This window comes from Corticium candelabrum, chromosome 6 (assembly GCF_963422355.1).
Source record: "Corticium candelabrum chromosome 6, ooCorCand1.1, whole genome shotgun sequence".
In the NCBI taxonomy this organism is placed as follows: domain Eukaryota; kingdom Metazoa; phylum Porifera; class Homoscleromorpha; order Homosclerophorida; family Plakinidae; genus Corticium; species Corticium candelabrum.
The window spans coordinates 2,724,918-2,786,728 of record NC_085090.1 but is presented as its reverse complement, the minus strand read 5'-3'; the positions used below and the strand labels follow the sequence as shown (position 1 = coordinate 2,786,728).

Below are 61,811 nucleotides of genomic sequence, written 5' to 3'. Positions count from 1 at the left end.
GAAATCCTACACACGTTCTTACATTTAACTTGTTACTTGAAATAATGCTTTTTATTTATAGAGGAAACATACATAGATTTTCAAATGAGAAATTAATATAAAATGCCGCGTGAATGCTTATGAATAAAATTGCACAAATTTATTTCATAGTAACCACAGCAATTTTAAAGAAGAGGACGTAAATTACAACTATTTGTAAATTACTCTTAATCAGAATTATTAATGTTTTATGTTCAATATTAGTGCAATGTCTTGGCGTGCATTGTCTAGTTTGGCTTTGTTTTCTATAGCAAAAATGGTACGTACATAGTATAAATAGAGAATTTTATGTCTTACTGCGCAATAAATACGTGAACATGACCTTCTCAAGCTTTAAAATATATTATACTTGTTCAGTAGAACTGCTGTAGTCTATTTGAGAGTTATATATATATATATATATATATATATATATATATATATATATATATATATATGTATGTATGTATATGTATATGTATGTTATATTTCAGTAAACCTGCAACACTTCAATCATGGATAAGTTTTATTGTTATTATTAAACTGTACACTTTCTGGTTGTTTAACTAAAAATTACAAACTTCAAATTAGAAAATAGAAAATATAAATAGAACAAGAAATACTGATTTCCTGAAATGTTTATTCGTTATTTGATCTCCAGTTGCTAATTGAATGCAGCTATATCTCATTTATCAACATTTTAAAATTTGCCTTTATACGAGAAATAAATAAAAATTATTGTCATGTTCAACTAGTAATTTTACGAAAGTCTAATGCTGCATGCTTCTAAATTGGTAATTCTAAATACACTAGCCTTTCGTATTTCATCGATTAAACGTTTTCCTCTAATAAAAGTTTCCCTTGAATTAACGCCGCACTTATTTAACTGCCTGGACCAACACTGCAAAATTTTAAACGCCCCATTTGAATAGACGTAGCATTTTAATAAATTCCAGTAGATCTGACAAGTATACAGGGCCGGATCCAGAGGGGTTCAGGGGGTTGCAACCCCCTCTTTTCCAGTAGGCGTGGTTCAATAATTTCATATAATTTCATTAGAGAAGAGAATATTAGTAATGCTATATATAACTGCTAACGGTGAATCCCCTCTTTCAAAAATCCCTGAGTCCGGTGCTGTATGTATATAGTAAGCAGTTCGAAGGAAAAATCGTATGAGTTCTTCGGTGGCATACATGACGTAGGTGAGTTCTTCAGTCTGCCAGGATAACGTTTCACCACATGTAAAATTCCTACCTGTATTTAGAATTGTAAATGTGTTGTTCTTGTCAAAAAATGACGTGACACACTCCTGACGCACGGAGAAAACGCCTTCAACAAATAGACGTCGCCCTGGTATAAACGCCGCTCATATTTAAACGCCACAGTTGTAACTCTATCTAAAAATAAACTCCACGGGCTTATTCGAAGAAATACGGTGTCTATAAATAGATGTTACCAGTCATCAATATTTACAAGCAGTCATTTGCAAAATACCGAACCGGTCGTCACCATTTGTATCAAGATATTTCCAGCTGTCTTTTCTTCTTTGACGTTGCTATAGAAAATGGCTACACGGAGCGGAGAATCGTCGCCTGGTTATCGAAAGGCACAACATTCTAGATTTGGAAGACATGAAGCAGAAGTGAGAACCAAGCTATCGGATATTGACGTCGTGTACCACGAAATTGGAAGAACGACGTGGGTTCCTGAATGGAGAGTGATCCCCTGTTCGTACCAACTGATTGCTACAGACCGCGGAGGCGTCGCTTTATTAGTACAATCCTATTGGAAAGAATGGGACTTTGAAGAGAACGTGTTTTTTGGCCTATACGAGACATGGGAACAGATTTGGGAGAAAGACAGTCCGTAAGTATACTGTTATTATTTAGCCGTCAAACTTATCTTTTCAAAACCATTTATTTTGAAATTGGTTTATTGATTGATTTTCATCGCCCGTAGGTGTAGAAATCACCTAAAATTCTGACACGAACACATATCACCAAGAATGTAGTAATTGGGTAGCGCGCTCAAGTAATCTACAATCCGCTTACGTGTATTATTCGCAATTGTAGCCACATGAAAGACGTGAAAATTACTAGTTGTACGGTATCCGTAGGCTCTTCGCGTTCATTAGAGTTTCCAGACCGTCTACTGAAACGCCAAGTCCTAGCTAGACAATACGTATTTGTTGAAACCCTAGCTGTCATGGAAGTAAACATGCAAACTTCCTAGTAGTTTAGGTTACGTATATAGGCCTGGTGTAGGCAGTCGTCATTTTGCGATCGTGATCAAGACAACTGAAATGTACAGTCTAGGTATGCACTCAGTTCCGTTGTAACGACAATGATATGGTATTTACTGACATAGAAATTGATATCGGCAAACATTGACTATCAACAGCGCTAGATGCAGCACAGTGTAGTAAGGGATTGATCCTACTGTAGTACGGGACATGTGAATAGTTGACTGTAGGTGGCATTCAACTCCTGAATACGTTTCTTGGTTGTGAAGTACGCACAATCACCAGCTACAATACAAAAGGAGGGGGCGACAAAGTTCATGAAGCATTTTCGTCGCCGTTTGCTCACCTATACAAATCGTTCTTAGACTCATCTGTAGTCGGACACGGAAACAATTTTTTAAGACAGGTCCTATCATGAAACTTGGTCGTGGGGAGGAGAAAATTGAGATTTGTGTGTACACATATACCAAGAGCTCGATGGACAGCCTTAAAGAACTACGACCATTTCTGTTGTGCGACCCGGATTAGAAGCCTCGCTACGATCGGCAACAATACATACACAGTTGAAAAGCCTGTTAATTGCGCTTTCTAATGATACAATTCTCGTAGCTATTGATGATTGTTTCGATACGTTCATGTCTACTTCTGTTTACGCGACACTAATTAAATCGCCGCTGTCTTTATCATTGAGAAGATCCGCTTTCTGGTGCGTCAAATCGTCGTCTGGAGAGCTACTAAACGTATAGAATATTAGAAAACGGTTTGAATGATTGTAATAGACTGCATTCTCTAACCAAAACATACGGGTACATAGCCATAGGAACAGAGAACATGCCGTTACTATGGGCATAACTCAAATTCTCACCAACTCGTAGCGGCCAAACTTGCAAAACAGTTACTGAAACGTTTCCTAAAAAGATATCGGTGAAAACGAAACGTTTAGACATCCAAATGCTATTTCCAATTACAACGCGGCGCGTCATCGCTGTCTTCACAAACGGAATATCTCACTTGTTCTCCGTTGCATCGGCCTCAAATGATGCGACCGAAGCGAAACACACGTAAGAAACGTCTGCATGCGTTTTTTTGTCTCCAAAGTCTTGGCGAAACCTCTTGGAAGAATAACGAACGGCCAGAGTGCCATGCACCGTCTCGGCAAAAATTGTAATGAAGCCGCATGGGCAGCTAAAACTTGGTCCGTATGTATAGGCACGCCCAAAGGGTGTGCCTAACGACTAAAAATATTTTGATTGGCTACCGAAGAACAGGAAGATGGCTATTCAGCTCCAAAGTCACGTGGTCACAAATGAGACATAGTGTGACGTCATCACAACAAGCAATCGCGATCACGTAGACTGCTCAAAGTAGGCTCATTCGAAAGAGAATTTATTAGCGATTCTTAATCTATAATTTATCGATAGAATGTAAGGCTCCATCTTTGGGAAAACGGCAACGCAAAACCCAGGTTACCAGTACTAAACGGAGACGGAGTAAAGGTAATTTTAGTTAGCAAGTGGCAAAACGTAGTCTAGTTCTCGCTTCAGACCACTATCGGAAGGGTTAATTAAAATTGGAAATTACAATTTTAATTATTTGTTTTCATGTATTTATGATATATTATTGCATTTACTGTATCATTCTGATATTTGTGGAAATGTGCCTATCGTAGGTTACTCAAACGAATTTTTGACATATGCGGTATTAGAGTTATGAGAAGACTTATGGTCAATAGAGACGAATATCTAGCATCCGTACAGATGAATAGAGTCATGCTCACAAAATCACAACAAAAACTATTGAAGGAAAGAAGCGATTGGTTGCTACACTTCTATCTTGACGATATTTCGAATTGGCCGTATTGGCATATAGACACCCCTGACGCATCACCTGACACAACCCCAACATCATATTCTTCTTCTAGCTCAGACGAAAAGGATAGTCTTCAAGCAGTCACTATGTATAGTAGACTTCAAGAAAAACATGAAAAGAAACGAACAGTTTCTGCTCCAACTACAATAGACGTTGGACGTCAAGTGAAACCACGCAGCAGATCACAGACTAAAAGCATTTCGGTGACTTTTTCTAGTAGTTTGCCGGTCAAACAACGCTCCATCTCCGTTCCAGCAAGCATAGTCGCCACGGAAACATTCAGGAAAGTTTCTCGTCCTCCGACTCTTTCTCGTTCTTCGACTCTTTCTCGTCCTACGGCTATTTCTCGTCCTCTCATTGTTTCTCAAATATCGCAACCTGTAAGCGAAAAGCCACCTCCCATTTCTCGTACCATTTACAGTTTTTCAGCGCCAATCACAAAGCAAAGTTCCTCCCCAATTACTGCAGAAGTTAATCTGCCCAGTGTTACTACAACTAGAAGAATTCGAACCAAATCACATGGGAGTGCATTAGTATTTTTGCGTTGTAGAACTCTCAATGAACGTTGTGACCATGTACCAAAGTCCACAGCTATCTTTTCTACGGACAAGTTCAGTTGTCTCCAAAAAGAGATTTTGCAACGTTCACAGTCTTTGCCTACCATTCCAACAACAAAATCGACCTTAGAAACTTATCTAAGAAAATTTAGAGAGAGGCGTCTTTCATATCCATTTGCTTATCGTGTAATCAAGACAGAACGAAAGAGATCCACGAGTTTATCAACATATTTCCCAGAACGAAAACGAAATCTTGGCTTAAGAAGGCGTTGTGATTCTCTTCCGAGCAGTCTACAAACTCTTCAAAATCCGTTAGACATTACCCATCCTCAAGCTCCGCAAGTTTTAGAACGACAGACAACGGAAACCGACATTCGTGATACCGTGAAAGAAACCTCGCCGCAGTCATCTATTTCGACGTCTCCACCTCCCACTCCTTATGGGAGTAGTATTGAAGGATACTTCCCGGAATCATCTACCGACTCGGATTCTTTCATCTGATCATTTGGGAGGACCAACAACGTCTTCAACAGAAATCTTCGTAGGCATGGCGGGTAATGTATTTGTGTTTGAATAGACTTGGAGAATGTCAGTGAAGAGAAGAGGTCCAATTATCGTAGCAAATACAGTAAACATGATCAATTAGTTAAGGTTAAATGTAAAAGAGCTTGCATTCCTAGTATGCAATTGAAATGGTTTGCAGTGTTGTTATGGACATGATGATGTTACTGTGAGATCCATTTACTATTGGATGGAAACATGACGTTGTGCGTTGCATAATAGTAAGTTGTGTACTGCTCGACAGCAATTGAGATATACATACGTAAACATAAAGTTAACATAGTGTTGTACCTTCGGGTCTCGTGCACAGAATACAAACATTTTTGTTTATCTGACACTTTCGCTTAGGTCATCTTACGCACAGCCATGCTATTGACTTAATTAATTAGCGTATATACCATTGTTCAATATATACAATACCAGAGTTATAGACATGGACATTACTATCGGTATCGAATAAATCTTGCTTGCCAATACCACGTGCTTAAGATTGAATGTGGTTTATCTGGTGTGTCTGGTGTGGTGTCGGTTGTGTATGGTGTGTATGGTGTGACTGGTATGTCTGTTGTGTCTGGTGTGTCCGTTGTGTCTGGTGTGTCTGGTGTATCTGTTGTGTCTGGTGTATCTGGTGTGTCTGGTATGGTGTCTGTTGTGTATGATGTGTCTGGTGTGCCTGTTGTGTCTGGTGTGTCTGTTGGGTCTGGTGTGTCTGTTGGGTCTGGTGTGTCTGGTGTGTCTGTTGGATCTGGTGTGTCTGGTGTGTCTGTTGTGTGGTCTATCTGGTGTGTCTGCTGTGGTGTCTGTTGTGTCTGGTGTGCCTGGTGTGTCAGTTGTGTGGTGTGCCCTGAGTGTGTGCCTGGTCTATCTTTTGTGTCTGATGTGTCTGTTATGTCTGGTGTGTCTCGTGTGGTGTAGGGTCTGGTGTGCCTGTTGTGCCTAGTGTATTTGGTTTGTCTGGTGTGGTGTCTTTTGTGTATGGTGTGTCTGCTGTGACTGGTGTGTCTGTTGTGTCTGGTGTGTCTGTTGGGTCTGGTGTACCTGGCGTGTCTGGTGTGGTGTCTGGTGTAACTGGTGTGTCTGGTGTGTCTGTTGTGTGGTGTGACTGTTGTGTCTGGTGTGCCTGCTGTGTCTGTTGTGGGTGTGCCTGGAGTGTGTGCCCGTTGTGTCTGGTGTGTCTGTTGTGTCTGTTGTGTCTCGTGTGGTGTGGGGTCTGTTGTGTGTGGTGTTTAAGTTGTGTCTGGCGTATCTGGTGTGTCTGGTGTGGTGTCTGTTGTGTATGATGTGTCTGGTGTGACTGGTGTGTCTGTTGTGTCTGGTGTGTCTGTTGGGTCTGGTGTGTCTGGTGTGTCTGTTGTGTGGTGTGTCTGGTGTGTGTGGCTGGTGTGTCTGGTGTGGCTGGTGTGTCTGTTGCGTCTGGTGTGTCTGTTGTGTCTGGTGTGTCTGTTGTGTATGGTGTGTCTCGTGTGCTGTGGTGCCTATTGTGTCTGTGTGTCTGGTGTGTCTGGTGTGTCTGTTGTGTCGGTTGTGTCTGGTGTGTCTGTTGTGTATGGTGTGTCTGGTGTGCCTGGTGCGTCTGTTGTGAGGTGTGTCTGGTGTCTCTGGTGTGGTGTCTGTTGTGTCTTTTGTGTCTGGTGTGTCTGGTGTGCATGGTGTGTCTGTTGTCTGGTGTGCCTGGTGTGCAAGGTGTTGTCTGTTGTGTCTAGCCTGCCTGGTCTGTGGTGTGCCTGGTGTGCCCGGTGTGCAAGGTGTGGTGTATGATGCGTCTAGTGTGTCTGGTGTGCATGGTGTGTCTGTTGTGTCTGGTGTGCCTAGTGTGCAAGGTGGTGTGTGTTGTGTCTAACCTGCCTGGTGTGTCTGGTGTGTCAGTTGTGTGGTGTATGGTGTGTCTAGTGTGTCTGGTGTGCCTGGTGTATCTGGTGTGCCTGTTCTGTCTGTTGTGTCTGTCGTCTGTTGTGAGGTGTGTCTGGTGTGTATGTTGTGTCTGGTGTGTCTGTTGTGTGGTGTGCCTAGAGTGTGTGCCTGGTGTGTTTGGTGTGTTTGGTGTGTCTGGTGTGGTTGGTGTCTGTTGTGTGTTGTGTCTGTTGTGTCTGGTGTGTCTCTTTTGTGTTTCTGGTGTGCCCGGTGTGTCTGTTGTGAGCTGTGTCTAATGTGTCTGGTGTGTCTGGTGCGGTGTCTGGCGCGGTGTTTGTTGTGTCTGGTGTGTCTGGTGTGTGGTGTGCCTGGTATGTCTGTTGTGCTTGCTGTCTGTTGTGAGGTGTGTCTGGTTTGTCTAGTGTGTCTGGTGTGCCGGGTGTTGTGTCTGTTGTGTCTGTTTTGTCTCGTGTGGTGTGGTGCCTGTTGTGTCTGTTGTGCCTGGTGTGTCTGTTGTGTCTGGTGTGTCTGGTGTGTCTGGTGTGTCTGGTGTGCGTCCTGTCAGGTGTGTATACAAATTAAGAGAAGTATTAATTTGCAAAAAATTAATTGTGGACTATTTATAGAATGCTGTGGTTATCTGGTCTCCATTACAGTATACGTCTGGCAAAGAACCTGTCAACGTGATTGAAAAAGTATAAATAAAGGTCATAATTATTAAAAGTCTCATCATAAGCTTAGTGTCTAGACAGATATAAAAATTTTTAAATTAATTTGGTGTTGTAATAGTTAAGAATTATGCCTTATTACTTTCTAACTTGGCCCTTTTTGGATTGTAGAGAAATGTGCGAAAAGGAATGCTAAAGAGCACTCTGCGCATTTGCCTTCATCAAAGAGCCAGCTATGGAACAGATATATGACACATTGATACCAAGTAATAATGACCCTCCCCTGAGTATGTAATAAAATAGATTTACTAGAAACCATTACACTTGATATCACTTGGGCATTTTATTTAGTAATAAAGAGAGTGACCACCAAAACAATTGACTAATTTCCAAAATCCTTTTGTGTGCTTGTCTGGTTTATAATTTTTATTTGTGACATACATATTGGTGCATTTAATAGAAAACTTTGAATGTATGTTGTTGTTAATTTCTATTATGCATGTTATGAAAAGTGGTTGGTGATTGTAGAAAACAAAGAAGGATAACCATCATGTTGACGAGTATAAGTGCTTGTCACCAGATTATCAAAGTGATTAGATTGCTCTTGTCAAAGAAGAAATTTTTGCAATACATCTGTGTTTTTTTATAAGGAAAAAATTATTCTAGCAGCACTGCAATGTCATCAAGGCTTGGTTTGGAGTCTCAGTCAATATTCATGTAAATTATATAGCAGTAACATGTAATCTACTGGAAGTTGCAGGCCTGTTTTGTTGCTTTGCAGTCAGTGTAGTGGTACAAATACAGCAAACAAGAAAGGGAAGAAGCAGAGCCACGCTGTTGCCACTAGAATTAACTTCCTATTTGCAGGTTGTCTTTGAGTGCATGATTGCGAGTAATTTGATCTCACATAATGCTAACGTAGTGCTAAGCCATAGTTATGTATTTCTTCTAAGATCCTGATTTTGGTCCAGTCATGTCAGCAAACACTACAAGTGGTCTTGCATTGTTAGTTTAGTTTGTTAGTTTAGTTACGTGTTATATATTATGCTGCAGACTAGCTATCTGTTTGTCTTATAGTAACAGTCACTCTCCTTCGAGATGTTTTTTTGAAGATCACAATACATCTACTCCTGTTGCTAGTCTGCAATAGCAAATCGGTTGTTCTGTTATTAGTACAATAGCCATTATTTCTCTGTTCAGAAGCAACTAAGAACAAGAGCAAGAATTCAGTTGATAGTTCGAGGTGGACAAAGTCATCCTGTGGTAAGTTGTACAGTAGACTGCTATCACTACTTACTATAATTAGTATTGCAACTTATAAATACTGTATATAAGCTCTAATAAGCCCCGTGTTTCTTATTTCTTTCAGCCAGTTGTAGATGTGGGGCTTATTTCTTTGCTACGGGGCTTATCTATTTCAGCAAGTGGGATGTGTGTAGTCAATTGCAAAACTCGCTGTTCTACTAGAATTCAAGACTCATTAGGAGGGAGTAAGTAATGGAAACAACGCCAGATCATGCAACTGAAACACTACAGAAGTAAATCTACTATGCGACTTCAAAGTCTTGAACTCGTGTTTCAAAGACTTTCATACCACGGTGACACATGCTTTGTGTCACTAACATACAACAAACTCCCTCGAGGGTTTATTTCTTTCAGCCAGTTGTAGATGCAGGGCTTATTAGGGTTATTTGAGCTTATATGGTAACTTAAAATAGAATCAATACTTTTAGAATTTTTTGTAAATGGAACTTGAAACTGGTGTTATCATGAGTTTGCACTTTCATGGAGCACAGTCAGGTGGTGTGCTGGACTTTACATACATATATACTCAATACACTCTTTGTCATGATTTACTAGTTTCAAGTTTTTTTTGTAACACACTTCAAATTTGGAAAAGTTGCAGACAGGGTTTCAGACCCTGCAATAAGGATTTCAAATTCTTCAGCCACTTGGTCAGAGCCGTAGCTACCATTTTGAAGCGGCCCTGTTGCAGCTGCTATTTTGCGATGGATTACATAACCCTTCTTTGAGTCTAAAGCGTGGCGTGACTCATAAGTGTTCGTGTGATATGAGTTGTGTGTCCTAAGCTGGATATGTTTGTGCTGAACAGTGTGATTTCATAAAAATATTTAATCAGCTCAGCTATAGATATATATTCGTATTGTAGAGTATGCCTATATCGAAAGTCTAATTGTGCGAGTGCGCTGTAATGTGCATGTACTCAGTAGTAATGGTAGTCTGTCATGTTTATTTGTGGACAGTCTCACTTGCTGCATGTACATATGTTCAGTCAGTAATAACTAGGCATGACACCATCTTAATGGGGTTGAGGGGAGACCTCTTCAAAAATTTACTTACCAGATTTACAACATCTTACAAAATAGCAAAATTAATTAAATAGTAACAAAAAAATTTTAAGAAAGAATACGTGAACTGAAACTATTTGTAAATTTTTATTAATCAGAATTGTTATATTTTATGTCCAATATTGATGCAATGTATTTGCATAAATTGGCTAGTTTCGCTTTTTTTCTATTAATTTTGCTATTTTTTCCTTCAGCATCTACACGGCATTTCCTATTAATGTCTCATTTGACAATACATGCATGTTTTCTCTTTAGACAAAAAGCGCTATTTGAAGTAAAAAGTTCAATTAAGGAAGGAGTTGGGATTTTGTCAATGTTCTTGGTATAGATCTGCAACTATGGTACCTGGATGATGGCACATTTGTTGGTGATCGACACTGCATCTCTTTTCTATTAGAGTGGTTCTCTGCAAAAGATCTTCAATTCGATCTTCACATCAATCTTGATAAATGCGAGATTCATTGGCCATCAGTTGACAATACGTTCCCTCAATTTCTTACAGAAATGTATAGGCTTACCGACGGATTGGAATTGCTCGGTTGACCAGTTTATATATATATATATATATATATATATATAGATAGATAGATAGATAGATAGATTTGTTCACGTCATTCATCAAAGACACTCTGTTTAAGCATCTCATATCTAATGGATATCTGGATACATCGATCCAAAAGGGGTTCATCAATCACGTCAGCGGGTGTCAAGAACATCAGTTCAAATTGGTGGAGGCTATCAGAGATGCGAAAGCCAATCAGCGGCTTCAAACCATTCTATGGATTGACTTGCGTAATGCTTTTGGAAGTGTTGATCATAATTTAATCCGCTTTGCAATGTCCCATTACAATTGTGGTGATATGGTGACAAATCTCATTTCCAATATATATTGTGGTCTTCGCGCAGTCATTTGCACAGATGACTGGTGTACTTCCAATTTTCCTTATGAGGTCGGTGTATTTCAAGGGGATCCTCTGTCAGTGGCTATTTTTGACATGGTTTTCAACCTTTACACTGATGCTTTAGAATCTCTCGCTCCAACTTGTGCCTATCAGTTTTCGTCAGTGGCTCAAAACTCTTTCTTGTGTAGTTTTGCTGATGACGCTGTCGTAGTCACAAGAGGTCCACATGAAATTAATGCTGTGTGCAAGCGAACAGACCAATTCCTCGAATGGTCTGGCCTAGAAGTCAATGCAGCAAAATGTTCAACTTTTTCACGTCGGAGGCTGATTCATCCAACTGTCTTTGACCCGGAAATCTCTATACAAGGGCAAAAGATTCCATTCTTGTCACACAAAAAAAGCTACAAGTACTTGGGTCTTCCAATTGCGTCTGATCTGTCTCATGCCGACATTTCAAGAGAGCTTCTGGAGACTACTAAGAATTTATTGAATAAAGTCGATCAAACAGCCGTTTCCCGAATGAATAAATGTCTTCTCTATAAGAGAGCGGTGCTACCGCGGCTTTCATGGTTACTGAGCATTGCATCTATTCCTTTGTCATGGATCGAGCAATCATTGGACAGTGTAGTCACGAAATTCTTAAAAAAATGGGTCGGTCTTGCTCATTCAGCAGCTGTCTCTCGCCTTTTCCTTAACACCAAGAACGGCGGCCTCCAACTTGGCCAACCGTCAGATTCTTTCAAGAGACTACAGTCTTGCAACCTGCTTCGATTTACTAAATCAAATGACGAATGCTTGAGAGCCCTGGCAACTATAAAGATTTCAAGAGAGACTGAGTTGTCATCAACCAGATTTAGTGCCGGCAGTTTCTTGGCAACTCTTGATACTTCGCCTGGGTGCCTGCAATCAAAAATAAAGAACATCAAAAAGACGATTACGGAATCATCAAATAATCGTCATTTGTCACATCTTACCTCCCTGTCTGTACAAGGTCAAGCGGCTCGATTCAAGGACGTGGAAGCTGAGCACTTTGCCTTGTCCCTAAAATCTCTACCCGATGACTTGTTCAAATGGGCAATAAATGGGCTCCAGGACACCCTCCCATCAGCAACCAACTTACAGTTGTGGAAGAAAATTTCGTGCAATCAATGTCCTCTCTGTCACCAACCCCAATCGCTGTGCCACGTGCTAAATGCATGTCCCAGTCTACTTGATCGAGGTTTGTACAAACAGAGACACGACAATACGCTGAGACTATTTGTGGACTTTCTAAAACGTCATCTTAGTCAACAGTTTTCCATAGTAGCCGACCTACCAGAATCAGTATACAATTTTCCTGTCGATATAACCTGTACCTGCCTTCGTCCAGACATTGTTGTTTGGAATGCCGTCCTCAAAAAGGCCTGGATGCTTGAGCTGTCGGTCCCATTCGAAACAGTCGTGGAAGAAACGAAGGCCCGGAAAGAACGCCGCTATGCCCAACTTGTCAAAGATGCTAACCATCAGTATAAGACGGAGCTTTTGCATCTCTTGGTTGGGTCGAGAGGATTGATTTTTCCTGAAACTCGACGAGCAGTCTGCATGTTGTGCAAGCCTCTTCAACGCGACTTGGACGATCTGTTTCAAGCTGTCATTCATTCCACCCTGAAAGACTCTTTTCGATGCTGGTTGGCAAGAAGAGACAACATCTCTTAACTTAAAAGTGTTTTGTTGTTGTTGTAATTTCTGCTTTTAATCATTTGTGATGTATAGTCTTCGACTGGACCTCTACATAGCACTCCAGAACTCTACTTCTGTTATAGTGCTACCAGTCCTGTAGACGCTTATTGTACTGTATCGTTCGGTATATTACAATAAAGGACCTTCCATAGATATGATGGGTCAGATATTTTCTTTCAAAATACGGTCGCCAAGCGGATAGACGAAGTCCTTGATACTCAATCTCATCTCAACGGCATAGACGACCTTCAGGTTGAATTACACCTTTTGCGCTGTTGTTTGAGTTTCTGTAACCTTTTGCGGACTGTACCACCTAGTCTGACAGACAGTGAATTTTCTCGTCTTGACAGAGGTTTGAGGCAATCTATTGAACTAATCACTCACTTATCTATTCCAGATTCCTTGTGGCTCTAAACGACACTACCAGTTCGTACACGAGGTCTTAGTCCTAGAGAAGCACTAACCTCATCAGTGGCTGCTTTTGTAGGAAGTTGCAATACCACCCAAAAGTTGATTCAAAGTCTCTTAAGAAACGAAAGCAATTCAAACGCCAAATTTGCTAGAAAGGTGTTCTGTCTTGATTATCAAGTTCAAGGCCAAAATAAAGCGTACGGTATTCTTGGAAAGAAATTGCCTGCAATGCCCACTTTGGATCTCAACACACCTCAGCAGAACATTCAGAAACAAATACATTACAATGGTTTTTAATTCCTTAATGAAAACTGGGAGTTTAAGAGACAAAGCTCGTCTGAACACAATATTGTCGAATCTTTCGGTGGCTTGGTTGCGGGCATTACCCAACCCCAATCTAGGCCTCACCATTCTCCCGCATGAACTCGTAATTGCTATCCGGACATTGCTTGGCATTCCGTTGTTTCCTCTTCCACAACCTTCTTTTGTGGCACTACAATTGATCCGTTTGGTGACCGCCTAATCAGCCGCCTAAGAAGTCCGCTACGTGTTCAACGTTACAATGGTCTTTGCAAAGTAATATTCCAAGCAAGCAGGTCAAAAAAGAACAGAACTGATCAGGGTGTGATTTAATCAGACCAGGAGACGTGCATCATTCAGATTTTATAGATGGTCGACTTAGATATTTTTATGTTACAATCCGTAATTCTTTACAACATTCCTATATATTAAAAGCAGCGATCAGTCCTGGTTCAGCAACAGTATCAGTAGAATGTGAAAAAGATGCCAGACCTAAAGCTGATATTACCACAGCAGATGGTCTATTCCATCCACTAGTTTTTTCATCTCTGATCTTCATATAATCTTTTACTCTAAAGACTCTAAAAGGAATATGCTGAATTACATGATCAATCAGAGAGATACTGTTTCCTCGATCTTTCAAGAACATTATTGTCTGTAAAACTAAGGTGCTACAACGATAAGATGTTACATGCACGTATGCAATTAGAAGTTTTAGATGTTCGTAGTTGGGACTTGCCTACTTAACTTGGAGAGATGTTGGGAAGGATGTTGAGGTATTAGCGTACAGTAAAATGTAATCCTTTAGCACATCAAGGATAAGTTTTCTTACTACTATTGAAATATGCATTTTCCGGCCGTTTTAACTAAACATTACAAATTTGAAATTTGAAATTTGAAAATAGACAATCGAATTTACCTTTATAATAAATATATAAAAAATAATTCTTATGTTTCTTCAACCAATAATACTTACGAAAGACAAATATTGCATGCTTTGAGATTTTTAATTAAGTTATGTTAACGTATTTCATTGATTAAACACCACCTTCAAAATTAAGTTTCTTTCGCCGCATTTGTTTAAACGCTTCGGCTTACACATCAAAAATTTGAAACGCCGCAATCAAATAGACGCCACATTTTAATAAATTGCAGTAGATTTAACAAAATTTGGTATATATGTATATATAGTAAGAAGTTTGAAGGAAAAATCGTATGACTTCTTCTGTGGCATACATGACGTAAGTGAGGGAAAAGTATTTTTGTCTACCCGTATAATGTTTTACCACATCTGAAATACGTACCGGTGTACATCGTAAGTGTTATTTTTTTGAAATGATGTTAAAATTATGTTACACGTACACACTTCTAGTAAGAAAACGGACAGAGAGCCTTCAATAAATGGACATCGTCCTGGTATAACTTCGCCATCATTTCAACGCCTTGCACAGTTGGATCTTTTGCCCAATACCACACTTAGGTTTGAATATGTTACCATCATATGCAATTTATTTTAGCGGTATTTAGTAGTATTTTATGGTTTTGGAAGTAGAAAACCGTAAGGCGTCGTGTACAATATGCTCAAGAAGCCTTTTGAGAGGTAAAACAAATTAAAGAATTTACAATATCCCAACTGTTAGAAACCACCTACAAACAAATCACCCTGACTGGTTTGTGATTGGTAAAGGTTTCAGAAAAGGAAAGTAGACAAGTCAAGCAGCAGTCAACGATCTTAAGAAGTGACAACAGTACGACTTCAATCGTCCTCAGGCTTGGGAACTTCAAAGTCGTACTGGGTGTTTTTAGTAGGCAAGTAAAGCACAAATGTTGAGGTAAAGATGAGGATTCCGTTTTTAAATAAATTGTTTGATTGGATTTAGCAGTTATTGACAACACCGAGAACGCAAATGTCAGTAGTGGTGCATTCTCTACATTAAAAACGACACACACACGCGTGCGCGCGCACACACACACACACACACATGCACACACACACACACACACACACACACACACACACACACGCACACGAACGCACGCACACACACACATACACACATTATGTATCTATGTTCTTTCATGAGGAAATAGTGCAGGCTACATTATTCAGTCTGTTTCTAGTACCTTATATTGTTCCCAATGTAATATCTGAACTTTGTTCGGATTTCTACAACATTGTTGTATATATTTTTGGTGGCAATGACAACAAAGAGCATCCCTTTAGATGCTACTCCGTGTTTTATTCATTGGTGATTGACAAGACCGGTCTTGTTTAATTTTGGGCTGTAATAATGCAACCAGGTCAATTGAGTGCACGATAATTCGGTCTGATCTGATACTTGTTTCCTCTCATTTCTATTTTTCTTTTTATCTTTCTCCATCTCTCACGCTTCCTTAGCTTCCTTATTCAACTCTGTAACTACAGCGTCCGCTATGGATATCCAATTCGCAAGATGTTGGCCAATGTGCATCCATTCTTTGTTGAGGTTGCATTTCCTCAAATATCTCATCACGACATAGAACCATCTCGGCTTCTGACCGCCTACGGACCGCTTACCTCCTTCAAACTGGCAAACTAACAGTTGCCTTGGAATAAGATGAATTATGGCAATGTCGGATTAGTCACGCGTAGCAAGACCCCATTCCGCCGCGTCTTCCCCGGCGAAATGGGGTCTGGTGAATGGCCTTTGATGTCGCTGTGTGCCGCGTAGCCAGAAATCGGCTATCTAAAGACTGGAGTTTTTTCTTTAACGCTTCACTAAAGACGAGATTGGTATGCACGCAGTGCAATCCTATCTCATTAGCTTCGCTGGTTTCGTAGAGAGCGACTTGAAGACTACAGCTAGAGTCGTTGCTGTTTGTGAAATCTTCATGTTTACAGCAGCAATTAAACGCGGCCGCGGGAACGTTGACGTCGACAGGCTTCGATTTCATGCAGCCATGATCGACGTCGTACGATCTAGCGTTGTGCGCTCGTGTCACAACGGAGACTGAATGCGAACGTACTGTATGGATGCAAAAGTACTCGGTGCTGTTTGCTGTTTGCTGTTTTTGACGTCTAAAGCGACCCCAGACAGTCCAGAGTGAGCGATATCTGGAAGGGCTTGGAGCTGCATGGCGTCATCGAAACAAGATGAGTCGTCTTTCTGTGTTTGGGTAATCATTTCATGTATTTTGTGCTTTGCTTTGGTGAACACATACAGTAGCAACCAGGAAGAACGGAAATGCTGGACGTCCCTAGGTGATATTCGATGTGTTGTTTGGAGGAGCTAGATATTACGCGTGTTCCTGCAGCGTAACTTCCAGAGTATGTGGAGCTTCAGGGAGACTACCTCCATCCAACTGTTTTCTCTTGCTCAACAAGGTGATAGCATCTGGTGGTTTCATCAAGCACAAAAGCACGTCGACATGTCAGACAGTTATGTTTCATTGCATGATTTACGATCATGCATGCAGCGCTACATAATCTAGAATTTTAGACAGTTATTACAACATGCAGATATTTATTTCACTAGAAAGTCAAAGGTTTAGCAGTTACCTCAGTCACAACTAAGTACACAAACATCACAACAACCACATCCTTTTCCTGCACTGTCTTCACTAACGCCAAATTAAAAATCAGCAAATAAGCACTTCCTACGACAAGTTGTAAAATATTGTCCATACTTCCTCATCGAGAATGAAACTGTCCTGTGCAAATGTTCATATACAAGCAGTGCAGTTGCTTTCAAGCCATCCCTTCCAGCTCGCCCAGTCTCTTGGACATAATCTTCAATGAATTATGGAGGACTCCAATGAACAATCCACCTAGTGTTGGGAATGTCAACACCCATCCCAAATGCTGTTGTAGCTATCAGAACTCTCAATGTGCTGTCTACTTAACTAAATGACATCAAAAATTTTCTTTCATCTCGACTGTGGAGGCATTCGAATACATATCAACTAGACAAAATTGTTGCAAATTGATACAATCTGATGGAAATGTAAAGTGGGATCCCAACTTTGATCTGAGCTGAAGATACAGTGACCAAATGTTGTCTATTTAGTACAAATGATTAGTAAAAAACTCTAGACTAGATATATATGGACTACCATATATGTATATCTATGAATTAATACATGATGATCATGCAGTATACGCATGCAGAGTTAATTGTTACGTAAAGGTTACTCAGTGCCAGGCAGATATTATATAATGTATAAACGTAAGTAGTAGAGACTTGCGTGTTTCACAGATTGACATGCAGTGTCAGAAGTGAAGTCTGCAACCCAAGCTGCTTCCGTTCATATTACTGAAATCACAACGTGGTCTCTACCGGGTTGCTACTGTATGTGTTCACCAAACCAAAGCACAAAATACATGAAATGATTACCCTAATACAGAAAGACGACTCATCTTGTTTCGATGACGTCATGCAGCTTCAAGCCCTTCCAGGTATCGCTCACTCTGGACTGTCTGGGGTCGCTTTAGACGTCAAAAACAGCAAACAGCAAACAGCACCGAGTACTTTCGCATCCATCCAGTACGTTCGCATTCAGTCTCCGTTGTGACACGAGCGCACAACGCGAGATCGTACGACGTCGATCATGGCTGCATGAAATCGAAGCCTGTCGACGTCAACGTTCCCGCGGCCGCGTTTAATCGCTGCTGTAAACATGCGGATTTCACAAACAGCAACGACTCTAGTTGTAGTCTTCGAGTTGTTCTCTACGAAACAAGAGAGTCTAGTGAGATAGGATTGCACTGCGTGCATACCAGTCTCGTCTTTAGTGAAGCGTTTAAGAAACAAAATCCGGTCTTTAGATAGCCGATTTCTGGCTACGCGGCACTCAGCGACATCAAAGGCCATTCACCAGACCCCATTTCGCCGGGGAAGACGCGGCGGAATGGGGTCTTGCTACGCGAGACTAATGTCTTATGGGCATCTCCACTCTCTGTTTACTAGTACAATTTTAATGATTTGAAATTGTAAACGCTCAACTCTTCACAATGATGGATCGAAAAATAATCTTCAATTAACTTACTCTGGTCAGCAATCTGAAATCCGATCACATATATTCCGTCCGTGATATATAATTGTAGAGGCATGCACGTCTTTAACGTTTAGTGGAAAATATTAGACATCTGTGTCAGTAGGTAACTAACGTCTATTTGTACAGTGGCTATTGTTAAGTTTACCTGGCTTTGCCACCGTATTGTGCTACAGAATGATAAGACTTGCTTTGTTTGTGCTAAATCAAATATCTCATCTGTTTGTTACGCTAACTAGTGAGTACGGCTTTACAACGTTGGATTTGGCGAGAATAGCTGATGGCGTAAACAGTTGCGTTGTAGACATCCCATCCTCCCAGTTTAATATTACACTTGCATCATTTGTTGAGCAATATTGAAGTGGCAAACTGCGGCCACTGTGAGAGAGGACAACGACGTTAACGACCTATAGAAGCGTTAATTAAAGACATCTTCCTAATCAGAGCGGTATGAGATATAAACGGCTGGCAGTATATGATTAACTCTACACTCTCATCTGTTTATTTGTCTAAAAACATTTTTCTATTCGATATCTAGGCAGGAAGCCTAACTCACGTTTCCCTCTTTACCGTTGTATTACCGGCTTGTTGTTAAAGAAACATTGCAATTCTTATACAACAGTACATTTCTAATTGCTTGTCGCATGGGTTGTGTACTACGCGTGGGAAAATTGACGTTATGAATATGTAATCGACTGAGCGCTGAATCCAGATGTTGTGATGCCTTTCCTCCTTAATCTTTACGTAATTCAACTTAACTTACGTTTAAAAATATAAGCGAGCACGTAGATGAAATATCCTATCTTTACAGGTTACACGCACTGTGCTACAGCTGCAACCATTTTGTATTCTGAGGTCATCGCTGATAAGGACAGGCATGTTGCACGTGTGGGTTAGAAATTAACAAAACCAAGCAACAACTTGCTATCTAGTGCACAAACACTAGTACTGTGCTGAATCAACTAGGAAGCGTGTATTGCCGAATTCTTACTCCTGCGACCTGCGTTGGAGGATTTTTGGGCCACGTTTTGTCAACAAAAGCGATAGCGAGATATTACAAGATTACTTTACGTTGATGTTAGAACTTTCCAACGATTCCTGCTATCTTACCGAATCTGAGAAGATATGTTAGCCCATGGAGGCAACGCCATGGTCCTGACAGATTGCTGACTGACTTTGAAAGATGACTCATATGCAGTCTGTAATTAGAAATCCCACTGTCCATTAAAAGAAGAGATTTACAATGTGACTGTTTGAGATGTCAGTGTACTTATATGTGCAGATTGCTTTATCATAACAATTTTGTTCGAAATAAAATCAACATTGTAGCAAAGCAGAGAAGCCGCAAAAAAGCAAATATAGGCAAAATTAGAAGTCGCTGTTTCGTCGTCTTAAATTAAAGTTAATTAACAAACATGCAGACGTAAAAGATCGAGGTCAATCTTAGTCTGGATTTGACCTCTTTAGTATATATACACATCATTCTCACGATGTTGCAACATTGCACAGTTTCTTTCCCTAATTTGCATATAGGCAAATAGGTCTACAACATGTAACCCTTGTTGTCGTAGGACACACTTTAGGATATGTTGTTGTCTCTAGAAAGACCGTTTTCTAATTTGACGTCTTTCCCAAGCAATAGGCAAGTAGCAAGTAAGACTATACTTGCTCTCATACTCTAGTTTGACAACAGTTTGAAGCAGAATAAAAGTATTGAATATAGGACGTATAGGTATCATCTCAAATCTGACCTAACAGAGTGCTGTCCCAGGAAACTTTGAAAATCTGTTTGTTACAAAAGCATTCCCGCCGCCATGTAATTGTTATGCGCAAAGGTTGGGCGCGTGAATAGTGTTATCAACCAACAGTCTGTCTCATACATAAATTATTACGTTGTTTTTAGGGAGATAAAAACATTGATAAATAGCGATCCGGAGGTGGAAGCTCTAGAACGGCAACCTTCTCGAAGTAGTCATTGGCTCAGTGATGTAGCTGCTGGGGTTCGTGGGGGTTCGGTACAAGTACCCCCAAAAGTAATGAACGTATTTGCTCATCCAATTTTTACAGTCCAATAGAGTGATTTCGTGTACATAATTATACAGTACAGATACATATTATTAACGAAGAGACTGTTATTGACAGGTTTGGGGCAGTAGACCAAGGCCGGACCCGGACTAAGTCTTAAGTATATAATGTCGTAATTAAAGTAGCAATTGGCAAAATTAAGTAATACTATATGTCTAATAAACAGTAGATTGCGAGTTGATAAAAATAACTATAAATTTTAAACAAATTAATAATAATTTTGAACAAATTAATGCTACTATTGAACCGCACAAAAATTTTGCTTTGGCTACGCTGCTGATTATCTCCAAAAACTAATTTGTTGTCGTTGATTTTCTTAGCAAGTAGGGCTTCTAGTAGATGCGAAACATGCTGTCCTAACCAAACTAATTCCGGTCTCTAGACCTAAGCGTAGAAACCTAGATTTGGTTGAGGACGCACATATTGTGTGTAAATGAATGGGATGTCTTTGAACAGATCTGGACGCGTACACATGCATAGGCATGTCTACACTTGGTAGTTTTCTATTGTAAACACACTATTGGCTTGATCACTTGAAAATATATTATTTTTAAAACTTAAATTTTTAACAACTATTATTCTTATTTATTTCTATTATTTATATAACTAAAGCAATGTTTATTGGCGATCGAAGAGACCTTCTTTACTAAAACTCATGAAAGTAAACTAAACTATAGCATAGAGCTATTAGCTCACTCTAACTAACTGCAATAGCAGGCAATAAGGTAATGTGATAATTTATGATCGACATCATAGCATAAATGCAGCATTCAGGCTTTCAGCTACAAATACACTGGTTGCATGGTGTATGATTAATTAAATGTAGCATCCGGGAATGCAAATATCCAACAAACGTAATTGAATGAATTTAATTACTCTTCCTCCGATTGCCTAATCCAAAGAAACTTGCTTGACGTGCCAAGTGATTACATCGTAACAATAATTGTCAACCTTATAACAGTCTTTTACAAGGAGAACTGTCAATTTCTAGCCTTTATTATATCAACACTCTGCAACTACACCAAATAGGTTACACCCACAATTGCGGAAATCGGTGTCTGAATGCGTCAATGGGATGGTCAATGCAAGATGCGTTTCTTTTTCTATCATCAACTCTCTCATGCTCCACCAGCTCAGCAATATTGATCCAGACCATTTTCATCAGCTGTCGCTCATCCTCAAGACCGTGTATTTCGCAGATATCATTTCAACACTGATTTCCTTGGTCAGCAAAGCTAGTAACATCTTGGACAACCAACATGCGATCTTCACCAGGCTTGATTGACAATACAATACCAACTGCACTATGCAATTAGCTCAGTCTAGTCTCTGCACTGCGCCAATCCAGTTTGGTTCATTCTCTATCTGCTTTCGTCGATCTGTATACTTTTAACTTGCTTCATGTCTTTTATTTTTGTCAAATACTTCTGTTTTTTAGCATTCGGACGATCGAGCTGGTTGTATTTCAATATTACATTCGTTTGTCTCTTGTCGTCAGTTGGGCAGCATGTTGAAAACGTTGAAGCTCACATTGCATTTGCATTTGCTCTTCAACTTTTCTTTCAATTGTGTCTTGACTGCATCGTCAAAGGACAGCAATAGCAACAACGCTATGTGCATAGGAGAAAAGGGAGAAAAAGTAAGACTTTTATCAACATGGTTTGCGCATGTATACATGCAATAAACGTTTACCCTTGTCGTGTTTCTAGGGAGACGTTGGCCATCAGGGTGCCCAAGACGTACGAGTAAGTCTATGCTATTAGGTATCTGCACGAATGGCCGTTGTTTGTGTCCGTACTACCGTAGTAGTAAGCAAACACAACAGATGGATAGGCGTGCTCAGCGTAGGTGGTAGGTGTGGTTACGTAAATGTCGAGGTGCACAAAGAGAACAGCAATATTCGTATGTGTAAATACCATCATGTGAGACAATCCCACTAGCATGTAATTTAATACGCCCTATATCTAACCATCGCCGGTTGACTCCAACACCCTTCTGCCATCTACACGTCAGAGGCTACCTTCGTTGCGTCTGTTTCAACTTTGTGTTGGTGTCGGAAGTACTCTCGAGTGGTTCGGCGGAGACAGCTAGATGATCGAACTGTCGTTCGTCAGCTCTTCTACCTTAGATCCGTCTGCGCTCATTGCTTGATCGTGCGTCCTCTCTCTCTAGAACGTGAAATCTCGCGCGATGACGTGACATCATTGCTGATGAATGACTTGTTATGCGATTTTCATGCACATACATGCCATGATAGATGGTCGATTTTTCGCCGATTGAAACTACCGGTTTCATGCCTGGGTTTTGCTCTAGCGGCGGATATGCAATGTATTTTCAACTGGCAAATGGAAGTGATTCATGCAGGATGAGAAATCTGCATGTTCATTTATCTAATTGAAATCATATGCATGCCACGTGGCTATCTTCTTACCACAATATTATCTACCATTCAAGAAGGCACTTGTGTAACTCATACTCGTACCTCCATCCGCTATACTACATTCACGCTTAATGGTAAACTGCTTTGGGCTCTCCTACAACATGATTTTGCTGCGTAGTAAAGTGTACGTGTACGGTAGTGTGAAATATGTAGGTGTTCATTGCATTAATGCAATAACCTAAATGTCATACAGGTCGTATTTAGTAACGCTCACCTTTCTCAATTTCCTACTTTCATACTTCCATCTTCATGGTCAGCTGTTATCAGGTGCAACGCTGGTACCCCTGTTGGGGTGCTTCTACTCTGTCTATGGCGTGTCTGTATTTGCTTGTCTCTGTTCTCGCGTATATGTATTGTAACGAACGCAACAACAACCAGGAGCGAAAATGTGCAGCTGCACCTGACTTGTAACATTTTACTTGTTCCACAGTGTTTCTGCTAAGTGGTTCTGCAGCCTGCCAGTTTGAATTTGGGGTGTGCGGTGGCTGAGCGGCCGTGGTGTGGTTGCAAAGATTGCTAGTGTCGTCTTCAAAAGAAATTTGGCGCTTGACGGGAATTTGCGAAGGAGAACCTGCATTGTTCATGACAGCGTCTGTTTGTCAGACAAAGCGGCTCGGCCGACCTGTAAGTACGCCAGTGAGTCTCTATTCATTTCTGTTTTACGGTATCCAAAGTCAGAGCGAACAGACGCCTAGCTAATCTACATGTGCACGTGTATGTTTTCCCGCGTTGTTGTTTTGTATTTGCTCTGGTGTCACCTCATTACAACAGTAGGCGACGTCCAGCTAGAGAAGCCGCACAAGCAAGAAGACGCCTAGAGAAGCTGCACAAAGAACGAGACTTTTACATTCTTGTGAGCTGGAAAATCGGTGGTGAGCTGTTTGTTTGGTCTCCATTTGTAACCTAGGTTTCCCACCAACAAACAGAACAATGATCACGCCCCTTACTTCATCACATATGGTGAAGATTGCCAGCCGGTCTAGCGTCGAGGCTCTCCGACTTGTAACGTTTGGCTTGTTCCATCATTTGGAAACAACTACATTTGTAAAGTGCATTTAGAAACAACGACTAGCTAATCTAGCTGCATTTGTAGCGTTCCCACATCTAATTTTGTTTTGGCTCTGGTACTTATGCCACTCCTAAAACCGGCCATAGTTACGACCTCAAAAGCGGCACAAACGACCTCAAAAGCTGAACAAACCATCACCTGCACAAAGAACCGACGAGCAAAGGTTGTAATAAATAGATGCGAGGTCCTACGGGACGTTGGCTGACGGACTGCGTAGCTACCCGTTGTACACGGTAACAACCAGTCACGTGACTTACCACAAGCTCGACCTGTGACCATTTCAATAATGTTTCTTATTTATTATCCACATCATACCATTCTGTCATACGATTTTGTCATAGCGCGACTAATTTACCTTCAAGGTGCATACCGGCTGAGGGTTTGCACTTCAAGTGCTTCTTCATTACATTATTAGTCAATCAGATCTTGCACTCTAATAGTCGCCAGTGGCTACCCTGCTGCAATTTCGGGGAGTTTTCCTCCTTTGTGCTTATTCACAGAGGAAGTTAGAGTGGGCCCCGAGTAACGTTTGACTATACTTGGGTTGCTCGTTGAGTCAAGTAGCACGAACACAGGTTTCGAAAACTCGGCTTAATGTAATACAGCTAGAGTTATCTTGAGTAACTATGTCTTCGACACTAAAATTTCCCCTGTTAGAACTAGTAGAATGGTTTGCAATTAGGAAGATGCAAACATATTTATACACCTCAAATACTATACACCTGTGTATCGATCATTCATACACGTATGTGCACTTCCCGCTAGAATGAGGCGTCTCAGAATCTAGTAGACTACTTCCATGGCGCGAAATTGTGGGTGTGGCGTCTTATGCATGTGTAATGCCGGTTGGGCTGTCACAGGTTCCATCAAATTCGTTCTTATTACCTTGCCATGGAGTACTTTGACCGTTCTGACCTGAAGAATGTGCTTGATTTAATCGTATTCAGGAAGAACACGGCTCAGACTGTCTGCCTGTCCTACTCACTAAAACCAGTGACAGTCTGCTTTCTTTGGAATTTGCTTCGAACAGTCAACCTTGCAAAGTTGAAATATTTGCTCTAGACTCTCTTGCAGAGTCTCTTCTGCCAGCTGACATACTGAACGACCTCAGGCCTTGCAAAGTGTATCGTGATGGCAACTGTCGTTTCCGAAGTGCTTCTGTTTTATGTTGCGGAGACGAAAGCTGGCATCTGGAATTCCGAATAGCATACCTTGCAGAGGTGTGGCTTCACTGAAAATGGTATGCTGAATCATTTTGCATTAGCCAAGAGTGTCGAGGAAGAACAACCAAGCCGCAGTGTGGTCTCGCTACTTTCATCTACACTCTCGGATGATGCAAACGTGTTGTTTATATCTCAAAGGCATGCAGGTGTGATAGCAAAGGAGGCGTTTGGCAATGCCATAATGCGGCAAGCCATCCATACTTTCAATTCAGGTGTATATGCATCGTTGCTACACATTGCTGCAATGGCGTCGGTTGTTGGGGGCAAGGTAAAATCTGTTTACCCCAATAAGAAAGAAGGAATCCGTTCTTTTATGTACACAGTACTTTCACCCAGAGTTGAGGCTTCTCACAATGTACAAGCTGCTGGTCCACAGCAGACTTTAAGTATTATGTGGAGCCGTTCGTTACTACGTCAGACTGTACACCGGAGCCCTAACCACTTCGTACCTCTGATTGAACCAACTCACATTCCTACGAATGTTGCATGTGATAACAATAGTCTCAATTAGTTGCAAACTCAAGTCGAAAGCCGTCAACCTTGTGGGTTTTTACAAAAATGGCTCTGGCAAAGAAAAGAAAGATCATAGGTGATAAAGTGAATGGAAGCAAGTAAGTATGTTGAAACTATGAGTATCCCTCATTCCCGTTCCTACACAACAAAATGACAGCATATCCGACGGTACCTGTTTGATGTCTTCTGATAGAAACACTCAATGCAGTGTAACAAGTGAAGCCCTGCAGCTACCAAGTCAGCCAAGAACTGCGTCGTCTTCCTTGAACCCCTTCTTTCATATGAAATGTCAAGATGGCACTCAACATTCTTCGCCAAGGTCACTGACATCACAAGTAAGCCATACTTCCTTTGTTCTTCGTCCACTATCACAAGAAGAGACGAGGAACAGTGATCACTTAGAAAGACAACTACAATCAAAGACTGGGGAAAAGCCTGCTGAGGAGTGGGATATTGGAACTTATACAAGAAAGAGACAATGTCCAACTCTGAGAAGCACGACTTGTTGAAGAATGTGTACAAGCCCCCAAAGTCGTATATTTTTCCAGAACAGAAACGATATGGTCGCACACGTCACTTTCGTTTACAGTGGCTAAGCACATACTCCTGGTTGGTGTATTTTCCTGCTCTAAACGGGGCTTCTGTTTGACTTGTGTGCTGTTTGCCAAGAACAAAGATAAGCTCGGTCAACTTATTACCAGCCCAATGGTCAACCTTGCTCGGGCATCGACTACACTAGCTAAGCAGTCGAAACAGGCATGTGATATTGGTGGTCAACGTGACTACGCTGGTTTTATGGCCCATGCTTCAGGACGTGCGAACGTTGCACAGCAAGTAGTCGATCACAGGACTAACACTATCGCAGCCAACAGGAAAAAATTGAGGTCCATTATCAAATGCCTATTATTTTGTGGCAAAAAATCTTGCTTTAAGGGGAAATCGCTCCGAAAGTTCAGTGCTACTTCATCTGACACCGAAACAAACCCTGGCAACATTTTAGCTTTGCTGAAGTTTCGCATTGATGCTGGAGACACTGCCTTGGGTACTAGTTTTCTGTTACAAGGAAGAGGACCAAGAAACGTTATCTACTGTTCACCTCAAATCCAAAATGATCTTTGGGAATGCATTGGAGGCTTGGCTCAGGACACGCTTTTGGAGTCCGTTCGAGCAGCCTCATTCTTTTCACTCTGTGCTGATGAAGCATGCAGCTGATGCTTCAAACAAGGAGCAGATGCCTCTCATTATTCAACACGTTGATAAGCAATGTTATGTCCGTGAAGGCTTCTTTGAATTTGTGTTGTGTGATACTGGGACAACTGGCCATGCACTAGCAGAAAGCTCACGAACAAGGTCACTAAGTTTGGGCTAGCAGTGAGTAAGCTGCGGGGTCAGTCATATGATGGAGCTGGAAACATGGCTGGACGCTTGAACAGAACTGCTGCAGTTATTTGTAGGAACCATCCCAAGGCCATTTACGTCCATTGTTCTTCACATGCACTAAATCTTGCTATTCTTAGCTGCTTCAATGTGCAGCAGATGAAGAGCATGTGTCGCGTCTTGAAAGAAGTTGGCCTATTTTTCAGCAATTCACCTAAACGGCAGTCAGCATTGGAAATTTAGATAGATACTCTGCCTTTCGTTAGCTCCAACAGAAGAAAGCTAGTCGATCTATGTCGCAGCAGACGGATGGCACGGCAGTCTGCTCTGGTTGCGTTTGCTGATTTATATGTTCCAGTAGTGACAGCCCTGGAAGAGGTGAGTCAAGTTAGACACTGGAGTCCTGATTCAACTGGAACAGCTTCCACACTTCCATTCTCCATCACTCAGTTTAGTTTAATATGCGCATTTTGTATTTCTAAACAAGTTCTTGAGTACATTCATGGTCTCACCACAGCGCTGCAAAAGGCAAGCAAAGGCATTTGTAATGCATATCGAGTAGTGAAAACTGTGACAGAGACATTACACATAGTTCGTGAGGACATTGACATCTATCATGGACAGTGGTATAGACTTGCTGAATCTATGCCTGAGAAGGTAGGAGTCATCGCATCCCTACCAAGGATATTTTTAGACTGATCAACCGTCAAAACACACCAGAAGCAACCCCTAGAAAATACTTCAAGCAAACAATCTCCTTTCCAGAGGTCGATGATGTGTGCAACCAAATGAGAGATAGATTCTCGAACATGCAGCAGCTTGTTGTCAAGGGTCTATACCTCATTCCTTCAACCTTCTTTGAAGATCCTGCCATGTCCCGAGATGCTGTTTACAAATTTACAGAAGAGTATCGAGAAGACCTTCCTGAACCTTCCCTTCTTGCCCTACCAGCTGAGTTAGATTTGTGGAAAGTTTACTGGAGAAGCAGACCTGCCACTGAAGTGCTTCCTCACACTGCCTCTGCGACACTGGTGTGTACCATTGAAAATATATTTCCAAATATCCAATGTCTTTTGGCTCTTGTGTGCACGATTCCATTCTCAGCAGTAGACTGTAAAGGTCTGTGAGTTGCTTGAGGCGCTTGAAGACATATCTACGTAGTACTATGGACGCTGCTCGTCTGACTGCTCTTGCTCTTTTGCATACACACTATAACTTAGAAATTGATATAAATGCTGTTATTGGTCGTTTTCAACGCAAACATCCTAGTAGATTGGTTGCAGTTGACTTTATGTCATAATATGTGTCAGCCGTTCTATGCTTCTAGATCCACAGTTGACTTAAGTGTTTTGTTCATGTTCAACAGTTGAGTTAGAATAGTGCGTTTGATTCAGTTCGTTAATTAACGTTGTTTATACAAGTAATCTGAGTGCAGTATAGTCAAGACCGTTCACGGGATCTGCACGATATTACATTGTTTCGTGTAATTGATCTCTTGCATTATGGATAATTTGTTAATCTCTATAGAGCAGCAGAAGAACATTTATTGTTAATAAAATTAACAAATAATACGTTCACTCAATTACGATTTTAAACCCTGTGACCCCCCAACTGACCCTTGGGCTACGCGCCTTTGACTCATTAATTAAGAGGGTGTGGTCTTACAACAAGAATGCCGCTAATAGAGGAACTAGTCAATTAACAAGGTTACTAAACGGTCCGCTGCCTTGACATCAACACGCAGTTGCTCTTGTTTCACAAGTAGTTGCTTGGTGTTTGAATTATTTTTCGACTCCTCTTCTCGCTCTGTTTCGTCTTGATAGCCTGTGACTTTCTCTACTGTTACGTAACATCTTTGCATTGTAATATGACCTCCAAAATGTACAGTTAATGGCATATCACTTAACATCTCAGTGTGGTAAAGTAATACAGCTGCATCATTAGTCACGGAGCGCAAAGTCAACACGAAGGCCTTCCTTCGCTTTCGTCGGTCCTTCCACGCGAGGATAGCAACGGGCCGGTATCACGTGATGTTGTCTCATTTATGTCAAGTGACAAACTATAGTATTTGGCGTTCAATTATCCGAACCCGGCGTTCAATTATCCGAATCCCGCTTTCAATTATCCGATTCAGGCGTTTAATTATCCGAGGTAGTTTGTTCAGACGGTTTAGTTTGTTCAGTCCCATTCACTAATACCCCATTCACACGAGCTCTCCCAACCGGGCCAGCGCGGGCTGGCACGGGTCAGCGCTGAATAAAATCGTCGTGTGAATGCGGGCCGAGCCGGGCCGAGCCGTGCTGGCTTGGCCCACCACAACTTGCCGTGCCAGCACGGGTTGGCCCGGGTCAGCGCGGCTTCAAATCGTCGTGTGATGGGATTTCGGCCGTATTTCCCTGTGTATGTTGATCGTCTATTGAAGTATCAGTGTTCCAACCTGCTTGCTAACCATCGTCCCGATTCTTAACCCGGACAGCCCGATTACTAACAGGATGTTTCGATACCATTTCAAACTCGTCACAATTGCGTCCCTCGACATAAGAGACGTTTTCGCTGTAAGAGTCAACAAAAAAGAAAGGTACTAAGAAAATTATTTAAGTAGATAAATGATAATTTAATATAACTAATTTATATAACTTGCATTACATTATTTGATCGCTACATGGATAATGCATGCATGGTTGTTCGGTGACACTTTGTTGGTCGTTATATCTGACTTAATGTTACTGTCAAGGTGTATACTATTTGCTAAAGTGGTTAAGAGAGTTATGTAGTAATCAGTTCTTCGCCCGGATTGCAGAGACCGAACAACTAGTTACTTAACCGTACAAATGGTTAACTGGTTAGGAATCGGGATGTCCCGTCTAAAGTCTGGACGTCCGGTTAATTAATCGGCGTCTAGTTCATTAATTAAACAGACAGGTTATTAATCCGGATTAAACATCAGTACCGAAATCAACCTTTTCCGCCCACCACATGTATTGCAGTTTAGTAAACCGTTTGTCGTTCAAGGTCTGCAACTTCTCTACCAAGTCTTCTATTCTTTCTTCTTTTGTATCAACGCTATAGAGCTTCCTTCTACGTTGATGTTAGAAATGTTCAACGATTCCTGCAATCTTACCGAATTTGGAAAAAAATGTTAGCCCATGGAGGCAATGTCATGGTCTTGACAGATTGCTGACTGGCTTCGAGGAGATGACTCATATGCAGTCTGTAATTAGAAATCCCAGTATCCATGGAAGCTAAAAGAAGAGCTTTGCAATGTGACTGGTAGAGATGTCAATGTAGCTAATATGTGCAGATTGCTTCATCATCACAATTTCACACAAAAGAAATTTAGCATTGCAGCAAAGCAGAGCAGTAAGTTGGAGAGAGTGACTTACATAGCTCAGATGACTATTTATCCTCTAAATTGTCTAATCTGGATAGATGAGACTGCCTTTGACAGAAAAATTCTATTGGAAAGTATAGATATGCATTGAGAGGACAGAGAGCAAAAGGTCACAAGCTGTTGGTACTGTGCGTGGAAAGCGAACTAATGCCCTATAGCAGCTATGACAGTAAATGGTATATTGGATGTAAAGCTGAAAGAATCACATGTCACAGGAGAAATGTTCCTTAAATTTTTAGGCATAACATTATTCTTTGCACGAGGCCATTTAATAGCATCAATCCATTATCAGTAATTGTTATAGACAATGCAACAATTTACCACATTGATTCCTTTTCCAATCTGTTACAAGGACTTGGAGTTTTAGCAAAAAGTGCAGCTTACAGAAAGATCTGCTTATCTGACTTTACCTAATTAGGTCAGTTTGTTAAGTTTTTTCATAATATTATGCTTTCCAGTTGGTCAACGTCTTTTTGTGTTATCACTCCCAGCTCTAGTAAACCGTAGATATCTTAGCTATTGCAAACTCTTTCCTGCTGATCAACTCTCTTTCTAGGGCCAACTCGAACTCCAGATATAGCAGAACAAGCATTAGTTTCACTTGTCCGAATTGGCCACTTCAAATTGCAGTAGCAATAGCTGGCCCGACCTTAGTTACTGATGATGCCACAGTTTGTTTTGCTGGTTGGTTGGTGACTTGAAACAGCGGAACACTATGTAGATCGTCCATTGAAGTAAGATTACCGACATCAACGCTTTCGGCGCACAGCCTGCGTTGCAACGTGCTAAACCGTTTGCCGTGCACGTTCTGCAAGTTCTCTACAAAGTCTTTTATTCTTTCTTTCCTTGTATCTAGAGCGCTTCCTTTTCGCGACTTCCGTGATCCTCCCTTGGCTCCTCAAACGTTTCATCTGACTCACCACTGTTCTTTGCTAGGGATTGGCTGCGCGCATTTGTACACCCTTACATGCATCATGTTGAGGTCTACTTGTAGGGCAACACCAAAGAGTAACAGAACTACTACAGTCCAAAAATAACCTGTATGGTTGACAGTACAGTTATTGGCAGTGGTATCAATTTGGACATTTGTGTAGTATATGTATTGCGCACGTTAAGCGTTTGTCTTCCTAATATCTAAACATAAGATACAATGTATATTAATACAAATTCTAACAGTACACAAAAATTGGGTGTTAGAGCACTTTTTGTTATAGTACGTCACTGGTCAAACGTCGCGATGCAGACCATGTGCCTTTGATATATACAATTTAGCCGACCTTGCTCCTGAATATCTTTCTACACCGCTGTGATACAAGCAAACGTCTACATTTAGAAACTTAACAAACGCCAAAAGGTATAATGAAACTTTCATTTATTCAAATTTGAAATGCAACACCAACAACAATCACAAAGACTAATCTATATTTTAATGCATACAATTCCAGAAAAGTATTTGGTGTCCGCAGTGGTTCCTACTTGATGCTGGTCATAGTGGCCAGAGTGAATGAAACCATTTGTCGATGTTGAGTCACGAAATCTGAAATAGTACCTTGTTGATCCTGCAAATTTGTAGGCACTCCATCCACACTGACCGTAATATACGTATGTTGATCCTGAATTGCTATTCTTCTTAAATATTTTCCGTCCCTCATCAGTGCACGCCCAATAGTATCCCTCAGGACAATGATAAAATTTAGATTTATCCCACGTAGTTGACGAAGAAACGGCATAATAAACCGAGCTGTTGTAAGTAGACTGACGAAGTCCTCCACAACTGTCAGCAGTCAACATCCATCTCGTATCCACTGCAAACCAACGGAAAAACAACCCAATTTAGTAAGAAGATCTTTAGCGAATGAATTATTGTTTACCTGCCACTTTCAATTGAACACTCGACAAAATACTTTTAGCACCGACATAACATACATAGGTAGCACTGTCCCATGCCGTTGCTCCTCGTATAACTAGCGTTCCATTATGTAAAACCGTTCTTTTAGCTGTTCCCAACCCGCATTGTTCATGTGGAAATATCCATCTAGTACTTGCTGGTATATTTGGCGCCAATTCTGCAGTGCAGTTTATCGCTATGGTTTCTAAAGCGGATACAACAACAGAAGCAGAAGGACGGTGGACAAACTTTAGATTTATAACAATCACTAGAAGTTTAAAACAAACCTTCCATTTACTAAATCAATTAGGGTGTCCTACAAAAATTCTTACAGACAGCTGTTCTTTGTGTATCTCGTCCCAAGTAATTGACAACGTGGCAGTGATATATACCTGTGTCTTGATGAGAGACATTTACTAGACGGAGTTGCCCGTTTTGGTGACTTTTCAATCGACGAGATTCTTTTGTCCAATAGACGTGAGGAGCTGGAGGGCCAACACCAAAGCAACTTAGTGTTACATTTTCTCCCGGCGAGAGAACCATATAGGGAGGATTACGGCTTTTTACACGTGGAGCTTCTAGAATGACATAAAATATTTAGTTACAATTACCGAAAAGCAACCTAAAGCTAACTAACACTTAATTAATTTAATTAAGTCAATAGCTTACAATGTGTATGTTTAGTGCAGGTAGAAATCAGCACTAATGCAAATTACAATTACTATTCATTGTGTAATATGTTCAACTAGATGATTATTAACGTCGGCATCTAGAGTTTTATAACCTAAATTGCGTCAAATCTTTTAGCATTAAATACAAATAATAATTAAAAACAAATTTAAAATTTATGTACAGTAAATGGCATTTGTGTACCTTTGACAACAAGTACAGTATCTTGTCTCAAAACTGAGACCGAATATATACTTTTCGATTTAGCAACGCATGAGTAATTTCCCGTGTCATTTCGAGTAACGTTTTTGATGATTAGTAAACAATCTGTTTGCTCAGTTCTGTTTGCTGCTATTCTGCCTTTCACTTTCTGCCAAGTGATAGAAAATCCTGGGATGACACACAAGTCGCACTTAAGACTCACGTCATTGCCAATCTCGACTTGGATTTCTGCATATGGTCTGGCCAACGACTCTGCAGAAAACATCAATTATTGCAAATGTTCACCTTTATGTAATTGGTTTGAATCAAAATATTATGCCTATACTTTAACAATACCGAAACTGTTGAATGAACACATTGATTGATTGCTTACAGATTAATAAAGATTAATTACAGATATTTATTTTTTACTAATGTTTGTCTACATATATAATTTATTCAATAATATAACTATGCCTACTCTTAGATAAAGTATGTACAACCTAACCTAACTGGTACAACTATGACCTTACTTTCATTGGGTAGTTGCAAGTTCATTGTAAATGAATACGTTTTCTTCCCTAGACTGTTCTTTGCAATACATGTATATTGATCGCTGTCGTCTTTACTAACACTCTTTATGATAAGACTTCCATTGGTGTCTACTTTGCTGGACTCCAGCTTTTTGTGACGCCGTGACCAAGTGACTGTTGGAGATGGAACGCCCTTAGCGAAACAGTCTAGTTTGACGTCTTGTCCTTCTTGTACGGTCACTACTGATGGAGGAACCAAAACAAATTCGACAGGAACTAGAATTAGCATAAACAATATATTAGTTTTTGTGTTTGAATCAAGGGATAAATGATAGAACACCAACCTTGGATAGTTAGTGTTGCATAGCTCTTAGCTACACCAAAAATGTTTTCAGCCAAACAGACGTACGTTCCTGCGTCTTGATGATGAACGTTAGTAATGGCTAGAGAGTTATTCTTTGACATGGTCACTCGAGATTTCGGTAACGTCGACTGTAGCTTCAACCATCGGATTTGTGGCGATGGAAAACCTTCAGCAGCGCATTGAAACTCAGCTGTTTCAGACTCCGACGCTACAACATCGACTGGCTGTTTGGTAATAATCGGAGGCTCTACGCAACAACACTCTATCAGGTGACACTTAGAAGGTGTTAGAGACGTGAATCAAGGTACCAATGCTATCGTCTTTGCTTAAGCCAGAGTCTCCCTTTGCACCCTTCTCGCCTTTTAAACCTGAAGAACCTGAAGAACCTACTATTCCTCTGTCTCCTTTGTCGCCTTTGCTACCTGCATACATATAATGTAGAGAGTGAATTGACGAAAGATTCGAGGGTGTGGCTAGAAAGTGTCCCTTTGTTGTGGGTAAAACATGTGTGACCTTACCTTGCATGCATAGAATCTTACTATCCACACAACGGGCTTTCAAAAACTTTGTCAACTGTATTGCATGGAATTGAAAACAGCATTGTAAGCTACTACGGAAATTCTAAAGATGTTTGCTTAGTCATCTTACCTGTTGCTCTGCTATTTTACCAAAATAGTCGTTTAGTGTTTGTACACCCTCCGCACTTTCGTCATTTCTTGTGTAACGCAAAAGCAAGTCGTGATCTCGTAAATTGACGTCTTTTGTTACCTGGCGCTGCATTTTAAGAGTAGCAATTGAATCTTTCATGAAGTTCTCCATCTCTTGCAATCGAGACTGATGCAGACTGAGTTGCCAAAAAAAGATGGTGAGCACCACCGATGCCAATACTGGAGTAGTGTAGAGAACTAAACGTTCTTTAACACGAAGTCGAGCAACTTCTTTGTCTCTAGTAGCCATGTGACTCGTATGTATCCTGGATACAGGTCACATGCCAGATTAGTAGCCTAGCAACAAAAGTGCAGCCAAAACAAGTAGACTACTACAACATTAAGCAAAGACAATCTAATGTGTGTGTGTGTGTGTTTGTTTGTGTGTGTGTGTGTGTGTGTGTGTGTGTGTGTGTGTGTGTGTGTGTGTGTGTGTATGTATACATATATATATATATATATATATATATATATATATATATATATATATATAAATGTACATATATATTTTATATATATAATAATCAAGAACAAGCAAAGCGGCTATGCAGAACAGTCCTCTTTGTGCAGCAGATTATTTATTTATTGAAGAAATATCCACACACACATAATTTTGTGGCAATTACAGAATCCTCTTGTAACAAATTAGTTGTCGGAATTGAACGACGGCATGAGCCAAGCTTTGCTGCACGGTTGCCTCTATGGCATGTCAAACGCATAGAGAACAGAATCACAATAGTGTATTCAGGCCATCTGTCCATGCAGGAAGGCCAAAAGCTTTTCTCTTCTGTTTATTTTTTCCTAGTGTCTCTGCATGAGGAAACATGTGCATGCGCCAAGCAAGTTTTTGAGATCAAGCTCCGGATTGTTCATGCAGACAAACTATAATTTCATGAGATTAATACAAACATACATGGCGACTCAACGCTGATATAAATTTTGTTTGGGATCACTCTACATCAGAGCCTCTAATATCTAGAGGACTCTTCATGTATGCGCTACGTACTGCATACTGATAGGAAGCCGTTTCTAAGAGTTTACGAGACTTTACCCTACAGCAGCTTCACAGGCTGTTTGAGTTTAAAATAATAATTAAAAATAGTAAAAACATTTAACTTCAAACCCTGCATGCTCATTTAATTTAACTTGCTGAACGTGTGAACGCAGCCGGCGTCGATTGCCTCTATTATCGATCCAATTAAAATCTTTCCTGCATGAAGAGAGATCTAAGGATCAAGTACATGTAAGTAATGTATACCCATACTGACTACTCTGCAATTCAATATTGTGATGTGGATTCTTTTTCAACAATACGTAAAATAATATTCGTACAGTACCAGCAGCTAAGACACAGTACTCTTAAAATTCAGATGAAAATACCACCACAAACAACTCACAACTATCATACACGTATTTATACTATGATCACGTGATGTGCGATCAGGTTGGTGTCTATGACGTATCGCATGGCAAGTGTCTATGTTACTCCCAGTTACTGTCGCACTCACTTATACTTACACACGTATCGTAAAGATGTTAGCCTCAGGAGAGAACCGCGTTCTCGCGCCACTAACCATAACTTCGCTAATACCGTAGCAGGCTCATCATACGATAACCTATAGCTATGCTTTTAGTTAATCAAGCTAAAAAAACTAGGTATATACTACCGTATCGTGTAGTAACAAAATTCTTGCCTATCGATTCCATCATTTATCTGTTCAAGTATCTTCCAAAGAAAGCAAACAACATGTTACAAGAAATTTAAGGATGGCCTTTTTAGATAATATTAGCTGCTTCTTTACCAAACCCATGAATGCCCATAATCATTCCTAACACCGGCGTAGCGTAGTCCTCTTGTTTGGGGGTCTAATAATTAGACCGGAGACCACGCCAATTTCTTACATGCGAAGCCACGCCCATTTTCTACTTTACTAGCTCGCAGTCTGTATACATCTAACTAAGTAAATATTATAAATTTCAGGTTACAGTCACCCTACCTCTATAACGATATCTTCGTTTCACGCTAACATATCGTTATAAGATTAATATTGTTATAAAGGTAATGCAGTCTGAACCACTGTCTGTGCACAAGTTCTTACTATAAACTATACTCAGTGACATTTAAATGTTCCAACTGTTTAGCCTAATTAATTACATTACACTAGTCATCGATCCACTGGTCCAAGGTCGCTTGTTGATGATGAACAGAAGTAACCATTCTGTCTAATGAAGACTTGATTCCATCAGCTGCCTGCAGAAGTTCCTTGTTCTTTAGTACAGTTAAGTTCTGTGATAGGAAAGTGGAAATGGCTTGCAACGAGCATCTCAAACAGTGATTACAGGAGGGTCTATGTGTCTTCTGGGTCTTCCGCATCCTCCGCAGCAGCACTTGACTCCATGTTAGTTGCAATGCACATGCGCAGCTCGCATTTTTAAGTACCTCGCAGTACTGTGCGCACTTTTAGCACATTAATATTAATAAATATCATTATACAACTACTACAGACGCGTTTCGTTTCAGCGGCAGAAATCGGAATAGGGGTAATATCGTTATAGAAATATCGTTAGAGAGGTAAGGTTTTGTATTGTACGGTATTGGGAAATTTTGGTCTCAGCAGCTTCTATCGTAATAAAGGTAATATCGCTATAGAGGTTATCCTCATAGGGGTAGAGCGACTGTACAAATATACTGCGGGACTGAGTGCCGTTATTGTGCGTACAAAGGAGCGGAAACACTGTTACAGTCCGTGCCAAATATGTTTTCATAGCTCGCTGTGATGGTCAATTGCAAATTATATGGCCTTTCGATATGACAATAGAATCGAGAAAACCGATTCAGTGCAAACGACGTTGACCAATTTTAGCATTTCGTAAAATAGCGAGCAATATAGGTTAGCTAGTTGGCTAGCTTAATGTAGAGGAAGTACCGTAGAGTGCAAGCAAGTCATTAGGTAACAGAGCCTCAAAAGATTCCATTCTCCGGTCAATCGGGTTGTCGACCTTAATTACACTTACTTAAAAATAATTGATGAACAGGCTTCTGCACGTTTTTTGATGCGGTCTTCTTTGACTCTTCCGTTGCCGGATAGCGTAGTAAACGTCTCAAGTAAGTGATGGTCATGCCCACTTTCCTTGTCCATAACTTCTCGACACTGGTCTTACTAAACTGAAATGATGACGTGTACTGTCAAAGAGATATAGTCGATTAACGTCGTCGATCGTCAACACAATACTCTGAGATTAAGCGGACAATCATTGTTTAATATCTTGAAAATATAGTTTTGCTTGAAGCGGAATTAAACGCTCAAAATGTTTGGGGGGCTATAACCTCCGCCATCCCCCCGCCCCCTGACGCTACGCCGGTGTTCCTAATACACCATCTCCATTTTTAAAAAAGAAATCAATGTTGTCTTCAACCAATATTCAGGGTCAATTAAACATCGTTGTCTGATTCTTCTTTACAAATGTTATTGGGACAGTCTAGTCCCTATTGATTTCTCATGACATTAGCTATCTGATAACTATTCTAATAATTATCAATTTCTTTATCTGGTGCTACAATTTACTCCATCGGCATGCATAACAACAGCAACTGTAACAAGATGGTGTGTTAATTTATTCAACTGTAACAAAATAGTGTATTAATTGAATAATTGATACATGACTGAGGAAGAATGGGGCAGGTACATGCCCTGTTATAGGTCAAACAGTATCAGATTCTCGCACAGTTTTAAACTATCCAAGCACACAACGTCTTTTTTGTTCACGTATTTATGGTTTTGTGGCTATTTCAACCAAAATAAAATAAACTTTTTTCTGTTTTGTAATGCTTACATATTGTACTATAAGGCAACGATTGGCTGTTAGGCTATAATATATACGCTCTTTGAGATCTAATAAATTGCTTGTCTAAGGGCTGTGCAAGAGCGCATGTACACAATTCAGTTACAAAGTCAACGAAAATTTACCTCTGTAACTAGAACATTACAAATGTACACGTGCATCTAGAAAATATGAATTAACAGTTTGTGTTGTTAGAAAAATCACGTTCCGTAAACGTCTATCTACTTAATGTAACTCAACCTAAATGGTTCGAACCTTTCATCATTCATCTGTTAGGCATGGCAGTAGTGCCTAAGTGAGGCATTCTACCTACGCTTCCGCTTTGATAAAGCTGACCATGTACGTGTCTCCTGGGTCGTCACGATATAATTCCAGGTATAACCCACGTTCGAGGTGAAGCTTCTTGCTGTACTGGTGATAGACTGACATCACATTGCTGTAACCGGCTGCTGTTGCTGGTCGCTGTGGATCGATTCTAAAGTCCAGAGTATGGACGGTGGCTGGGTTGGACGTTATTCCTTTGTTAATATTATTGCAAGACAATGCTGACAGCTTGTGTGCACTTACTCCTTCACAAGCACACAAAGGACAGTAAAGAGAAAAGTTTGCTTTGTCGTGGCTCCGAAACCCAATGGCAGAAACTCTGTCCGATAGAAAGACGGCTAGATCCATGTCTGTAGTCGGAGATGTAGGATTTCTGTGTGAGAAAGTAACATCTACCGAGATCTTTTGAAATTGATTGAGTTGACCTGCTTTAGCTAGTGGTATGCGTAGAAGACGGGTAGATCTAGATGTGCTTTTGTCAAACAAAATCTCTCCGGTGACAGTTAGTGAGTACGCCTCTTCCACGTGGGCGTTGTCCAAGATTGCAGAGGGCGTCAGCACTACGTTGTAAAAGATTCCATCCTGACAGTTGGGCGTGCTACAAGCGTGTGTCAAGCTCTTGTTACAGGCTTGGCTCCTCACACTTTCCAGGAGCAAGATAAAGGCAAATAGACGCTTCATTGACCGCCGCTTTGTCATCAGCTTCAATCTAGAAAACAGACGTAATGAGGTCTCGTCTCGATTTGATCTCCTTATGTAAGGATCACTCTCAGAGTGTAGCGCGGTTTTTGCCGTTTCTCAGTCCTAAATTGGCATTTACTAAATTACGCAAATACTATTTAATTAAGTTAATGGTAAGTTTAGATCAACCCGGCATATACGGTCACAGAGGAGGCGACACGTTACCGTGTTTTTACGTGCTTTATTTCTGACCTTCTCGTGGTCATTTGTAGATCTAAATCAACAACAATAAGTGCATGAAGCCACGCACTCCACTCACGACAATCCGACGTGTCAATGAGTCTGTAATAAACTGTCAGTTATTGAATCGACTGAAACTGTCGTGACCATAGCGATACGATACCATGTTGTGTTCGTGTTCTGATTCTGACCTTCCGTGGTCATTCTAGACAACAGTAAAAGTAAATCACACCTTCTACTCATGATGTGCCACTGAAAACAAATTTCAGGCATTGAATAGACTAAAAACTGTCTTGGCTATAGCGTCAAGGCTCACCCAACCGTCCAGAGTCACATGCAGCGGTGCACCGCTGCATATGCATTTCCACAGCTGAGTAGCATCCTAGACTCTATTACGCCAACCCACGCTTCCGTCTGTCTGTCTGGATGTCTGTAACGCGCCTATCGACGCGACGCCGCTCTCGGATCGTCGTGAAACACAGCCGAAGGGTCGAGATCGGCCGTCGGAGACGAACGGTCAAGTCGGATTTCGCCCGGACTGCCTCCGACGGCCAGAAACGAGACTTCAGAGGCCTGCAATGAGATGCGCCGGAGTTTGTTTGTTCAATTAGCCAAGTATGCGGATGTGACGTCAGGTCGCCAGCACACTGTTAACAGAGCCCTCTATAGAGGGCTTTGACAGTAGCAGTAGCCTCAGCCTCCCATACCCGTATAACGCCGATTCAAAATTGTCCTCCACGGGTCTGAGATGGTACTGCCTCTTCTCAATATATTGCAGTTGGTCCTAGGACCAGCATTAGTATTCAGTTTCATAACGCATATCTTTCCAATTACAGCTGTAATCAACGAAGACATCTCATGCATATTTGGTGTCTATCTGGAGTGTCTGGTGTGTCTGGTGTGTCTTGTGTGTCTGGTGTTGTGTCTGGTGTGGTGCTTGGTGTGTCTCTTGTGTTTGGTGTGGTGTCTGGTGTGGTTTCTGGTGTGTCTCTTGTGTCTGGTGTGGTGTCTGGTGTGTTTGGTGTGTCTGGTATGTCTGGTGTGGTGTCTGGTTTGTCTCTTGTGTCTGGTGTGTCTCTTGTGTCTGGTGTGGTGTCTGGTTTGTCTTGGGTTTATGGCATGTCTGGTCTGTATAGTGTGTCCGGTGTGTCTGGTGTGGTGTCTGGTGTGTCTCTTGTGTCTGGTGTGGTGTCTGGTTTGTCTTGGGTTTATGGCATGTCTGGTGTGTATAGTGTGGTGTCTGGTGTGTTTAGTGTATCTGGTGTGTCTGGTGTGTCTGGTGTGTCTGGTGTGGTGTCTGGTGTTGTGTCTGGTGTGTCTGGTATGTCTGCTGTGTCTGGTGGGTTTCGTGTGTCTGGTGAGTCTCGTGTGTCTGGTGGGTCTGGTGTGTCTGGTGTGTATATTGTGTCTGGTGTGTCTGGTGTGTCTTGTGTTCCTGGTGTGTCTGGTGTGTCTGGTGTGGAGGGTGTGGTGTCTGGTGGGTCTGGTGTGTTTGGTGTGGAGGGTGTGGAGGGTGTGGTCTTGTGTGTCTGTTATGTCGGGTGTGTCTGGTGTGTCTGGTTTGTCTGGTGTGGAGGGTATGGAGGGTGTGGGGGTGTGGGAGTTGGGGTAGGGTGGGGTGTGCGGGTGTGGTGCCAAATAGTGGACGACTGGCAAAAGTTAATTTTCCGTTTTCTTCACCTCTAGTTACGCGCCGATCGACACTTTGACCGTCCGAGACGAGTCGGACTTCTCCCGAACTGCCTCCGACGAGACTTTGGCCGCCTGAAATGAGATGCATCCGAGTTTGTCTGTTCAATCGGCTGAGTGTTCGGATGTCACTGACGTGCACTCGCCAGCCACAGTACTTCGCCAATCGGAGAGGCGGTGCGTCTTTTTCGCTGCATGAGGTGTAGCGCGTAACTACGTAGTGGGATGCTAGGAGACAGAACTCTGACTTGAGTGAATGCAGCGTGTGTGCGAGTGTGTGCGAGTGTGTGTGTGTGTGTGTGTGTGTGTGTGTGTGTGTGTGTGTGTGTGCGTGCGTGCATGTGCGTGTGCGTGTGCGTACGCGTGAGTGTGTGTGTGTGTGTGTGGTGTGTGTGTGTGTGTGTGTGTGTGTGTGTGTGTGTGCGTGCGTGTGTCTGTGTGTGTGTGTGTGTGTGTGTGTGTGAGAGAGAGAGAGCATGCGTGTGTCTGTGAACGTGCGTGTGTCTGTGTGCGTGGTTGTGCGTGTCTGTGTGCGTATGCTTGTGCCTGCGCATGTGCGCGCGTGTTGTCCCTAAAGTAACATGTGGACACGCTCTGCAGTGAGATTGTGAGATGGGATACTCTGGTACGTGCCAGGTAGCTACTACTATCTCGGTGCTAGCGCATTTCCTACCGCCCATAGGGCTGGTGAAGGATAGCAAACAGGACTCCGAAGTATCTTCGGGTTCATCACAGCGCATGCGTGGCTGCATTGAGATTACCAGCTGCACATGATCACGAATAAGCGTTCTGTTACCCTCACATCTAGCAGTCGGCCACGTGTTGAAACCATCTCTTTCGTCGTGTAACTTTCCTGTTATTTTCATGTCGGAGTTGTCTTCAAGACGTGGTTTGTAATCCATGGCCATGAAAGTACAGAAATTTGTATTAGCCAATCTTTTGTACACGTTTTTATGATGATACTGCAGATTCCAAGAAAGTGTGCTTTGTTGTGGAGTGGTGCGATGAGCTGGGCCACTAGACTATACTGTCCCTTGCAGCCGCGGATCTAGGATTTTTAGAAAGGGGGGGTTGAAAGTTACAACTTGCCACGCCCCATGCCCCATGTTGTACTGACATGTGACTTCGTCATTCCATTCAATTTCTCGTCGCTTCCATGCACGTTGTCGCTCATAGGGTCTCTCAACTCTAACTAGTTACGTACACAGAGACCAAGTCTTGCCAGTAATCAGCTCAATTAATCACCTTTAAGAGTTTCCTAATCACCTCTCTCTCTATGAAAACGCTCGCTAGGTTTTTAATGCTGTTCATGTTTCGCTAAATAACGACGCTTGAAACATCCTCCTTGGATGTTCTTGCACAAACGCTTTTGCGATCTCCTCGGCAGGGATACGGTCACTGTAATGCATGGCAAGAACTCCAAGGTCTGTGAAACGCTCTTCGCACATCGCCGATCTTGCATAAGTCTTGATCCGCCTCATGAGGGAAAAGGATCGCTCCGCTTCTGCACTCGTTATTGGGAGAGTGCAGGCAATCAGAAGTAGGCGGTGAATGTTCGGAAACGAATGTACATCGCAATTTCCAAGTGACAGCAGCAGATTGTCAGGAATTCTTGCCTCACGTTGCCTGACCATTTCTTCTTGCACGGATTCTCGGTCTTTTCTTCTCTTCCACAGGGTTTCCCATCTCCTGAGTTCATTCTCTAGAGACTTAGGGAAAGGTAGGTCTTTTTCCCAAAACATAACGCCTTCTCTGAGTGTGCCCAACTCTACTCTCGAAGTTAGAAATATTGATGGTACAAGATTCAGCAACGCACCAACATGCCTTCCATCACGTAGGAAACGGTCTTCCATTTGCGCTGTCAGAGAATCCAGTAGTGGAATTGCAAGTGACCGCTTATAAAACTCCATCGGACTTTGACTAGGTGTGTTACTTCTGTTCCTCTGCAGGCTGGTTTTCCTAGGAATTGATTCCGCTACGCCGATGTTCGCTGCAAGCTCAGTTATATCTCTATACCAGGAAACAAATGTTGCATCGATATCTTTTCTCACACTTTTGATCTCTTCAATCGATTCATCAACCATTGCGTAGGCGTCAAGTATATCCTGGTTCCGCTCTTGCAATTTTCCTGCCAGTTCCTTAACTGAATCAAGGACGTTTTTAGTCGTTATGAAAACAGATATTGTCTGAAATGACGAGAGGGCTGCTTTTAGCCCCTGAGCTTTCGACACTGTCTCTCTGTCCCATTTCCATTCCTTGTCAGCCGACATGAGATCAGGGTACTCGTGTGGAGACACAATAGCGTCAAGGAAGGTCACTAGGGCTTCGTACAGTTCAAGAAAAACTTCAAAGCATGTATGGCGTTCTACCCAGCGTGTCTTGCAGAGCCCTGGAAGCTTAGTGCGAGAAGACTGAGGCAGATACGTCTCTAACGTTAGCTGGAACATTTGCTGTCTCTTTGGGCTGTTAGACAAAAACAAGTACGCTTCATTGATTGTACCAATGAGATTTCTAACTTCTTGGACTTTGCTTGTTGCCGCAACAGAAAGATTGAGGCAATGAGAATAGCAGTGGGTGAAAATGGCCAATGGCGCCGTTTCCTTGATTCTGGCTTGAACCCCGGCTATGTTAGACGACATAACCGCAGCGCCGTCATATGCCTGCCCCCTGATATTGTTGGGATCTAAAGAGACTGGTGGTTTGGACAGAGACTTCAATATTTCCTCGGATATTGTCAAGGCATTTGCTCTTTCCAGATAGATGAAATCAATCAGGCACTCCTTGATGACTGGACTACAAGCTGAGTGTAAATCAACAAACCTCAAACACAGTGAAAGGACCTCTTGGTTTGCATGAGGGTCTGTAGCTTCGTCAGCAATGATTGCAAATGGTAACTGCTCTTCTCTCAGATGTGCAGTTAGTCGCTCTCTGGTCTTATTGGCATAAACGTGAACAATTTCATTTTGTATGGTTTTACTTGTGTACTTCTGATTTCGTTTTGCAAAGAGAAGGTGCTTTTGAAGAGTGCTGTTTCCTTTGGCCAAGAGCTGTAGTACAGCAATGAAGTTGCCCCTGTTAGATCCTTCAGTTGCAAAATCAACCTTGTCATCTCTATGACCACGAAGAGGCAAGCCTTGTTTTGCCAGAAATTCTACAGCTAGTATAATTTGACGAAGTATTTCTTTGTTCTCCAAGGATTGCTGATCTTTGTGTTTCAGTAGCATCGTGTCTACTCTTGAATCTGCCTTCTCAAAGCTAAGTTTGAACAAGTCGGCTTGAACCATTGCGTGTCGATGCACGACCGTCCCTTCATGAATGACCAGTACGCCATCTTTGCCAAGAGCCTTTGTGAATGGTTTCTGGTACGGCACCGTCACGAGTATGCCTGGATTCCCTCCCTTTGAACCTCCCCTCTGCGGGTGTTCGGGAAATAGGATGCAATACCGACAAATGCCACCTTGAAGAACATTGCTGTACGAAAGCCACTCGTAGTCTTCCATCCATTTTCTCTGAAAAGACACCTTCCAGCGTTTGCCACTCTTCGTCACCTCATGAAAGTGGAGGACATCTGATGGAGCAGGTTTGACGTGAAATGTAAGGTGCTGCATTTTTTCGGCATCTGACATTTCATGAATTAATTGTCTAAGGCAATCAAAAGATCTATTTGCAGCTAGTACGAGGTTGCCCAGATCTATTATTTCTTCCACCCCTGACAAATGAACTGGCCTGTCGACAGCCTTGGAGCTAGTACTCACTGACCCGAAATCGCGACTCCGAGGACCTGAATCCGGGAGACTCAGACAGTCTAGAGGCACAGGTAAAACAGAACTGCTTTCTTCGCAAGCCGCTGTTGCTGACTGTGACGGTTGTCCAAGACAAGCGGTAATCAGACGTTGCTTTTTTGCTGGAGGTTGTCTAGCGGCTGCTGCTTTATCTGATGCGAATCTGTTACGCAGTGGAGAATCTGTTCAGAATGCTTACAACACGAAACCTAATTTTCTATTCATGCCTACCTTTTCAAAGCAGAGGACATGTTTACGTCTTTCAGTAAAACGCACGGAAGAAACACGAACACCGCCAAACAGGTAACGCGAGTTACGCAGCCTCGATCTCCGGACGTCTGTTTAGTGAAGGATACTCTGACTACTAGTAGACGTACTGCGTTTGCCCAATTTTTATTTTATTTCTGTCACTAGCTAGTGCTAAGTACTTAGTTTATGTATACTTTCTGACAGACTGAGAAGCAAGTGACTTCACTGGTGTAATTATTACCACACTTTGTCTTTCTACAACAGCGCCAAAAAAGGGGGGGTTGCAACCCCAGCAACCCCCCATCTGGATCCGCTACTGCCTTGTAAAGGCGACAAGTTTACGTGGGCAGAGTGTGAACAACAATGGCAAGATACTGTCCAAAGGTTGGCCGCGGCATAGCCGCATCAAGATTAATTATTTGTGTACAAGAATGGTGTAAACGTTTTCTTGTAACAGGAAGAAAGGCAGCCGTGGAGAGTACACTAGCTCGCTTGTGGAAAATTCTCCAACTAATGTGAGCCAGCTAGAAATGAGCCAGGGAGAGACAACTACTGATTGTGTAGACAAACTAAAGTCTGTCCCAGCATTAAAGTCACAACCGAAAATGGGCAGCTGAGGGGCCACTTTGGAAGATACGGGATTGATACGGGCATCATTGCATAGCTCTTGATTCCCTTTATTCAATTATGGCAACGTGTTGTTGATAGGGTGTATTAGAGAGGAGATACAGCACACTTTAGAAATATAATGAGATAGAGGGTGGAGTTATGTCAATCAACGTTCTCTAAATGCATAGCTTGCCAAATTAGTTTCAACTCTTTAAGATAAAGACTGTAATTGAGACTGAAGTTGATACTCTAATGGACATATAAATTAGCTACCTGCTGTTGCTACACCCTGTACAATACCAAAGGTCAACAGTTAGTCACTTTCTGTATCGCTAACAGTTACTTCAGACTCAGAGCTCGAGGTGTCGCCATGGCCTACTTCTATTACCATTCGCTCAACTAGGTCGTCCCTCAGTCCGTCTACTTCCCAATAGTGTTTCTCCACCTTTTCTCGTACATGTTCCACACAGCCAGCCCATCGATCTGGTGTGACTTCCAGCATTCCTTCTCTGGCAAGTTGCAAGATGTTCTCCATAGTAAAACCACTGATCCCTGTATTCTTTCTAGCTGCATAACCTTTGACTTGTGCCCATGCGAGCTCTATAGGATTTAGTTCACAGTGACCAACAGGGAGACGCAAACAGCAGTGTCCCTTTTCTTGTGCAAAGACGTCTGTTTGGTATACAGAAACAGGATTGGTTGCCCAAATTAAGAAATATAGTTCAGCTTTTAACATCTTCTTTTCATGACGAATTTTATGCTTTGCAAGCCAGTCTAACATATCCTGTTTTCTGCTTGACTTGGTTGGTATTTTTTCAACAACTGCGTTGTGGTACTTGGCATTATCCAACACAATCACAGATCGAGGTGGACAGTTTGGTAACAGCTTCTCTCTAAACCACTCCATGAAATGTAAAATATTCATTTCGTTGTGATAATCGCCTGAGTCTCTTTTGCCAACAAAAATCAGTTCAGCTCCATCAATCCACCCTTGCTCACAACCTGCATGAAGGATTATGAGTCGTTTTCCTTTACCACTAGGAATCTTGAGGCCACCTTTCCCGTCATAGTCTGTCCAGCATTTTGTCACTGTATGGTGCTGATTTAGCCATGTTTCATCAAGGTAGATAATAGGCCTACCTTCTGATCGAAATCGTTTGATTTCTTTCAGGTATTGGGCTCGTGAGGCCACAATGCGGTGCTGTTCGTATAAACATTTTTTTCTGTTCATAGTTTTATGTCGAAAGCCCATTCTGCTAATGATCCTATGCAAACTTGCCCTTGAATATGGAAACTCCTCTTCTTCTACTAGAGCAGCATGGAGTAGTGTTAATGTGGGGAAGACTTTGTCAGTGTAGAATTTATGAATTCTTCTCCTGATTACAGCCTCTTGAAAATTGTCTGTGTACTCTCTAACTGGTCCACTGTGTTCTTTTCTCCCTCTCTTCCTTGGACTTTCAATATGTTCCTTATCTCTATGTTCTCTGCAGATTCTGTAGATTGTTCTCTGGTGCATCCCTGTTGCTTCTGCTACTCTCTGGATCGGTTTGTCCAGAAGGATGGGGCCATCCTCCTTTTCTTTCACAAAGAAATCTCTCACGGAAAGCACAATTGACTTTTCTATACTTCTTATATGTCTTCCTGATTGTGTTGCCATTGGAAAATAGATAGAAATTGCTGGGTTTTTTATAGGCAATGCGTGGGACCTCCAAATGGAATCTCTGGTGACTGCTATAAACTTGTTACGTCACCTGCACTACACAGTCTGTTTCCGGTTTGGATACTGTTATCATTTTGCTTCTGAAAATGCATCTGAGTTCTGATTGACTGCAGACTACTAAGTTAGAACTTGGACTGTAACAGTTATGGGGCTTATTGAGTTCCAACCAGCCGCGTAAAAGAAAATGCGTTGCAATTGTTTTTACACAGCTGCAAAGGACAGATGTCCGCTAATTAGGCAGGCCCTCCCAAGTTGCACACCACATAGATCTACTGAAGAACTTCTTGTAGCCAAGCTACTGTAGCTAAAAGATTTGGATGTTGTGGGTACGTACAGGGAACACTTACTTATCTAGTACCTGTGTTAGTTTACCTGGAGGGGATAGTAAACTGAGGCTAACTGGATCTATAATTGATTGTTGCAACAACATTGCATATGGTCCTTACAAGGTGCAGGGTTTCCTCAGCCACTCCCAAGTTACTCCCCCAAACCCGTTATGACTTTAATTCTGAGACAGACTTTAGGAGAGGTATTAGCAAGAAATTTACTGTGGACTATTTATAGTATGCTGTGGTTATCTGGTCTTCATGACAGTATATGTCTGGCAAAGAACCTCGTCAACGTCATTGAAAAAGGATAAATAATGGTCATAATTATTAGAAGACAGATCATATATATACTATAATAGTGTATATATAAACAAAGGTGGTTACGTAAGTGTGCCAAGCAGGTGGGGCAGTATTGGCCCATTTTAAATATGGATAATTATCAATATTTATTTCTCATTCCACAAATTTATTTTTTGGGCATAAGTATCATATACTATGTATATAAATCATACAACAGCAACAATTTGAAATTGTTGAACCCAAAGGTACACACACACACACACACACACACACACACACACACACAAACACACACACACACACACACACACACACACACACATACATATATATATATATATATATATATATATATATATATATACATATATGTGTGTGTGTGTGTGTGTGTGTGTGTGTGTGTGTGTGTGTGTGTGTGTGTGTGTGTGTGTGTGTGTGTGTGTGTGTGTGTGTGTGTGTGTGTGTGTTTGTGTGTGTGTGTGTGTGTGTGTGTGTGTGTGCGCACGCGCGCTCGTGTGTGTATTCAACATGCCTGTTAGAATGACACTGGGTCTCTAGAGCTTTTGTCACATCCTTGGCTACTTACACTCTCCAAAAGCAACAAAAAGGCAAATAAAGGAAAAATTAGAAGTCTTTGTTTCTTCGTCTCGAATTTAAATTAATTAACAAACACGCAGATGTAAAACATCGAGTTCTAACTTGGTCTGGATTTGATCTCTTGAGTATATATACACCTCACTCTCACGATGGTGCAACATTACACCGTTTCTTTTCTCGTATTTTGTCTAGTTTCGCTTGTTTCCTATTACAAAAGTGTTACGTAGATAGCATAAATATAAAAAAATTTATGCTTACTGCGCAATAAATATGTAAACATGACATTCTCAAGTTTTAAAATATATTATACTTGTTCAGTAGTACTGCAGTAGTTTATTAGAGAGCCTAATAGAGTTAAAGACAAGCGAAACTCAAAAATTACCGTATATCATAATCTAAGAACAATGGTATATTTTAATAATAGCAAGAAAACTTGTATTTAACCAACAATTTCAAACTTCATATTAGGAAATTGAAAATAAAACATTTAACAAAAAAACAGCAATTTTCTGGAAAGACACTTTCGGTTTTGATCTCCAGTTTGTAATTGAATTCAGCAATATTTGTTTATTAACATTCTAAAATTTACTTAAATTTAGATTTAAGTAAAATTGGAAACTTACTTGTGTTTCTCTTTGATGTATTTACAATATATTATTACATTTACTTTAACATTCTGATATTTATAGAATGTCCCTATCATAGGTTACTCAAACGAATTTTTGACATATGCGGTACTACAGTTATTAGAAGACTCGTGATCAATAGAGACGAATAACCAACACCCGTAGAGATGAATAGAGTCATGCTCACAAAATCACAACAAAAACTATTGAAGAAAAGAAGCGATTGTTTGCCACACTTCAAATCTTGACAATATTTCAAATTGGCCGTATTGGCGGATAGACACTCCTGACGTATCACCTGATACAACACCAACATCATATTCTTTTTTGGCCCAGACGAAGGGATAGTCTTTAAGTAATCACTAGATATAGCAGTCTTCAAGAAACATGTGAAAAGAAATGAACAGTTTTTGCTCCAACTACAATAGGCATTACACGTCAAGTGAAACCACGCAGCAGACCACAGACTAAAAGCATTTCGGGGGAATTTTTCCAGTAGTTTACCGCTCCAACCACGCTACATCTCCATTCCAGCAAAAATAGTTGCTACGAAAACATTCGAAAAAGTTTCTCGTCCTTCGCTCTTTCTCGTGCTCCCATTGTTTCTCAAATATCGCCTACTTCTAAGGGAAAGCCACCTCCCATTTCTCGTACATTTACAGTTCTTCAGCGCCAATCACAAAGCAAACTTCCTCTCCAATTACTGCAAAAGTTAATCTGCCCAGCGTTACTACGACCAGAAGAATCCGAACAAAATCACATGGGAATGCATTAGTATTTTCGAGTTTTAGGACACTCAATAAACGTTGTGATCGTGCACCAAAGTGCTCAGCTATCATTTTTATGGACAAGTTTAGTTCTTTTCAAAGAGAGGTTTCGCAACGTTCACAGTCTTTGCCTACCATTCCACAACAAAATTCACCTTAGAAACTTTTTAACGAAAATTTAAAGAGAGGCGTCTTTCATATCCATTTGCTTTTCGTGTAATCAAGACAGAAAGAAAGAGCTTTTCAAGTGTATCAACATATTTTCTAGAACGAAACGAAATCTTGGCTTAAGAAGGCGTTGTGATTTTCTTCCCGGGCAGTCTACACCACTTCAACATCCGTTAGACATTACCCATCCTCAAGCTCCGCAAGTTTTGGAACGACAGTCAACGGAAACCAAAATGCGTGATACTGTGCAAGAAACCTCGCCGCAATCATCTATTTCGATGTCTCCACCTCCCACTTCTTATGCGAGTAGAATTAAAGGATTCGACCCCAGAATCATCTAGCTGCTGGGGTTCTTTCATCTGATCATTTGGGAGACCAGCGACGTCTTCAAAAGAAATCTTCGTAGGCATGGCTGGTAATGTATTTGTGTTTTAATAGATTTGGAGAATGCCAGTAAAGGAAATAGGTCTAATTATCGTAGCAAAGCCAGTAAACATGATTAATTAATTAAGGTTAAATAACACAGGACTTACAGCTTTAGTATGCAATTAAAATGGATTTGCAATTTTGTTATGGACATGATAACGTTACTATGCCATTAATTTACTATTGAATGAAAACATGACATTGTGTGGTGCAAATAGTTAGTTGTGTAATGCTCGACAGCAATTGCGATCGACATACGTAAACATAAATTTAACATAGCGTGATACCTTTGGGTCTCGTGCACAGAATACAAACATTTTTCTCTTTCTGACTCTCTCACTTAAGTCACCTCAAGCGCAACCATGCTATTGACATAATTGATTTGCGTATATACTATTGTTCAATATATACAATACCCGACTTATAGACATGGACATTACTATCGGTATCGGTTAAATTTTCCTTGTCAATACCACACGATTAGGTTTGAATGTGGTACTATCATATACAAATCGTTTCAGTTGTATTTAGTTGTATTTTACGGTCTTGGGAAGTTGAAAACCGTAAGGCGTTGTGGACAATATGCTCAGGAAGCCTTTCGTGAGATAAAAAAGCTCAAGAATTTACAATATCTCAAAATTTAAAAATCATCTACAAGGAAATGACTGGTTTTTGGTTGAAAAAGGTTTCAGAATAGTAGAGTGCACAAGACAAGCAGCAGTCACGACCTACGAAGAGATTCAGGAGGGGCAACAGTACGACTTCAATCATCTTCAAACTTGGGAACTTCAAAGTCTTATTGGCCGCTTTCAGTAGCAAGTAAAGTACAAATGCTGAGGTAATGATGATGATTTCTTTTTTGAATAAATTCTTTTTATCGGATTTAGCATTTAGTGCCACAACAAAGAACGCAAATGTCAGTAGTGGTACATTCTCTAAATTTCACGCGCGCGCGCGCGCGCGCGCACACACACACACACACACACACACACACACACACACACACACACACACACACACACAGCAATTCTCCATCCATGTTCTTCCTTCATGAGTAAATGGTGCGGACCATATTGTTAGGCCTGTTCATAGGACCTTATATTGTCCCCACGTAATCTCTGGACTCTGTTCAAATTTTGATTGCAGAACTACGTATGATTTCTATAACCTTGTTGTTTAAAGTTTTGGTGGCAATGACAACATCAGAGCATCCCTTTAGATGCTGCTCTGTGTTTCTTTCCTTAGTGATTGATAAGACCTTTTTTTAAATTTTTGTGCTGTAATAGTGCAAACAGGTTAATTGAGAACACTGCGTAGGTCGGTCTGATCTAATACTTGTTTCATCTCATGTTTCTCTTATCTTTCTTCATATTTCTCATTTCCTCAACTTCCTCATTCAACTCTGTAACTACAGCTTCCGCTATAGATTTCCATTTAGTACGATGTTGGCCAATGTGCATCCATTCTTTGTTGAGCTTACATTTCTTTAAAGCTCTTATCACAACATCCTCCTATGTCAGCTTATGACCGCTTACGGACCTTTTACCTCCTTCAAACTTGCAAAACAGCAGTTGCCTTGGAATATGATTATAGCTACAGATATGGGCATAATTATGGAGCCACCTCCATATCAGCTGAGGCATAGAAGTCAACAGAACATTGCAGATTTATGAACATACCTGCTGACCCGCTGATTCTACATCGGATCATGCTATTTGAGTATTTATTGTTCTGATTGGACGCTTTGACAACCCGTAACAACAAAGATTAAGAATGACCACCGCCACCATGCATTACGTGTCCAAACCGTTCATGTTGTGACATCACAAGAGCAGATGAGAGTAGACTCACAATATGCAAGTAAACTGAAAGGTGTAATCTTTGAGTATGTTTTCTGACATAAACAAAGTCATTTTATTGTTTAGAAGCTTTTAGAAAACAACTTTCATTATTAATTAACTTTCAAAATGGTTGAACTTACAGCAAGAAGCAGTCATGTAGGTCACACATGATCACCTCCAATCTCAGACATGTTGATGGCACAATCAGAGCCATTACCTCACCATATGATTTGTTCTAATTACTAAAATGTGCAGCTGTTGCTGTAGATGCATGTACTTGCAGTGTCTTAGAAAGTCCAATAATTTTAAATCTAAGTCACACGGTCAAGGTGGCTCCATAACTATGCCCATGTCTGTATGTAGGATGAGCGTCTCTCCTCTCTGTTCAATAGTACAGCTTAACGATTTCAAATATTGGCCGCTCAACTCTTAATTAGGATGCATCAAAAAATAATCTTTAAATAACTTACTCTTGTCAGCAGCCTGAAAACCGTGCAGATTGCTTCATCATCACAATTTCATAATATCAGCATTGTAGTAAAGCTGAGGAGTGATTTGGAGAGGATGGTCTATATGTAGCTTAGATGACTATTTATCCATAAAATTGTCTACTCTGTATAGATGAGACTGGCTTTGACGGGAGAAATTCTATTCAAAAGTATGGATATGCAGTGAGAGGACAGCAGAAAGTCACAAGCTGTTGGTACTGTACGTGGAAGCTATGACAGTAAATGGTATGTTGGATGTAAAACTGACAGAATGATATGTGGCAGGAGAAATGTTCATTGAATTCCTAAGGCATAACATTATCCTTCACGTGAGGCCATTCAATAGCATCAATCATTAGTAATTGTTATAAGCAATGCAGCCCTTCACTACATTGATTCTGTTTTCAATCTGATACAAGGACTTGGAATTTATTTTAAAAATTCTATCATACAGTCCACATCTGAATCCCATAGAGGAAGTGTTTTTCAAAGTAAAATGCTACACTAGAAGCAATCAATGACCACATTCTAGATGAAGGAGTAAGAATGAGAGAATTAGCGCTGCGAGCATTTAGATATGTTACCGCAACAGACTGTCAGTCCTACCTAGAAAACTCAGGTTATGTGCGTAATGAACGTATTGATCTTACATCTGCATGCAGCTGACTCTCCTAATTTACTTCTTTGTAACCAATCGGTTTATTATGCTTTTCTGTACGTCAAAGTCTTTGTGTTATCGCTCTCAACTCTTGTAAGCCGTATAGATATCTTAGCTGTTGCAAACTCTTTCCTTCTAGTCATCTCTTTTTCCAGGGCTCACTCGAGCTACAGAAGTACCAGAACAAGCATTACTTTCACTTGTACTGGGTGGCCACATCAAATTGCAGTAGCATTAACTGACCCGATCTCAGTCACTAATGATGCCACAGTTTGTCTTGCTGATTTGCTGGTAACTTGAAACATCGGAACACTATGTAGATCGTTCATTGAAGTATGATAACACGACATCAACCATTTCCGCCCACAGCCTTTATTGCAGATTGGTAAACCGTTTGTCGTGCACGCTGTGCAAGTTCTCTACCAAGTCTTCTATTCTTTCTCCTTTTGTATCAACGCTAGAGCGCTTCCATTTTCGCGACTGCTGTGATCCTGCCCTTCGTTCCTCAAACGTTTCATCTGACTGACCACTGTTGTTTGCTAGCGATTGGCTGCACGCTGCTGTACACACTTACACGCATTAGGTTGAGCTCTACTTGTAGGGCAAACCAAAGAGTAACATGCAAAAACAAAGAGTAACAGAACTACTACAGCCCAAAACCTAATCTGTGTGCTGAACGGTCCAGTTATTGGCGTTGGTGCCAATTTAGCTCTAATATATATATATATATATATATATATATATATATATATATATATATATATATATATATATATATATATATTGCGCATGCTAAACGTTTGTCTTCCTAACATCTAAACATAAGATACAATGACCAGACACAAAATTTTAACAGAACACAAAAATTGGGTGTTAGAGCCCTTTTAGCTGAAACTACAGTACGCCACTGGTCAAGCGTCGCAATGTGGGCCGGGGGCCTCTGGTATATACAATTTAGCCTACCTTGCTGCTGAATATCCTTTTATACCGCTTGTGATAGCCTGGTCCCCAGACTCACGATAACCTGGCAGTGTTCGGTTCCCCGTATAACAAATACACTTTCAGCCTCCCGTGAGTCTGCACTCTCCGTGCCCATGTTCACACACTTACTTCACTAAGTGTCAACTGTCGTCACAGTCTTGGCACACCACGTGACTAAATATTACCTATGTCACAAACTTAATTAGCTTATATCTATCTAATGTATGACCCAGCAGATTGTGTATCACGCCCAAGCCGCCAAAACAGTGCGTGGTGACTCTCCACGGCGAGTGATTCACCAAGTTCACACACTCAAAATCTCAAGACGACTTTAGCATGTGGAAAGGTGAGTGTATTCCTACGTTCTTGTTGGAATGGCGAGCCTGGCAAGTCTAGTTACAGCGATCCGGACTTCGCGTGACGTTTACTCGTTGTTTGTGCGGACAAAGATGTCTATTCCTCCTCGGATACCCTCCCGAAAGTCATCATAATTGAAAACACGAAGAGTGGGCTGCAATTCCACGTCAATGTGTCGACGATCTCTCGTTGCCATTGCGCGCTCTACTGGCCTTTACAATAGAGTCTGCGCACTAACAAGAATCATGCAGATAGCGGATGTGAGACAAAACAACGAGTGAACTACACGCGAAGTCCGGATTGCTGTAACTAGACTTGGCAGACTCGTTAGTCTACAAGAGTAGGACAATAACGTAAGAATACACTAACATTTCCACATGCTGAAGTCGTCTTGAGATTTGGAGAGTGTGAACGTGGTGAATCACTCGCCGTGGAGAGTCACCATGCGCTGTTTGGAGGCTTGGACGTGATTTACAAACTGCAGGGACACACATTAGATAGATTCAAGTCAATTGAGTTTGTGACGTGGTAGTATTTAGTTACGTGGGGTGCCAAGACTGTGACGTGGGTTAACACTTGTTGAAATGGGGTGACACTTAATGAAGTAAGTGTGTGAAAGTAGGTGAGGTGAGTCCAGACTCACGGGAGGCTGAAAGTGTTATACGGGAACCGGACACTGCTAGACTCACGTGAGTCTAGTCTGGAGACGAGGCTATTGTGATACATGCAAAGCTATACATATAAAAAACTAAAAAAACACCAAAAAGTATAAAGAAATTTTTATTTATTCGAATTTACAATACAACCCACACAACAACCACAAATACTAATCTATATTTTAATGCATACAATTCCAGCAAAGTATTTGGTTTCCGTGGTGGTTTGTACTTGCTTCTGGTCATAGCTGCCAGCGTGCTTGTAAGCATTTGTCGATGCTGAGTCACGGAATCTGAAATAGTACCTTGATGCTCCTGCAAAGTCGTAGCCACTCCATCCACACTGGCCGGAATATACGGATGTTGACCCTGAATTGCTGTTCTTCTTAAATATTTTCCGTCCCTCAACAGTGCACGCCCAATAGTATCCCTCAGGACAATGATAAAATTTAGATTTATTCCACGTGGTTGACGAAGAAACAGCATAATACACCGAGCGGTTGTAAGTAGACCGACGAAGTCCCCAACAGCTGTCACTAGTCAACATCCATCTCAAATCCACTGTATGCGTAAAAAATGAATCAATACTAGAAACAAAAATTATTGTAAATTGATTACCATATACCTGCCACTTTCAATTGCACACTCGCCAAAATCCTTTTATTGCCAGCATAACATACGTACTTACCACTGTCCCATGCAGTTGTTTCTCGTATAACTAATGATCCATTACGTAATACAGTCCTTTTGGCTGATCCTAACCCACACTGTTTGTGTGGAAATATCCATGCAGTTGTTGCAGGTATATTAGGCGCTACTGCAGCAGTGCAGTTGAGTGTTATAGGTTTCGAAGCAGTGCAACAACAGAAGCCGGGGGACGATGAACAAACTCTAGACTTGTAATAACCACTACATGTGGGCAACAAACATTAATTAAATTTACTGAGTAAAAATGTGTATATATAGCAAAGTCTTACCTACAGCCGTACTCTGTGTGTCTCTTCCTAAGTAATTGACAGCGTGGCAACGATATGTTGCACTGTCTTTGTGAGAAACAGCCAGAAACCGTAATTGTCCATCCCTGTCATGTTTTAGTCGACGAGATTCTTTTGTCCAATAGACTTGAGGTGCGGGAGGGCCAACACCGGAACAATTTAGTGTTACATTTTCTCCAGGCCAGACAACTATTACAGGAGGAGTGCGACTTGTCACACGTGCTGAGCCTGTAAAGACCAAATATATAGATAATTACAATTAATATTAATGTACACAGCAATCTAAACCTTTACTAAAACTTAATCATTTTAGACTAACGTGTTAAAATATACATTATGGACAGTAACATTTTTAAGAAAGGCATGAAATAACCAACTGTCAATTAGCATTTATTAGCTATATGTATGGTATACATTTTACTACATGTTATTATTGACGTGTACGACTACGTTTTGCAAAGCGTAATGCATCAACCCTACTTTGTCTTTAATGGACAAAAAATCAATAACCTAACAAAAACAAAATAATTAAATTATATATTTTATACCTTTGACTACAAGTTTCATATCCTGTCTTAAAACTGCAAGCGAATATATGCTTTTAGATTTAGCAACGCAAGAGTAATTTCCTGTGTCATTTCGGGTAACGTTTTTGATGATTAGTAAACACTCCGTTGTGTTCGTTCTATCTGTTGTCATATTGCCTTTTAGTTTCAACCATGTGACAGAAAATCCTGGTAAGGCACAGAGGTTGCACTTAAGAGTCACATCATCACCAAGCTCGACTTGAACTTCCAAATATAGTCTTGAAGACAAATCTATAAGAAAACATAAATAGTTTCAAAAATTAGGTTTTAATTTATATGTATAGATATATAACAATTTTACATAATGTATGTTTACTGACTGAACACATAATCTTATGATCTTACTTCCATTGAGTGGTTGCAACTTAATTGTAAATGAATACGTTTTCTTCCCTAGACTGTTTTTTGCAGTACAGGTGTATTTATCTCCATCATCTTTACTAATACTCTTAACGATAAGACTTCCGTTGACGTTCACTTTGTTGACCTCAAGTTTTTTGTGACGCCGTGACCAAGTTATTGTCGGAGATGGAAAACCTGTTGCCAAACAGTCTAGTTTGATGTTTTGTCCTTCTTGTACGGTCACTACTGATGGAGGAACCAGAACAAATTTGACAGAAACTATAATCAGCATAAATAATATATTAGTTTTTGTGCATGCAGGTCTATAAATCAAGCTTTCAACGATAGAATATTAACCTTGAATAGTTAGAGTTGCGTAGCTTTTTGCTATGCCAAAAATATTCTCAGCCAAACAGATGTATGTTCCTGCGTCTTGATGATGAACGTTAGTAATGGCTAGAGAGTTATTCTTTGACATGGTCACTCGAGATTGAGGTAGCGTCGACTCCAGCTTCAACCATCGAATTTGAGGCGATGGGAAACCTTCAGCAGCGCATTGAAACTCGGCTGTTTCAGACTCCGACGCCAGAACATCGCTTGGCTGTTTGGTAATAACTGGAGGCTCTGCGCAACAACATTCTATCAGTTAACACTTAAACGGTGTTAGAGACGTCAACCAAGGTACAGTACCAATTCTATCGTCGTTGCCTAAGCCAGAGTCTCCCTTTGAACCTTTTTCGCCTTTCAAACCTGAAGAACCAACTATTCCTCTGTCTCCTTTGTCGCCTTTGCTACCTGCATACATTTAATGTAGAGAATGAATAGACAAAAAGATTCGAGGGTGTGACTAAAAAGTGTCTCTTTGTTGTGAGTAGGACATGTGTGCATGACCCTTACCTTGCATGCATAGAATCTTACTATCCACACAACGGGCTTTCAAAAACTTTGTCAACTGTATCGCATGGAATTGAAAACAGCATCGTAAGTTACTACGGAAATTCTAACGATATTTGCTTAGTCACCTTACCTGTTGCTCTGCTATTTTACCAAAATAGTCGTTCAGTGTTTGTACACCCTCCACACTTTCGTCATTTCTAGTGTAACGCAAAAGCAAGTCGTGATCACGTAAATTGACGTCTTTTGTTGTTTGGCGTTGCATTTTGAGAGTAGCAATTGAATCTTTCATGAACTTCTCCAGCACTTGCAATCGAGACTGATGAAGACTGAGTTGACAGAAAACGATGGTGAGCACCACCGATGTCAGTACTGGAGTAGTGTAGAGAACTAAACGTTCTCTAACACCACGTCGGGCAACTTCTTTGTCTCTAGTAGCCATGTGACTCGCAAGTATACTGGATACAGGTCACATGGCAGTTTAGTAGCCTAGCAACTAAAGTGCAGCCAAAACAAGTAGACTACTACAACATTACGCAAAGACAATCTAATTGTGTGTGTGTATATATATATATATATATATATATATATATATATATATATATATATATATATAACTGAAAATCTACACATATATTTTATGTATACAATAGTCAAGAATGAGCAAAGAGGCGTTGCAGAATAATACTTTTTGTGCAGCAGATGTTATATTTATTGAAGAAATATTCACACACACATATATAACTTTGTGGCAATTGCAGAATCCTCTTGTAACAAATTAGTTGTTAATTAAGTAACAGCAGTCGCCATGCTTTGCTGCACGTGTGCCTTTATGACATGTCAAACGTAATAGTGACGGTATAGAGAACAGAATCGCATTATGTATTCAAGTCCATCTGGCAATGAAGGAAGGCTGAAAGCTTTTCTCTTCTATGCATTTCTTTCAAGTGTCTCTGCATGAAGAAACGAGTGCATGCGCCAGGCAAGTTTTGTCATCAATCTAGGGATTGGCCATGCAGACAACTTTAATTTCATGAGATTACAAAACGTACATGGCTACTCAACGCTGATATAAATTTTGTCTGGAAATCACTTTACATCAGAGCCTCTAATATCTAGAGGACTCTGCATGCGCTACGTACTGCATACTGATTAGAAGCTGTTTCTATAGAACTCTACAAGACTCTACGCTAAAGCAGTTTTACAGACTGTTTGAGTTTAAAATATTGATTTAAAATAGTAAAAACATTTAACTGACAACCCTGTATGCTCATTTAACTTGCTGAACGTGTGAACGAAAGCATTGGTCATCAACTGGATCAACTATTGAATAACGACAAGGATCTTTCAGAGGTGGTATCTAACACAAAGAAACTCCAACACTGATTGATAGATGCTAACAACACTATTACAGTTAATGCTTTGATTGACAGCTCATCTCAAAAAGACGCTGCACGTCTGCTGTCTCTGCAGGTTAAGGGAGCTGGAACTTGGCTCAGTGCTGTACCTTCCTCAAAGAAGTTTGCGCTATCACCCAACAGTTTTATTTCGGCAGCTTCAATGAGGTTAAGGATTCCTGTCTCCTTTCCTGAGTGGGTCAACAAGTGCGATTGTGGTCGAACTTTAGATATAAAGGGCTCTGACGCAGATGGATTCCACCTCCTAACATGCAAGCACGGTGGCGGCCCTGTGTGAACCTATGATTCGATGATGTCAGTATGGTCTGAGTACTTGAGTCAGTTCATCTGCCCCACAAGTGTGAGCCTAGGAACCGCTACACACATTCGAACAATCGACCTGACATCCTAGTTGATGACTCGGAGACAGGATCTAACGTTGAGTTAGACATGGCACTAGCTCAGCCATGGGCATCAGACACAAGGCCGGATCCAGAGGGGGGTTAAGGGGTTTAACCCCTTTCTCCAATAAGCGTGGTTCAATAATTTGATTAGAAAAGAGAACATTAGTAATGCTATAAATAACTGCTAACAGTAACCCCCTCTTTAAAAAATTCCTGGATCCCGCGCTGAGACATCTTACCTCGAGCAGCTACAACTGGGGAAAGCGCAGCAATGAGAAGGGAGCAATTCAAGGAAAACAAGTACGCCCATGAACGACTACCCGGTGGATATTCGCCAACAGTCGTGCCTCTTGTATTCGAACATTTCGGTCGTTGGGGGGAGAAAGCGTCAGAGTACTTGAGGGTTCTCTCTGCTTTGTGGAGGGATGACAATGGACGATCTAACATTGCTGAGTTCAAAACACACTGGAGACGACGATTTTCTATCAAGCTGCAGCAATACAATTCAAGGGTGATCTCTAGGAAGATGACAGTAATTTCAGCTGGACAAAAAATCTTTCAATGTCCTCGACGAATATTAATTTGTTTTAAGTAAGTGGTTAAAGGTTTTCTAAACCCCTTATGGGTCATCTGTTGTAGCCTTAAGTGTTTGTTGTTGATTTAGAGGAACTCTACTTAAGTTAAAGACTAGCTTATAAACTCTTGATGGAAATTTCTTTGGATTTGAAATATTTGTATTTAACAGACAGACAGACAGACAGACAGACACACAGACAGACAGACAGACAGACAGACAGACAGACAGACAGACAGACAGACGGACGGACAGATAGATAGACAGACAGACAGACAGACACACTGACAGACACACAGACAGACACACAGACAGACAGACAGACAGAC

At 41.0% G+C, this 61,811-nt stretch overlaps 6 protein-coding genes across 6 annotated transcripts; 2 read left to right on the top strand and 4 right to left on the bottom strand.

Moving 5' to 3' along the window:
* The first annotated feature begins 1,544 nt into the window (after nt 1–1,544).
* On the top strand, nt 1,545–5,344 carry LOC134181293 (uncharacterized). Its single transcript, XM_062648540.1, has 2 exons — nt 1,545–1,884; nt 3,930–5,344. The coding sequence occupies exons 1-2, from the start codon at nt 1,583–1,585 to the stop codon at nt 5,185–5,187; spliced, it is 1,560 nt and encodes a 519-aa protein (XP_062504524.1). The 5' UTR covers nt 1,545–1,582; the 3' UTR covers nt 5,188–5,344.
* A 5,415-nt stretch (nt 5,345–10,759) lies between these two features.
* On the top strand, nt 10,760–12,739 carry LOC134181155 (uncharacterized). Its single transcript, XM_062648373.1, has one exon. It carries the CDS (start codon nt 10,972–10,974, stop codon nt 12,730–12,732), a length of 1,761 nt encoding a protein of 586 aa, XP_062504357.1. The 5' UTR covers nt 10,760–10,971; the 3' UTR covers nt 12,733–12,739.
* A 19,218-nt stretch (nt 12,740–31,957) lies between these two features.
* LOC134180744 (roundabout homolog 1-like) lies at nt 31,958–35,208 on the bottom strand. The gene is made up of 8 exons (XM_062647930.1): nt 34,900–35,208; nt 34,770–34,824; nt 34,560–34,673; nt 34,232–34,498; nt 33,888–34,163; nt 33,358–33,627; nt 32,468–33,062; nt 31,958–32,401 (listed from the first exon to the last, which is right to left on the bottom strand). Exons 1-7 carry the CDS (start codon nt 35,206–35,208, stop codon nt 32,791–32,793), a joined length of 1,563 nt encoding a protein of 520 aa, XP_062503914.1. The 3' UTR covers nt 31,958–32,401; nt 32,468–32,790.
* Nucleotides 35,209–42,782: 7,574 nt separating this feature from the next.
* On the bottom strand, nt 42,783–45,139 carry LOC134181245 (52 kDa repressor of the inhibitor of the protein kinase-like). The gene has a single exon (XM_062648485.1). The coding sequence runs from the start codon at nt 45,017–45,019 to the stop codon at nt 43,043–43,045; it is 1,977 nt and encodes a 658-aa protein (XP_062504469.1). The 5' UTR covers nt 45,020–45,139; the 3' UTR covers nt 42,783–43,042.
* A 1,201-nt stretch (nt 45,140–46,340) lies between these two features.
* LOC134181221 (uncharacterized) lies at nt 46,341–48,590 on the bottom strand. Its single transcript, XM_062648457.1, has one exon. The coding sequence runs from the start codon at nt 48,030–48,032 to the stop codon at nt 46,689–46,691; it is 1,344 nt and encodes a 447-aa protein (XP_062504441.1). The 5' UTR covers nt 48,033–48,590; the 3' UTR covers nt 46,341–46,688.
* Nucleotides 48,591–56,358: 7,768 nt separating this feature from the next.
* Nucleotides 56,359–59,549, bottom strand: LOC134180743 (peroxidasin homolog). Its single transcript, XM_062647929.1, has 8 exons — nt 59,241–59,549; nt 59,111–59,165; nt 58,904–59,008; nt 58,571–58,837; nt 57,833–58,492; nt 57,267–57,512; nt 56,915–57,198; nt 56,359–56,850 (listed from the first exon to the last, which is right to left on the bottom strand). Exons 1-5 carry the CDS (start codon nt 59,547–59,549, stop codon nt 58,125–58,127), a joined length of 1,104 nt encoding a protein of 367 aa, XP_062503913.1. The 3' UTR covers nt 56,359–56,850; nt 56,915–57,198; nt 57,267–57,512; nt 57,833–58,124.
* Between the last annotated feature and the right edge of the window lie 2,262 nt (nt 59,550–61,811).

What these genes read in the sequence shown, in the direction of transcription:
- LOC134181293 (XM_062648540.1), top strand. Translation starts at nt 1,583, where the DNA reads ATGGCTACACGGAGCGGAGAATCGTCGCCTGGTTATCGAAAGGCACAA. An exon ending in ATTTGGGAGAAAGACAGTCC is followed by an intron (nt 1,885 to 3,929) that starts GTAAGTATACTG and finishes TGCCTATCGTAG; the next exon opens with GTTACTCAAACGAATTTTTG.
- LOC134181155 (XM_062648373.1), top strand. Translation starts at nt 10,972, where the DNA reads ATGTCCCATTACAATTGTGGTGATATGGTGACAAATCTCATTTCCAAT.
- LOC134180744 (XM_062647930.1), bottom strand. Translation starts at nt 35,208, where the DNA reads ATGGCTACTAGAGACAAAGAAGTTGCTCGACTTCGTGTTAAAGAACGT. An exon ending in GTAAAATAGCAGAGCAACAG is followed by an intron (nt 34,825 to 34,899) that starts GTAAGATGACTA and finishes CATGCAATACAG; the next exon opens with TTGACAAAGTTTTTGAAAGC. An exon ending in AAGCAAAGACGATAGCATTG is followed by an intron (nt 34,499 to 34,559) that starts GTACCTTGATTC and finishes GTTGTTGCGTAG; the next exon opens with AGCCTCCGATTATTACCAAA.
- LOC134181245 (XM_062648485.1), bottom strand. Translation starts at nt 45,019, where the DNA reads ATGGTTCAAGCCGACTTGTTCAAACTTAGCTTTGAGAAGGCAGATTCA.
- LOC134181221 (XM_062648457.1), bottom strand. Translation starts at nt 48,032, where the DNA reads ATGGCAACACAATCAGGAAGACATATAAGAAGTATAGAAAAGTCAATT.
- LOC134180743 (XM_062647929.1), bottom strand. Translation starts at nt 59,549, where the DNA reads ATGGCTACTAGAGACAAAGAAGTTGCCCGACGTGGTGTTAGAGAACGT. An exon ending in GTAAAATAGCAGAGCAACAG is followed by an intron (nt 59,166 to 59,240) that starts GTAAGGTGACTA and finishes CATGCGATACAG; the next exon opens with TTGACAAAGTTTTTGAAAGC. An exon ending in TAAGATTCTATGCATGCAAG is followed by an intron (nt 59,009 to 59,110) that starts GTAAGGGTCATG and finishes AAATGTATGCAG; the next exon opens with GTAGCAAAGGCGACAAAGGA.